The sequence below is a fragment of the Catharus ustulatus genome, chromosome 6 (assembly GCF_009819885.2).
Source record: "Catharus ustulatus isolate bCatUst1 chromosome 6, bCatUst1.pri.v2, whole genome shotgun sequence".
In the NCBI taxonomy this organism is placed as follows: Eukaryota; Metazoa; Chordata; class Aves; order Passeriformes; family Turdidae; genus Catharus; species Catharus ustulatus.
In genome coordinates, this window is record NC_046226.1 from 15655322 (window position 1) to 15726139 (window position 70818).

A 70818-nucleotide genomic window follows, 5' to 3' on the forward strand; every position below is an offset into this window, starting at 1 on the left:
ATCTATATGGTGTGCTTGGGCAGCTGAGCTTCTGAGTCACAGAATAATGTCATTACTGTTTACTTCAATCTACTTTGACCAACTTTACTTGACAGCTCTGTGAATAAAGGTAGACATTTGATCCAGTACCACTCAGGAGCACACAGGAGGTAAAGAAAGCAATTCAGATGAGATGGTCCCAGATAGCATGGTCAGTGGACCAAATGGGAAGGTGAAGAAGAACTTTTTAATGAAGGCTTCCAGAATAATGTTAGTTGCTTAAGTCTTGAATTACTCATTGGGATGGCTCTTGTTAACTATATTTTCATATTGTATAGGCACACATTTATTAAAATTTTAAGTACTATATTGCTGTCAGAAACCCATAATTAATTGATTAATTCCTTTCTTTCTTTAACGCAAGAACATTATTAGGAAAGAAGGACAGACCAGTAGTTACAAAGCATTGGGTTGGGACTTGGGAGTTTCTGCTTCCCTTCCCAGCCCAGTCACAGGTTTGTGTCGCAGAAACTTAGCTTCTTGTCTGCTTATAGCTGCCCCCTAAGACTGACCATCCTTCCTCTCTTAGCTTACATAGTCAGAGCAGGAGTTAGATGCCTTACCATAGGTAAATAATATGATTTAAAAGCACAATACTGGATGGGCAATAGATGAAGAGGTTCAGGTGAAACAATCCCTGCTGGCACAATGCTTGGGTCAAACCGAAAGACGAAAAAAAATCAGTGAGCGCAATGGTCTTATCCTTCTCTGTTTTCCTGTGTAAGATTCCTATGCTGTAGGTGCTGGCAATGGATATTTGCATTTTCTAGACATGAAAGAAAAATGTCTGGTAAAAGGATTGGCCTGTGCAGTGTCATGTGGTGCGTAGAGGTTACTAATACTTGCAATACTTGGGTGTGCTTAATCACCCGTGCCCATGCTGTAATGTACCTCATAACTACCACCCCTAGAATAAAAGTACGAAGCATACCAGGAAAGAAGACACTTTTTGTAGAGTCCAGAGGACATTTTATGGAAGCTTGCAATTCAGAAAACTTTCAAATTTCACTTCGAAGATGTATAAAGCTGCATCCTGCAGAGCAAAGATTTTCAAATTGTGTATCACTGTTACCAAGTGAGGCATCATGAAATAAAACTGATAAAAATTATCCTGTCTTCATTAAACTCAATAAAGAACTAAAGTAATGCTCAAGACCTTTGAAAGTATATTTTTATTTTCACATAATCTAATCTCAATGAGGAAGTTAGAGGTCTCATTTTTATTTTACGTATGAGAAAACTGAAGTATATTAGTATTAGCAATGTTCCCAAGGCCAAAACTGAGCTGCTCAACAGAGATACCATCTATCCTGAATTTTCAGCAGTTCTCTCATCAGGTGGTCCATCCCAATCTGAAATCATTCCAGTATCCTGAACAATACTTGGCCAATTATTGTACTTGGCCAAAGATATTATTTGAGATCTTTATGTTCAATATGATTATTTTGTCATCTATTTTGGCAGTCAGAAAGAAAAGAAAACACAGTGCATACTATTCTTTCACAATATTCCCAATGGAAGTAGCCCAGATATTAAAATCTTGGTAGCTCTTTCATTACTAATATTGGCATTACAGAAATATTCAGGTCTGAAAAGAAAATCCATGGTAAAGCTGTTACATGTAGAAATAATGAAAAATCAGCCTTCTTTTGAAAGATTCTTGGGCCTAAACAAAGGTTTCTAATGTTAGAGCAACCTGCCTACTCTCCTGGCCCTTTTACAGGTGACTGTGGTTCCTGTGTCATTCCTGCCAATCTGCACACACCGAAGCAGCAATAGGGGGTTCATTTGTTGTTATCAGTGCACCATACATGTAACACACCTGCTACATTCAGTGTATAGTTTGCAACTGGAGTTGGTGTTCCAACTGAAAAATTATGATGAGTGTTCACTACAGTCATTGCCACTGGCTATTTTTTAAAATTCTTGTCCTTGTTCTCTCTAATGATGCTGATTCAAATGAAAAAATGTTCTGTGAGCTGAAATTCCCCTTCCTTGTGCAAGTTTTCCTCACTACATATAGACTATATTTCATCTTAATTTCACAGTCCCTTTCTAAAATAATGAATTTTGTCTTTCTGACAGGACAGTAGAGGAGATTCTCCAAGAAGTGTTGAAAGCATGGCATGACCATTATGAGCAGATTGTGCCTTTATTCTTCATTATATACCTCATCCAGACTAGAAAAAATATAGTTCATCAGACATGCACACATCTCCAATCTTGACAATTTTCCTGCATTCTGAGTACCCAATCCTTCCCAAAGACTACTACATAATTCAAGCAAGGAAATGGAGGGGAAGGGAATGTCCATTTCCTTTCTAATTCATACTCCATTTCCTTCATATTGCTGCTCTGTCAATATGCTCGTGGTCTGTGTTCTTTACACTAAGAAGTCTTTGTACAAGTCATGACATAATGGATTTATAGGTATAAAATTTCTTGATATTTGAAGTTAATTGTGTATTTGTGAGCCATAATCCCAGAAGAGATTTATTGTTGCTAAATTGATACAAAAACTCTTAATTTCCTTACCTAAGGTATAGAAGAATAAGAAGAACACTGGACAAGTTGAGTGCTCCTCTTGCCATTGAACATGCCAGTCGCTGGTTAATTAAGAACCCTTTAAACCTGCTTTGGAATGTTCCATTCAAAATAAAACAAACAACCATGAAAATGTTTGCAAGGCATTAGTAAATGCATAAAATTAATATATGGCTCTATTTCTTCTAAAGACATCAAAATGTGAGCTGGGGTGTGGTATAGAAACTGACCTACATGAACTATACAGCAGTAATATGGACTCAGGCAATGCTGGCTTTATCGTGGCTTTAATTATCAGAAGGAATAAAACACATCTGTTTTGGTATTTCTGTGTTCTGTACTTTTATTCCTATAAAAATAAATAGTAGAGCAGAAGATCTATTTATCATTAGTTAAATGATCAGCATGAAGCTGGTTAACATGGTTTCACGACAGAGTTGAAGCTGTGGTCAGCAGGGAGGCGGGACTGTAAAGGCTCGTGGCAGTGCGTGCTACACCTGGCATGCATGCCTCTGTCTGCTCATCATTTTAGTTTCAAGCTGCTGTAGTACCTTATTTCTGCTGCTATAATGAAATGGTAAGGAAATGCCTTGTTAAATTTCAGCTTAACATCATTAAAGACAAAACAGTAATTACAACGCATCACAAATGAAAGAGAAAACAAGAGGCTTATAACCATTTTGTAACACACTTCGCCCTTGACCACCATGACCTGTTATTCACCTGGGCTTTGATGAGTAAAATAATCTCTGTGTTTGTGACCTTTACAGCCAGAGTTAGAAGGAGCAAGTAAAAAAGGAAGAGGGGAGGGGGGAAGAAATATAGAGGAAAACAAAGAAGGGGAGTGTCCAATGTTTATCTATGTTCTGTCTCTACGTTTATCTATGTTTGTAACAACAAAATTACACATGTGAGTAAACAACTACAAAGAAAAGAGTCATCACAAATGGGGAAATGTATTTGATGTCACCATGCAATCATGGTCTTTGTTGTTAACTGGAAATATTCAGTCATCTTGATTCATCAGCATTTAATTCCTATTGGGAAAAGTTAATAGAAACAAACGGCAGTTGTTTTCATTTGAACAATTTAAAAGTGTGTGAGAGGGCAAGAAGAATGAGAAGTGGGTGCACGCATGAAGTGTGCCAACATGTGGGAGTAAACAGCCTGCTACTTGTATTCCCACACCTGCCCAAGGCAGAGACTGAGATGCACACAGAACTGAGATAGATGAAGGGACCACATCAGCCAGGGTGGGAAACCTACCATGGAAACGTGTCTACCACATACCCCCTCAGTGGTGTTAAGCTACAGAGTGAGAAGGTGCAGGCAATTCTTCTGCCATTCATATACAGGCTGAGGATCGTGCAGAAGATTTGTCTCTGGATAGATTTTGGAAGAGCACCAAGCTGATGTGATATGTGGCTGTCAGCTCCATGTGTGCTTCATCCCAACACAGAAAGTCGGACTTCTGGCACCAAGAGTTATCACCTGTTTCTAGTGATTCCAGGCACAACCTCCTGGTTTCCAGTAGTGTCCTAATCACACAAAATTAGCACCAAAGCTCCTCCACATGGTCAGAGGCAACAGAGAGGATGTCACAGCTACTATCGAGATGGCTGAAGATTGTCAACTTCTTTGGCTGAATAAGAGAGATGATCCTTGCAAACCCTGTTTCATCAATATTTGCTTTGCTCCCTCGTTTTATTTGGTTGGCTCTGATTTTTATCGGGTCTGTGTAATGTTTAACATCTCTAATTCAGCAGAAGATGATGAAGCAGTATAAGTAACGGTGTGGGGAACAGCATGGTCTGATGAATGCAACGGCGCCCCTGATTTTGTAAGTACTAAACATGCATTTTCTTAGAGTTGGAAATTATGTTTTCCAGTGGTCAGTGGAATTTTAATATTAGGTTGATTTCATTTGTCTGTTTGTGATTTGGCTCTGTGTGGATGTTGCAACAAAATATTAACCAAGTAGGCATGCAAAGGACCAGTGGGACCTGCTGTTCTGGGGGAATATGCTTAGACTGAAATCAAACTAAAAAACCCTTTGAAGTCATGGGGACTTATTAAGTACTTGTTAAAAGAGAATACTGATGTAATCACCTTTCAGGTTGGAAACAACCTTCACAGTGACTCAAAATTAGTATAATCCCACTAGTGACTGAACACCCAGGTCCAATTTAAAAACTCTTTTGGTGACTTAATTTATAAAGCAACAATTGAATTGCTAAGGCCAGGCTCTCTAATTAAGACTGAGTGTAGGGGGTGGGTGGAAGGCCACAATTTAAATTTAATTGCCCTTTTTACTCCCATAGACCAACTAATATGTGGTCTGGAAGAGAATTATTTTTGAATCTCCAATTTGCATAAAAAGTACTTCTAGGTTTAACAAAGCCTTTACAATTTCTTCAGCTTTGAAATGTTAACAGAAATATTGGTGGCAGAAATTTTCTAATCTCAAAATGTTGAAAGTAGCTGATTTTCATCTCTGAAAGGAAAAGTAGTGAGGAAAACTTGATGAAAATATTCGGTGTGTTCCAGCTTTTGATAGAAGTACTTATTTTAGATTTATGTAGAGAGTTATGATACCAGGAGATGTTTTTTAACTGATCTGTTACAGGAGAAGTTAAAAACAGAGCCATGCTTAATAAAGTTTGCTGCAAAAAAAACCAAACCCAAACCACATTCTTTGCTTCAGAAATTCTTTAAAATTTAGGCTAAGCTCTGTATGGATACAGGAAGTAAAATTATTTTTTTCTTTCTCACTTAAGTGTCCAGTATCTCAAATACTAGAGAAAAACAGACTATGACATGTTAAACATCAAATACTTTTAAAACACCTTTCATGCTGACTTATTTCTACTTTTTTCCACAGTACATAAGGGTTGTTTGGATTTTGCCTTTCAATTTTTTTTTTTGGGCTGTGAAAAAGAGGCAGAGTTCTGCTTAAAAGAGATGCAAATAGTTGAATCATATACCCACCTTTTGTTTTAAAGAGATTCAAATTTAGTGTTACCACTTGTTACTGGGGTCCCTGCAGTGGGCCCTGGTTGATCTTGGGCAGACGGTACACTCAGACCCCAGCAAACATGAGAACACACAGCTATCTATATGTTTGCTATGAAAACAAGAAAGACCATCAATATAGAAATAAAACAACTGGTGAATCACCCAGAATCGTTGAACTTGGGTTGCCATCAGAAACTCTAAAAGTTTAGATAATATATACAGTCATCTTTCACCTCTAGGAATGAATGTAGGACCAAGAGAACTCTACCTGGATGTGGGAAAATATATTCCTGAAAGAAAAGGATACAAACAGGCTGTATTGGCTGGAAACCAGAAGAGGACTATGACAGTAGAAAAGTTCTAGAAATGTTTTCACGCTGAATATGTGAGGGCAAAAAGCCTATTTTCATTGATAGCTTGTTACAGCTCTGAAGAGGATTTATATGAGATGCCTCCCCAGAACTGCAGAGAACTGAACTCAGTAACCCAGAGTCTTATTCCAGCTTGTGGGGAGAGCAGGTGGCTCATGTAAAGTATATCATGTCAGCTTTAGGAGAACAGCATAATGAAGAAACTTGTAATCTCAGAGGGAATTAATCTGTGTCCTTTGATGTCAAAATGGGATAAGTGCTCCTCTTCCTCTTTGACCCAGATTCCATGCAGGTTAACCCATGGTGAGGGGCAAACCACCATTTAAGAAACTACAAACACTTGTTGCAGCTCCCCCAAAAAGAGGATTCCTTCATTCCAAACATTTACTCTTTACCTGATGCAAACCTGCTGCTTGCCTCGTGTCCTTGTGCCCATCTCTCTGTGCACTGCTGTCCCGGCACAGGATGCTCCAGGCTTTTGCCTTGAAGTTCACATAGATGACCTTCTTCCATCATTTATCAGTTGTGGCCAGTAACTGGCCATGTGAGTAAGTAACCATGAAGTAAACAGTGGTGTGAATTTAACAAGCAGAGGATAGTCCATGATAGCTCTCTGTCCATGTACCGCTGTCCTGAGGAAAGTGAGAGAATTTAGTCAGTCCCAGTGAGTAGTGAGCTGCCTTACATGTATTTCCTTACATTTCTCAAACTGCTTTTGGGCAGATGCTGTGGAGTATTTGATGTCTTTGAAACCCACACCCTGTCTTACCTTGCAATAACTTTTTTGTTTAGATATACTCTATAGGAGACAGTGTTTTGGGAAGACAATGTCATTGTTAACAAAGATTATTATGGACTGTAGCTTTATATTTTCATTGACAATGGAAAAAAGTATTGTTTTTTCAGAACAGTTGCCATGGAATATTATTACTTTAATATGCCTGACATTTTAATCCATAACCTATTTGAATTTGTTAAGTAAATTTGACATGAGAACTTTAAGCATGCTATGGATGTTAGATATTTACAGTTGAACTATGCAACATTTACGCTAACAAACTATTCATTATTTCTTACTAGCAAGCACATCATTACCATCTGCTCATTTAATGACTGTTTATTTTGTGGCAGAATAATTTGAAAAGAAGATGAAGTATCTCCTGTGCCTGTGTTTACTCCTTGCTGCTCTTTGTGCTGTAACCCGTTGCTGCCCTGAAGACATTTGCCGTGAAGTCAACAATACTAACCTGAAGGATGGAAGAGAAAATTTATTAACATATAGTTGTGACAAGAAAGGCTCTAACTATGCAGATTTTGTATTTAGATTTTACAAGCAAGCTTCATCAAAAGAAGCTGATAAAAATGTTTTCTTTTCTCCCATGAGCATCTCCACTGCCTTTGCCATGCTGGCTGTTGGTGCTAAATCAACCACTCTGTCTCAGATTTTTGAAGGACTGGGCTTTGACAACGTGACTGAGACTCGCGTACATGATGTACATGAAAGTTTTCACAAAGTTTTGTCAGTACTGAACTGTGCAGATGTTAATATCACATTAAATATAGGGAATGCCCTTTTTACAGCTACTGGGTATGAACCACAGGAGTTATTTTTACAAAATATCAAAGAATTTTATGATGCAGATTTTTTCTCCAGTGATTTTCATAAACCAGAAGAAGCTAAAAAGCAAATCAACATATATGTAGAGGAGAAAACCAAGGGCAAAATTCCTGAATTAGTTGGTGATCTTGATCCAAGTACTGTACTGGTTCTTGTTAACTATATTTACTTTAAAGGTAAGATACTTTCAATAATATTTCAATAGATAGTTTTGATACAAAATAAAAATTTTAGGGAACTTCTGATGACTTATTACCAGAATGATGATTTAGGAAAGAGCTAAACTGTGCAGGATGTTTCAAGTGAAGATTAGATCTGGCCAAAAGCAGAGTATCTGATTGTTGAGAAATACTGATTTCTTGGTTTTGACTCAATTTGCTTGAAAACTGTGGACAAAAAAGTTCCAGTCCAGTGGATCCTCATTGACAAGGATGCACACATTCTCACCAGTCAGACTTGGTGGACTGACATCCTTGCACAAGGACCCCAGTTTTATGGTAGATCTACTAGGTGCTCTTCATGAAAACCTGGGACATAGCATCTTGAGGGCCTGTGCTTCTGGAGCCTTGCTCAAATGTTAGGACTCTTTAATTGGTGAGGTATTCCATACCAAGCTGAGTGCAGTCAGCTTGTGTGGGGCATGGCCTAACAAAAAAGGCATAAGAAGTCCTGGGACTGAATGCTGAAATGATTGCTTTTAAATGGCATGAAAGGCATTACATAGGCTCGGAGTAGAGGAAGGCCTCTCAATTGGTCATCAGCCTTTGGTTGTTCTTTAGCAAGACATGATGTGCTCACACGAAATATGATGAGCTTTCTGCACAACTAGAATGATTTATTGTGTATTTTGGAGGACACTATATCTCCAGTGTCCTACATTAAAGCTGATCTAATTCAGATGAACCATTTTTTGCGATCTTCACGTTTGAGTGCAACAACCTCTCTTTTTCCCCATTAGCTGCCTGGGAAAAGTCTTTCGATCCTTTGCGTACATTTGAGGATGATTTTTTTGTGAACACAAATGTGTCTGTTAGAGTGAACATGATGCAGCGTGATGGCACCTCCAACATTTACTATGACCACGATCTCTCCTGTGTGGTGGTAGAGCTGCCTTACCAGGGCACTGCACGAGCATTGTTTATTCTGCCTGATGAAGGGAAGATGAAGCAAGTGGAAGATGCTCTCTCCAAGGAAACTGTTTGCAAATGGGATAGCAGATTTGTGACCAGGTAACTCTAAGCAAATGGATTGCTGTATGTGAGGATACATCACTCTTTTTAAGAGAAAATGCCAATTTCAGATCACCTTCTACTGGACATAATGTCCTGATTTCATATAGGGAAGTTTTAAGCAATTCCCCAAATGAGTCAGAGCAGAGCATAATCACTAAGAAACTGCAGGCTCTGTGACCTGATAGAAGGGGTCACAGCATTGTAACAGCTGTCTCAAAACTTGCTTGGCTACTTTTTGAATCCTTACCTCTTCTTTCATGGTGTCACCATGTCTTAGATTTTACCCTCCTTTTCTCTTACTTTAGGCTTTCCACTAGTGGTCTGCTTACTCTCTGTAACCCTTTAACCAAAAAACTCTACTAGCTGGACATGTGGCACTGGGATGAAAGAGTGACATTGAAGAAATAGGTGTCTTTTCCAAAAATCAAATAGAGAATGTAGACACAAGAAGATGGTGCATCGCTCAGCGTGCCAAAATTGCTCAAGGACTACCATCAAACAAATTTGCAATCAAAAGAATGCTTTCAAGTGTTGCTGAGTTGCATACTACCCACCCTGCTGGCTGAAACGAGGCTGCAAGGACTCACTGTTCTTTTGTTCCTTTGATCAACAGGAGATTAAATCTGCAGTTACCAAAGTTTTCTATTAGTGGGTCTTACGACGTTAAAACCCTGTTTGAACAAATGGGCATTACTGAAGTGTTCTCAGGTGATGCTGACCTGTCTGGAATTAGTGGCAATCGCGATCTCCAGGTTTCACAAGTAAGTAGAGAGAGCAAGTGATGAGATGGTGGTTGGTTGTTTTGCTTCTTTATATTAATGAAGTTGTAAGTAAAACTCGCCATGACATGTAGGGGCTAGCTCAGTAGTTGTGCTTTTTTACAGAAAGAATCTGCCAGCTCACTTTTGTATTACTTTAATGCTGTTATTATAAAGCTGGATATTAAATACATAGAAAAATCGGGCAACATTTTAAAAAACTTATTGGCACTGGAATACAATAGTTTACATGAAGTTGTGTCTACAATTGAGGAGTTCATTATGATATTTGTGTTGATTAATGTCTAAATTCTTAATATTCCCAAAGTTTTCAGGAAATCTCCAATTTGCAGTAGCAGAATTTGACTATGTCAGTTTGAGCTATGATTTAAAGCTAAAAATGCAAAATACTGCCCTATATTAGCATTTAAATAGTAGTTTTAAATTAACCTTGAAATTAGAGAAAGTGTTGCTAGAAGAGGTCCAAACTAACTAATAAAATACCTTGTAATGGGGTATTTTTATCTCACTCTATTCAGCACTGATGGGAATGCAATTCAGTGTGTCCATGCTAATTTTTGGCCCTCCTTGCTCTGTCCTGGCACAGAAAATACTCTTGTTTCAAACTGTTGGAGATTTATTGCACAATAAAATTTCATCCACTGGATTTATTACTCTTTCCTTCTCCTAAATGTTCCATAAGAAGAGAATTTGTTTTACTCCTGCTTCCTGTCCCATATATAAATGACAGTGTTTTCTCCTATTCTGTGCAGGCAATTCACAAGGCCTTGCTGGAAGTTGATGAGGCTGGAACTGAAGCTGCAGGAGCCACTGCCATAATCCTCACCAGACTTTCCTCTATTTCTCGTACCATCAAATTCAACAAGCCCTTCCTCATTTTGATCTCTGACAAACAAACTGGCACCACACTTTTCATGGGGAAGATTGTTGATCCTACTCAGGAGTAATCACTGGGTTATTTGGCATAATGATATTGGGTATGGGTTATAATGGCTACAGCATTTGCAGTTTTGGGCTGGGTAGTGCTGCTAACTAGTCTCTGACTGAGGAATATTCAGAAGTAAATGAGAAATGTCCTTATCAAATTAATAAGAAAACAAATTGTTAGAAATCACCATCAACTGACACTTTTAAAATATAACATTTTCCCCAGTTGAATAATTGTATTGGGTTTGCATGGCAAGCTGTTGGTAGTGGGGGCCTGTGGTGGGCCTATAGGGATGACTTCACTAAAAAGCTGCCAGAAGCTTTCCCCATATCTGAGGGAGCCACTGCCACCCAGCTCCAGGATGGATCTGCTGCTGCTGAAGGCTGAGCCAACCAGGAATGATAGTAACACTGCTGTGGTAACGTATTTGAGAAAGGAATAAAGTTATTTCACAGAAGTAATTGAGGTCACAGGAGTGCAGAGAGTGCAGAGTGAGAATAAATGACAGAAAGCACCCTCCAGACACCAAGGTCAGTGAAGAACGAGGACAGGAGGTGCTCAGGTGCCAAAGCAAAGATCCGGCTGCAGGCTGTGGTGCAGACCATGGTGAGCAGGCTGTCACCGTGCAGCCCATGGAGGTCCAGGGGAGAGCTGAGCTCCACCTACAGCACATGGAGGAGGCTCACTCGGGAGCAGGTGGTTGTCCTAAAGGAGGCTGTGACCCCATGGGAAGCCCACACTGGAGCAGACTCCTGGCAGGACCTGTAGACCCATGAAGAGAGGAGCCCACTCTAGAGCAGGTTTGCTCCTGGGCTTGTGACCCCTGCTGGAGCAGCTGTGCCTGCAGGAAGGACTGCACCCTGTGGAAAGGGGCTGTGCTGGAGCAGTTAATAAAAAACTGTAGTCCATGGGAAGGACTCACACTGGAGAAGTCCGTGGACTGTCTCCTGTGTGAGGGACCCCACACTGCAGCAGGGAAAAGACTCCTCTTCCTGAGGAGGAAGCAGCAGCAGAACCATGTGATGAGCTGACCATGACCCTTATTGCCCTTCGCCCTGAGCTGGGGCAAAGATGTTTTTTTTTTTTTTTAAGATCAGTTTTACTTTTCATTATCCTGCTCTGGTTTTGATTAGTAATAAATTCATATAATTTCTCCAAGTCGAGTCTATTTTGCCTGTGACAGTCACCTGTTTGTGATCTCTCCATATACTAATCTCAACTCACGAACCTCATTTTATTTTCTCTGCATTTTTCAGTCGAGGAAAGCAGTGATAGAATGAATTTAGTAGGCATTTGTCATCCAAGCAGAGTTAAACCACCACAACAATTCAACTTATTAATATGTTTTCCAAATTTTCCATGGAAGATAACTTTTTCTTAAGTATGTTGTTATATTTAAAAGTGAGTTCTCTCTGCTAAGGAGTTTTGTTCTGCTTTCAGTTCTGGATTATTTATCAAAAGCTTTATCCCAATAGATAACAACTCTTGTCATTCTACTATGTCTCCTCCAGTATTTACCTGAGCTGGTCCCTATAGAATCCTTTCCTCTTTATATCACTCTTTGCTGCCTAGGCTGCTGTTTATCCTCAATCAAGCTGCTCTTTCTCACATGTTCCAAAACTTTTAAGAAATCATTGACAAAATATATATATATATAATAATCCCAGAAACAATAGATTTATTCTAATGTAGCTCTTACTGTACATGCCTCTTTGCACTGCACAAGGTCAGCATAAAACTGTGATACAGTGACATTAGGCACAGCATAAACTGCGAAACAATTATCTGTGAAAAAATGTCATTCACGAATATTTGATCAGCTGGGGATGATCAATAAAATATATGGTGTAATTTAAGTATATCACTTAAGGAATTACTGCATCTCTTGTGTCATTCTATAAAGATCTTAAAAACAGCACCTTCAGCCACTCTTACTAACACAGCAGATATCAGTAAAATATGTCTTAAAGCTGTTAAATGAGTGCAACTTTTCTCATATGGAAAATGTGATTCTTCACATTCTCTCTTTTTGTGCCTATTTGAGTAAAACCTGTTTTAAGAAATACCTAAACACTTTCTTGCTGTTGTGGGTCTGTAGATCACCCACTCCTATTGTGGTGCAGCACTGGGGCTAAGCTCTGCAGCAGACCATTTATTGCACAGCTGCTGCCTCAAGCAAAAGCTAACTTTGACAGCTTCTATCTCACTGCACTGCTTTCATGCCATTGCTTATTGATCCTGGATACATTTTTTGCAAGTGGAGTTGAGTCCCCATCCCTAGGAAGATGGGGCTTCTGCCTGTTCACTGCTCATTTCTACAGTGATCCTGACAGACTGTTTTGAGCACTGCAAAGGTAATGCAAGCCCCAAATTAAAAAATGAGCTCCCCACCCCTGACATCTCTCTGGCCTTCTGACCTGTTCTCCCAAACGTGGCCCTCTTACACAGAGGTGCTCTACAGGGGCCCATTGGTGTTTGTAGGATTGGGGTATGGGGAGCTGTGCTTCTGACTCAGGGGGACGTGGACATTGCTGCCTTGGATCACTGTGCTCCAAGTGGCAAGAACTTGGTGGAAGCCCTGAGCTCTTGCTCCTCATGAGGCAGGATGGCATCACTCAGGGGACTGGGAGAGACCACACCTCTGTGCAAAGCAGCAGCTTTTACAGAGCTAAGATCAGTGACAGCTCGCTGTGGTGTGAGGCAGCCTGCTCTGGGGTGCCTATACAAACTCAACAGGAGCTGGGAGCAGCTCCCATGAGATCCCATCCTGATAAATCTGTGCACCAGGACTGAGTAGAAAGTAGGATGGTGAGATTTTTATCAGAGTCATAAGATTTTTTATCAGAGTGTGGTGGCAGAAAAACAGGTTGTTGGCCTGTTGCTAAAGGGAAAGAAGTTAGGAAAAATCCTGTCGTTGCCAGTACAGAGCAAAAGCTTTGGGAAATCACACAAAGAGCAACTTTCTTCCCCATCCACCTCCCAGGCCTTTGGGTTTGAGATGGCAGGACAACAGCTGCACTGGTAGTTGCCCTGTGAAGAATGACTGCTACTAGCAAAAGTATAAAATGGGATACTTCTGAATGCTGTTTTTGGAATTATCTTACCAAGCATCTCTACGGTTTTCCTCCAGATGAGCAACTTCATGCTCCAGACCAGCAGGTTGACCTGAATTGTGGCAGGGACCAGGATAGGAAGAGGGATCATCCTAAATCGCTCTGGAAGCAGAGGATGTGTAGGGGAGAGGAAACTAATAAATCTTGTGCCAAATATACACCAAAACCAGAAAAATGCTTACAGTTCACAGTATGAAAATCTATAGAGCCTGGGCACTGAACATACCTTGCTGATATTACTCTCAGCATAGTTCTAATAATATTCTTTAGGAACTGGACAATTCTGAAAAGCTTTTATAGGGAGATGGAGTATTTTTTCCTGATTCCAAGAAAATCTGTCTTGGTCTTCTTTGCATCATTTGTCCTTACAGCTTTCTTTTGTCATAATATATGATGGGGAACCCTCTTCATTCTATTAGTATTATTAAAGGTGGACAAAAAAAGAATGATTCTGATAGATACAAATAACTACAACTTTCATTTAGAGATTGTATATTTAATCTGTGGTAAACACACGTGCTTTATGGTGCCTCTCATCTGGAGATGCTTTTATTCCTCTACAATTCCCACTTAGGCATTCTCTCAGCCTATAGGGCAGAAAGATCCAAACTAAGCCCTCAAAGAAAACTAGACCTTCTTTATAAGCTAAAGATTGTAACCTTTATAACCTGATCCACCTAACTTCCTGCAGTGACAACAGAAGGGATAATACAGCTTACAGTGAAGCCTGTGACCACCTGTCATAAACATAAACATAAACATAAACGGCCTGCTCTGGGTCTGACACACATATGGGAAGTCATGAGAAAAAGGACTTACCTAGAGAGAGTTTAACTCAGCTGAGAAGCCCTGTGAGGGAAGATAGAGCCACAGGGCAGGGTCCGTGGAAGGCAGCCTAGCTGTGCCCCAGCAGAGCTACCCCACTCGAGTGCCAGACTTCTCCTGGCAGCCTGTGAGCCATGTGGGACACTGTAAGTTTGTTCTGTCTGACCTTGTTTATGGTCCAGTGGGACTCTGCTTGATGACAGGATATCTGCTGTCAGTAACTCTGTTTGCTTTTCACATGGCAGAGTCCATGTAGAATGTTGTTACAAAACATGAAGCAGTGGAATTGCAGGGCTACTGCAGTGTGTGTTCCTTTCAGCAGCAAGGAGAGGAGCTGACAATGCCAAAAGGAACATTTGCCAAATGCCAAAAGAGCATTTGGATAGTTACAGAAGCACCAGTTGCTCATATAAACTCTGCTGTTCAGATGCTACCAGTACTTTGGATCTGGAATGCCTTGAATGGGCACATCCATGCTATCCCCACAGCCATGTCATCTGCACAGCCTGTGAGCACTGCTGTCATGGCAAGGAAATGGGAATTTGGACAGGTTGTAAGCCAACCCTATTCTAAGTGTTTCAGTAGATTCAATGCAACAAAAGCTGCAAGCATTTTCCTTGTACTCACACTGATTTCAAGCAGAGAATCACTGAGCTCTTAAAAACCAGATGATTGTGATTATTCCCAGGCAGGGTAGGTTTTGAACTGGGATTCTGAGAACCCAGATACTCATCTTTGACATGAGTCTTGGTAGTTTTGGAGGTAGGGAAAAAGCTCAAACAGTGTTAATACCTAAACCAGCATTCAAATCATGTCTCCAAAGCACAGAGGCACTGGGATTTCCAATCAAAGATGGGAGTGCAAGAGAAACACAAACTTTTTTAAATGTGAGTTTCACTTGAAAACTCTAAACATTCACTGCAGTGAGAGTTAGAACAAGAGCAAATTATGAAGAGCAAAAAAGCAAGATGAGCACCATGGGCTGTGTATCTCTGAGTACTGTAACACAGCCCTGAAATCTTACCCATCCATAATACATTCCCAGTTGGGTACTGCACATCTGCCCTTACCCATGTGGGATAGCTTTCATTAGACATAAATACAGCATGTATGTTATATCATTTATTCCCTCTAAACAGTTAGCCACCAAAGACCAATCTGGAAATATCCTTCATATTAAGCTCCCAGTCCCAGGTATAACAGTGAATCCATTGAAAATAACTTGGCAATTGTACTTTCTTCAGACTAACAATTTTAAAGAAAACTATAATTCATCCATTTCATGTAAATGTCCTTGACATTACTAACACCCTGGTTGCTGGTCAGCTGATGTTGTTGCAAATTACTGTGGTGCTTTCTTGCAAAAAATAATTTCAATGATGAAAGTACCTTTTCAGTTCAGTTCTAGTGCTGGAGATTAATTTATTGCAAATTAATAAACCTTATTTATACAGTCTTTATTTATCTCATTTTTTGTTGCATTCAGTTTATTTTCCATAAGACATTTGGAAAAAATTCTTATGATTTATTGCTTTACCAAACAAGAATGTATTCTTTATTACTGGAAAACTGTTAACAGCAATGTGATTCTCATATGAAAGGTCTGAAGAAGACTTTGTCTGACTTGAGCAAATATCTTATTAAGGAAAAGTTGCTATATTGCTTACTATGTTTCATGTAGAAAAGCAGACCACATGGAAGATGCTCTGATAAAGGAAAAAGTTTGAAATGAAAAATCAGTATAAAACAAGATCACAGAATCATAGACTCATTAAGGTTGGAAAAGACCTCCAAGATTATTGAGTCCAACCTACATTTTATAGTCACCATAAGCTGGTTGCAGCCAGGAAAGAACCTCATAGCAGGAGAAAACATCTGTGCACAGAGGAGATGAAAGGTGTAATAAGTCCTAAAATGTGAATGAATACTGTTAGGTTTGCTGCTCTTGCAGATGCAGATTCTCTAGACATCAAAAAAGCCATACCATAACATATATTCAAAGGATAGTTACTAGAATTTATTTTCTGTTCCTCTAAGTCAGAGCTGTGTCTCTTGGTAAATTTACAGGTAAAATTTGAAGACATTTTGTGTCTTAGTGACATATTCACAGTGGTACCAAAAGTGATTGAGAAGAGGCATCTAACAGAAGCAGGTATGCTCCAGCACTTCTGCACACTCTTAGATTGGCAGGCTGGAAAAGATGGCACAGCAGCCATGGCAGAAAGCCCATGTAGGTACATCCTAGATCCCAAAGTGTCCTGTGGAGCCATGATAATGTAAGTCATTGATGGAAATGGAATTGTGCTGACTGCCAGGCTGTGACCTGCAGAGGCTAAGGGCAACCACACAGTCTCGTATTTTACCTCCATTGAAACTGGGAAGAGAGTTGCTGCATTAAACCATCTCTGATCTGTCAGAATCCTCAAAATCCTAAAATCTTAAGAGTCTCAAAGACTTGTTTAATAAAAAGGATATGAGCAATAGAATCATACAATAAATTTAATATATCCATTCAGTTACTTGATCTTCCTTCTGATTCTTCACTGAGGCCAACAACATGAATCTGTTGCACAATAGCAAATGATAACACTTTGCAAAGTTTAGCTCTAATACTTTCTATCTGGCTTTGGAAGCGATAAACTTCAAGTGTAATTACAAAATATTTAAATAAAGGATTTTCTTAGTGCTTGATGAAGGCCCATGTTTGTATCACAAAAATATAGAATGTAAGACATCAATTTAAATTTAATTTAACACCAAGAGGTTTCTCTGGGTTGACAACTTCATTTTAAAATAAGAACTTAAATTCTCCAGTGAATTTGTTATTCTAAAAGTTGTTTGCATAAGAAGGGCTCTTTTACACCAAGGAAAAAGGTCTATAGGGCAAATTCTACTAGTAAAATGTACCATGAATGAAATAATTATTTCATTATATCAGTTATGAGTGAGATCTTTGCAAGAAGCCAACCTTTCAGTGTGATTCTTCTACACTGTTATCTGCAAGTAGAGCTGTCATGCATGGAACCCCGAGTTCTAGGGATTATAGGAAAAGGAGCCCTGTGCCACCATCTCCTGGTAAAATAAAGGAATGGACACAACAAATTCTGACTCATTTTCAAACCAGAAAGAACAGTATCTTTCAGGTTTGTTATTGTGTTGAAAGGGACTTTGATTTTCTTGCTAAGTTTTAGCTGCAGTTTTGGTAAAATGCTGCACTTGAACTGAATGCTGTCACCCAGGACTGATGGTTTGGTGTTCTGGCAGGTTGTACATATACAGATCAGATCAGCAGTGGAAGAGGAGGGAAATTAAATATTTTAAATTTCTGGGGAAAAAAAAGAGCAAATTGCATAGCAAATCATCTAAATCTCTGGGTCATCCACAAATGGTCCTATAATAACAGAGGGATAAATGAGAACTATTAAATATTCAGAAAGAAATTGTAAGGTTAATCAAAGGTCTGGAAGAGCTCCTGTTGGAAGTGAAAGATTTTCAGCCTTGGAAAGAGACATCTTAGAAGGAATTAAGATAGGAAAATTTATTTGTGGCAGAGTTTGGGCAAAGGGAGTCTGTGTTCCGTTGCCACACCTGGTGTCAGAGCTCCAGACCATCACACAAAATGCGTAGGAGCCAAGTTCTGTGCCAGTAAAAGAGATGGCTCTGCACACACAGCCAGTGTATGTGGAGCAGTACATTGCAGGGTGATGCTGCAGTTCCAAAGGTCTACCAGCAGACTACTTGCTCCTCCTGTTCCTGACACAAATTCCCAATGATCAGTATGGCTTTTATTTTTAAATCTGTTCTTTATCCACAATGCAGCCTACAAACTGTAAACCTCCTGCTTTTCCATTTCATGTTTTGTCTGTTATATATTTCACAGGAGTAAGCCCTGCTAAGCAGCCCCTTTTTCAGGGAGCCCAGATCACTGGTGGACCACAGAAAGGCAGGACCAAGGTCCAAACGTAGGCATTTGGCTGGAGGCAGATGGGGATGGGGAAGAGTTGGGAATGGGAACTTACAGGAGAGACTATGGAGGTTTCTGCACAATATGTTCATCTTCCATGTAATTTTTTTTTTTTTTTTTGACACAAGGAAGAAGGGATTAAGTTTTGCATTTAAAATGCTGTGAGGATGATGAAGGGTGAAGCAATTTGTATTTGTTCCTCATGCATCTCCTCCGGGTGCTCCCCTGTATGACAGACCTGGGTTGAGAGCACTTTTTGTGGAGAATGTTTACGCCCAACCCAAAGAGACAAAATGAAAAAAGCTCTTGATCTTTCAACCATCTCTTGCACTGCCACCCTCAGGCTTTTCCTATTGAGGGAAAATTGAGCTAATATAATAGAAAAGGTTGGAAAATACCTGTTTACTCAGGTCAGGTGGACAGACTCCCTACTAAGGGCTCCAGAAAGCAATGTGTTGTGTTCTTCCACTACATTAGCACTCTCCCCAGAAGGTGCTCTCCATGCATGAGGAACAAGTGACATTTGAATTTTTTTTTCCATTCTAATATTATGTGACATAAAAATATTTTAAACCAGAAAATCACTTTCAGGTGTAAATGAAATTACAAAATTAATGAAAGTAAGACAATTAAATAAGTTGATTGGGATGCAAATAATCAGGCTGAGAGACAATAACTCTCTCAGACAATCTGTCATCAGAAAAGAAAATGCCCCTTTATAGTGCTTCATATCAGGGTGGAAAAGAATACCCTCATTTTTACTAGCTTTTAGAAAAAGAAAAATGTTTAAAACAACTGTATATAAAATCTACCAAATGTGCATTTCTTCAAAGATCTTAATTTTTTTGAGGTTATTATTTATATATTATCGTATATCATATGATATATTTATTCATATGTTATCAAAATATCCCAAGTAATTTGAGATAGCATTTCTTCTAACAGTTCAAATCATAACATTAATTATTATTGTCACAGGTTCTCTTCAGATTTAACATAAGTAATGATTCTCTTTAGCAGACTATTCACACACTGCTATGACTCAAATTAATAACAATTCCACATCTTCATCAATCAGTTATGACATTCAGAAACAACTCCTAGGTCCTTTGTTTCTTCTTCTGTTTGAATTGTTCTCAGAGGGCAGCCCAAGTTTCCTGTCTACCAGACTCGTGCATGTATTATTACACCACACTTATTAGACGACCTTTTTCCACTACTATGAATACTTAGAGGTGTGTGCATTCACAGACGTTCTTTCACAGGTAGGTGAAAACACATACAGTTATTCACACACAATTATCCACACATATCACATAAGTAGTTTTATAATTTATTTGATTTTTAAGCAGAAGATCCTCAGAAGGAAAGCTGTGAACTGCCTTTACCCTCATTGTCTTGTCAACCTCTTGCAGCCTGTATATGAGCCAAGTGGATGACTTGGGTCCGATGGTCTCAGGTTGAATGGTTTGAGGGTCTTGGAACCAGATCAAGTGACCAGGTGTTCCAGCCCCTAGGTTAGTATGCAGAAAGATTAACACTGCTGAATTCAAAATGGAAAGGGTTTGCCCTGTCCTGTTTTGCTGCTTCACTATTTGCAGCCATATAAAACAACCACAGGACAAGAGCCTTGATATGAGATTGAGGGGAAGAAAGTCCAGCTCCCTTTCCAGCCTTGCCTTCAGCTTCCTAGGTGCAGTTCCCCTCCAGTGTGCTCTCTTCAGAGATGTTGAACACCTCATGTGGGGCAATTTAATATCTGGCTCCTGCCCAGAAACCAAGTGCTTGGGAGCTTGCAGAGAGGGACATGTTGGCAACCAGTTCTGTTAAAAAAAAAGTTCATTTTCTGCCTTAGTTTCTCCTTCAGTGATTTGTTCATATATTATATTCAACCCTGAGTACCATCCAGTGATGCCAGCATGTTTTCTTTAGTACTGGATGACAGGTGAATTGGCAGCCTGTTCTGTGTCCTCCTGGTGTCCATTTCAGCTGCATATGATACAGAAGATTAACCCAAAGAAATAAGATGTCTGTTTCTACCACGTTTCTCTTTGCAGTCAGTGCTGCTTCCTAGCAGTGATGGTTCTGTTATGTATTTTCTACAAATTCAGGTGAAAACTCTTCCCCAGTTTCCCAAATACTCGGTCACAAGTGATGGCCAACAGCAATGAGTAAAAACTTTATTGACGGTAAATGTCTCACTAGAGTGATAATGTCATGTGTTATTCTCCTAAGAAACATGTTCACCAATCACACACAGTCTGCTCTGCGTAAGAAAATCACCAAAACCATTAAACAAAGTGTTGAAGGTTGTGACTGAGGTATACAGTAAGGCAGAAGGACTTTCTAAATCCAAACCCCGTTTTGAAATCCTGCCAGAGAGAGGTTACGGCTCTCGCAGTGCCCCAGAACGATCCAGGAGGACTTTCTGGCAGGGATGCTGTGATTGTTGTGAGTGGTGCTGGTCAGATAGACCCAAGCCAGGGGTGGCCCTGGCACCAGGTCACAGCTTTCAGCTCCAGCCATGAAAGGTATGGCTGTGGCTGTGGCTCTCTTGCCAAACAGCCACAGCAGCAGGTTCCTCCTGTCTATCCACAAGCATGGAAGCAAGAGGGACACAGTCTGCTCCATTCCTTTTTGTCTGTAGCCCCATCACCCAGCACTGTTAGCGTTTGTCTGGTTGGACAAACTGTCCAAAATATGCAATGTCATTACTGCTTGCTGTGCATCCTCACAGACAACTTTTATTTGAACTAATTAATGATTAACGGAGGGCTCTGATTAACTCTGTTTAATGGTACTGAGAACAACAAGCAGACAAGACCAGACTCTAGCAATGTAAGTACCCTTTTAGTTTTCCCTTGCATCTCTTCATTTTGGGGGAAAGTGTTGCCTGGGAGTGGTGCCTTTGTACATGTAAATAAGGAATATACATCTTATGAAAAAAATCAATACACTTCAAAAGCCAGAGAGAACCAATACTAAAGAAGATACTTCACATAATAAAGTAAAAATTTGGTTTGGAAACAGTAGAAATGCCTATAGAATTTTATACCACAAAGACCAGTGATCTAGTCTTTCATCTTTGAAGAAACTGTAAGAGTGTTTTGAAATTTTGGTTCTAGATAGCATGATCTACGGTTATATCACATTTTTGTTTAATTCAGATTAAATTCCCTAATTATTTGATGAATTCAGAAAGGCTAACAAAGCTGCAGTAACCTTCCTGCAGTATTGAGTATAAAACCAAATCATGCTGGTTACTCTGGAGAAAAGATCATAAGCTCTGAGTTATATACAAATTTTAAAAGAATATGCTAATAGTAAAGTTAATAAAAGTTTTAAATTACCTCTTTTGAAAGAGAACAAGACTATACATATAAATAGTGAATCAGGATGTGTATTCTGTCCAGGGAACACTGGCAAGCATCAGAAATGTGAATTGTAAGTGTGGGGAACTTTGGAGAACAGGTGTGTTCTGAAAGCATCAGTTCACTATACTGGAAAACACAGTACAAACAAATTCGTTTCCATGATGTGTTTTGCATGTCTATTTCTTTTCTAGAACCAGCTGAAAGCAAAATGAAGCCCACTTTCTCCTTGTGTTTATTGCTGGTTGGTTTGCATACTGTTGCCCTGTGTCATCAGCGTCCTCGCTACCATAAAAAGCAGGGTGATGCTAAAGGGACATATTATCCAGAACATAGTTCTCAGTGGGAAGAAGCTTCTCCACTTAAGAACAAAACCTTTGTCAAACTAGTTTTCAGCAATGCTGACTTTGCATTTTCCTTTTACAAGCTGGTTGCATCTGAAGCAATGGACAAAAATATTTTCTTTTCACCCATAAGTATCTCTGCTTCCTTTGCAATGCTGGCACTTGGCGCCAAGGCTGTGACACTGACACAGATTTTGGAAGGGCTTGCCTTCAACCTGAAAAAGACTCAGGAGCAGGAAATACATGAAGGTTTTTGCCAACTCCTCCACAGGCTGAACCGTTCAGACAGTGAGTTCCAGCTGAGCCTGGGCAGTGCCCTTTTTATAGAAGAGACACTAAAACCACTACAGAAGTTCTTGGGTGATGTCAAAAACTTTTATGAATCTGAAGTGTTTTCTACTGACTTTAACAACTCTGTTGGTGCTGAGAGTCAGATCAACAGTTATATCGAGGAAAAAACAAATGGGAAAATTGTTAAACTAGTGGAAAATCTTGATCCTCTGACTGCAATGGTTCTCATTAACTATGTCTTCTTTAAAGGTAAGACGTAACAGAGTGCAAAGCTAATGCTTATTACAGAGAATGAAAAGAGAAAAAATTTAAATATTTTAATTAGAGGAAATAATGTTCAGTATCTGGAATGTATTGTTATAAACCCATGTATATTTCTTGCCAGTAAAATATGTCCTCACCTTCTTTAATGGTATTTTAAAACAAATATTTTTTTTGAGTTTGCTTAATTTTGTCATGTGATCATAGACTCATGTTGTAGTGAAAGATAGTGTTGTGATCATTCCTCTTTGCATTCCACTGAATGAATTTTCTCCTTATCATAAGCCCATTGGGAGAAACCCTTCAGTCCAGCACAGACAAAACAGGAGGATTTTTTTGTGGATCCAAAAACTTCTGTAAAAGTTGACATGATGTATCGAAAGGGTTACTACAGAAATTACTTTGATGAAGAGCTGTCCTGTTGGCTGGTTCAGATACCTTACAGTGGAAATGTCGCAGCATTATTTGTTTTGCCTGATGAAGGGAAGATGAAGCAGGTAGAAGATGCCCTCTTGAAAAGAACTGTAACTAAATGGGAAAGGTCCCTCCAAGACAGGTAAGTTTTTTTTTTGCTAAGGTGAGAGGTGACTGTGTTTCAGATTAGTAGTGTCTATCTCACCAAAACAAAACATTGAAAGACAGGTTATTTGACTGAACTCTATACACTTAATGGTTTCTCTGTGATGGACTTCCCTTATCTTAGTTGGAAAATAAAAATGAAAAAGCGCTATGGCTAGTGAACAAATAGGTCATTGAACTTGGGATTCATCCTGGGTTAAGCTCTGATTCTGCCAAAGGTTACTTAGCACCATGATGAGACCAACAGTCCCTTGTTTCACACAAGCACTGGGAAACTACAATGGAGTAGCTGTTGGGTGTTGAGGGCATTCTGTGTAAAAGTGGAACAATTCACCATTACTGCAGCTATTTCTGTGGTGGCCAAGGCCCTGTTGTGTATTTGAACAGCCTTAAGTCAGCTAGCTACAATCTTTCGAAAAAGCTCTTCTACTTGGCAGTAGTAGCTCTGTTTGCCACAGAGCTGGTATAGCTGTGTCTTCCACCTCACTCTTTGAATCCCACTGCAGAGGTAGGAGCTAGCACAGACTTATTCTGTTCCAAGCCCCCACATGAAGTAGCTGACCTGATCAGAAGTGCTATCTGAACCATGAGAGAAGGCTGTAAAGATTTAGAAAAACAAACGTGAAGTGCCAATATACTGAAGCCTTTCAGGAGCGTTGGTTGGATGATGATTTGTCCCTATTTGTGTTGTTTTTTACAGAAAAATACACGTGCACATTCCAAAATTTTCTATTTCTGGTACCTATGATGTGAAAAATATAGTCAAACAAATGGGTATGGTCAATCTGTTTACTGAACAAGCTGATCTCTCGGGGATCACTGAGGAGCCTGGACTGACGGTTTCAAAAGTAAGTCAGCATGTGAAAGCAACCACAGGATTTGCCTGTTCCCAGGAACCTGACATTAATACCCCATGAAAAGATTATCCCAGTCTCTCTGAAACATCACTCAATCATCAATAGCTCCCAGTCTGGGGGCTAAGAAAGCCCTATCTTTTATAAACCTGAAGCCAAACATGCTTACAAGGGGTTTAGAAAGGCACAGTTGGAAGACAAGGATGAAAACACACATATAATTAAATGTTCTTTTGGCTACTAAACAAAATTATCTAAATGTAGTGCATTAGTTTTGGTAAAATTTCCTCTAATTCTTCCTACAGAGGGCAAAGGGCTGTTATTCCTGCCCTTCTAGTGTTCTCAAAAAGTTATTTTTTTCAGATAGATGACAGGGTAAATTCACAATAATACATGAAGTTGCCAAAGACAAAATTGAGTCTCAGCTAAATTACCAGGTTTCTTTGCTTCCAGAGTTTCTTGTCATCAGTCATCTTGAGTGCTCCTTGGCTGCCTGCAGTTTGAGGGTTCCTCTCTGCACAAGTAGTGAAGGAGGATGTGTGAGTGGTGTGATGGCTGCTGGTGCTGCAATGGGAGCAATAGGTGATGGCCTTCCCAGAACTGCTGCTGCTCAGCCTTGCTCCAGGCAGGCTCCCTTTGGCTGGCCAAAGTGAAGAGGGGGGCAGGCTGCCCTCTTCTTGCTGGATTGTCAGCTGGAGGCTGTTTGCTGTGTTCCTTGCAGGTGATCCACAGAGCCATGCTGAATGTTCACGAGAATGGCACTGAGGCGGCCGGGACCACAGTGAAGGAGGTCACCTGGAGATCTGGGGATTTTCCTCGCCCACCTCGAGTCAGATTCAACAGACCATTTCTCCTGATGATTCTGGATAAGTTCACCCACACTGTCCTCTTCATTGGGAAAATTGTAAACCCTCAGAAAAATGACTGATTGATGAAACTTATGCACATCTCTGGCTAATTCCTGTGATCCAGTGAAACACCTATGTATGCAAACCACTCTGTGCTAGTGGTCATCTTTCGGCCATTATCCTTAGAAACCTTATTAAATCCCTTAAAACACAAAAATTGCTTTTCCTTGTCCAAAATTCACGAGGATTTCCCACAACTTACACCTGAATATAGCATCTAGTGTTAATGAAATACAAGTCACTTTTCACCACTTTTGTAAGAAGCCCTTTCTGACATGCTCCTGTGGGGTATTCAGCTGGTTCAAAGTCTCCAATTATTACAGGTATTGCTGTACAGTCACAGGGTGTGCATGTGAAAGGAGAAACAGGAAAAAGGAGGTGCAAGATGTAAGTCCTGTCTGTTTAACCCTTGGTGACTACTCTTAGATGCAGATTTCTTTAATATTGGGGTGAATTTTCATTAATATTGGAGTGAATTTTCATTAAATTCTTTAGGTTTTGTAACCAAGTATGGCATGAAACTGCAGGATCAGTGACTGAGACCTTGGAGGACACAGCAATGTAAAGGGCTGATGAGTGCAGCTGTTTTAGCTTGCCTTCCTCTGTCTCCTTCTCAGCAGAAGCCCTCTGCATGGACACAAGAAGGCTGCTTTTTCTGTACAGATAATTTTAATTCTACTAAGGAATGAATCCATGGGAGAAAAAAGACTAATTTTATCCTACTGTTTTTTCCTACTAATATAACAATTGTTGCTAATGCATTGAGATAAAAGCCTGATGGAATAGTTCATGACATAGCACCAGTTTCCTTTTCATAGATTTGTTGTCACTGTCATTTCTTGTTTCTATTGATGCCACCTTGAGTATTCACTTTCCAGCTAGACTTGACAGATTGTGGTAGGTAAAAAAGGAGGAATGAAAATTATAACTTTTTCCTCAGTAGGAACAGCAGAGCTTTCCTAGGGACTGTTAACTTGGTTTAAGCTATCATAAACACACATAAAAATGCAGAAAATATTTCAGAAGCCACTTTTCTAAATGTTAGCAGTGGATTACTGTTATAGAGTCAAAACAGACGGGAATTGATATTTGTACCTTTTCTTAACTTAGGGTTCCTTGAGTCCAACTACACTAGATAGTTGCATGGTTATGAGAGAAACGTAAATTTACTTTAAAAGCAGTAAATATTTGAATTATTTTATTATCTTTTGCTTTAGTTTTTAAATCAACATCTTCAGCATATCTTATTACAACATGGAAATCCAAAGAAAGCATGTAAATTATAGATGGATTAAGTCATTTTTTTACAGAATATCTCAAACCAGTGGGAAAAAATATAAATGACAATGTTTTAGACCTTAGTTTCTTAAGACGTCAGTGAAAAATGTAACATATAAACTGTGGTGAATATTTCTAAAACAGAAATATTTTTTTTTTTTTTGGAGGGGGAATCTTTATTTTCTTTCATGTTAAATCAGTGTCATCAATATGAGTGAATTTTAGTGCAAGAATACCATTATGGAATAGAAAAAACATTCCATGTCTGTCTGCAAACAGGTAACATTTGATATTCGCTTTTAAAGTCCTCCTCAAAATCCCATAAATCAATGACAAAAGATTCTTAGTCATAACTGTATTTAGTATGTTCCATATTTAGTAACAAAGTAGTTGGCTTCATGCCTCCAAACATGTAGGACTTGGTGTAATACAGATGCATTTATTCTACACAGAATCTTTAAAACTTCTTGCAAAATCTCAGGGGTAACTCAGGATTAATTGCCAAAGTCCAGCTTTGCAATGAAATATAACTTTGTAGGCAAATATCATGAGACTATGTTTGCTTTTCCTCATGGACCTCAGATCAATAGCCTCTGTTTGTTAGTAGGAAAAAAAAATCTAAATGCTGTTTTGCCAACCACATCTCACTTTGAGAAGTAACCTGCCTCTTAACTCATTTGAAAGTGGATAGACAAAAATGAAGCTGATTTAAGAACTGGATGACCAGAAGACATCTTGGTAAGGAATCCTCTTCAGATGGGTGTTGGAATCATACACATCTTGCCTTGGTTTTCTTTCTATTTTGGCAAAAATAGGGCATGCCCCCTCACTGCAAATGTACAGCAAATTTGTGTATTAAATGACGAGCACAGAAGAATTGCACAACCCCCCACCAAAAATGTCAGCATTAAGGTTGTCACAAATTCACTGCAGTCATGGTTCGCTCAGAACAGTGTTTCTTTTTTCAGTCTGCTGTTTTTTGCTTCTTCTTTCATGGGTTTTTGTTTCTGGCTGTGAGTATTATGACCAAGAAACCTCAGCGTAACCAGGGAAGGATTTTAATCCTAGCTAGTTGAGAGTTGCTGCTGCTGTTGCATGCAAGTGCTGTGATGGGCCAGTTCAGTGCAGGGGCATTGCTGGAGGCTGGAGCTGGTGTGAGGAGCCACACGAGGGACAAAGTGCAAAGGACATCTTCTCATGCAGCTTGCACTGGTGTGTGGGATGTGGGAGTGCATGCACACGCATGGCCTGCAGCCTCAGCGCTGCCTGTGCAGACCCCGAGGGAAATCTGGGATGGGATGGATCAAAGCAGTCTCTGTAAAGGCTGAAAGCAGTCTTCTCTTGTAGGTTAACAGCCATAGTAAAAAAATTGCCAACATGGCAGAAACTTTGGAACAACACACACTGAGCAGCTCTCTGCAATAAGGAAAAAACGGAAAACAAGCAGTGTGGACATAGCAGTAAACTGTATTTGTTGTCATATTTAGGAACTACAAGTTCCTAAACAAAGACTGAAAATGTAAATGAAGAGCTCAGAAACCCAGGCTAAACCATGGTGGAGATGGATTTAACAGTTATCTACAAATTATGTGAAGTTCAACAGGCACTGGAAGAAAACCAGAAGCAATTTTGAGTAGTGTTAAAGACCATAAAAGAAGGAACAAGCAAAGGTGGGAAACTGTACATTGTTGTGGGACCAGAGAGAGAAATAGTATGCTTGAGGTATAAAAGAAAATTGCATATTTCCAACAGCCAGTGGTTAGTGCCAGTGCACAGGTCTGTCATTCTCCCACTAGGGAGAAACCAAAATCACATAACAGAAGCAAAAGCCTTAAATGTCATGGGCTGAAAAGAAGTTACGTATTCTTCTGGAAAGACCAACCAATACTAATGTTAAATGCATAAAATAAGGATGGAATATCTCTCCTATGAAGAAATGCAGAGAGAACTGGAATTGTTCAGCCTGGAGAAAAGGCTTTTGGGTTACCTAATGGCAGCCTTGCAGTACCTGAAGAGACCCTACAGGAAAGATGGAGAGGGACTTTTTACAAGGGCCTGGAGTGACATGACAAAGGGAAATGACTTCAAATGGAAAGAAAGTAGATTAGATTAGATTAGATTTTAAGATGGAATTTTTTACTGTGAGGTTGGTAACACGCTGAAACAAGTTGCCCAGAGAAGCGATGGATGCCCCATCTCTGGTAGCGTTTATGGCCTGGCTGGATAGGGCCCTGATAAAACCTTGTGTAGTAAAAAGTGTCCTTGCCCATGGCAAGGATTGGGAAATAGATGATCTTCAAGGTCCCTTCTAACCCAAGCCCTTCTATGATTCTATGATAGCATGTATTTAATTTTGTCTTCTGATAGTCTAGTATTTGTCACACAATTAGTAATTAACAGATATTCCTGGGAAATACTAAGTGAATTTCTCAGTTTTTAAAGAACTTGGTGATTAATCAGGGCTGAAAATGTGGTTTCTATTGCCATCAGGAACTTGGTGGCTATGAAGTTGCCATGCCCAAGGTCCTCATAGCCAGCATCCATCACCTGCTAATCACAATAACCACTAGGCTCAGGAAATCCGTGTGATGGATATATGCCTCAAAGTAGTGCTCTCCCACAACCTTCAAAGGGCTTCGGTAACCTCAAATGCTCCCTGCATACTCCTCATTCTCGCATACCAGAATGCGTTACCAGCAGCAGAATCTCCTATGCTCAGGGACACCTGAGCAGCAGCCCAGGACCCATAAGATCCTGTGAGCCAATCTGGCGAGGAGGGGAGGTTTCCAGGGCATCCACAGGAGATATAAATGGCTCTGGCAGTGTGTGACCAGGACATGTCACATCGGATGTGGAGCAGCACTTGGTGTGGGCAGGGCATGCAGGGAGGGCACTGCAATCTGCGAGCATCAGCTCAGGTAAATGTTAAGTGCTCCAGGCCTCTGCTGTACAGGTGGGCTACTGAGACATCCTTGAGAAGCCTGGTGCTTCCACCCAGATGGGACTGGTGAAGAAGGAGATATCAGCACAGGTGGTAGCTCACAATGGATGCCCAGATGCTTCCACTGGAGAAAAGGCTGGTACCTGCACAAAGTGTGCACAGGCTGATGACCTGTGGCATGTAGATGAAATCCAAGAGATAGTTAATAGGCTTGAAGTATTAGATGGGCTGAAACACAGCCAGATAACCTGGCTTCTAGAATGTGGTGTATTTAATTGTAGCACTGGCTACTAGGAGACTGCAAAAGGTGAAAGTCAGAACAAAATGACCAAATGCATTTCACTCAAATGTTTCCAAGCCTTCTTAATGCAAAGCCATAATATTAACTCCGTAGTTCTTCTATGCATTCGATTCCTGGCTTGTGCACTGTCATTTGGCAAGGAGACAAAAATATCTGTGGTTATTTGACTCCTGCAAAGGCCTGGAAAAGAGCCGTGTTTCTCTTCTTCAAATACAACATGGTTTGGTCATTTTTGTTATCTCATCTGGGGAAAAGTTGCTGGGAAGAAATAGGTTTACAAATCAAAAGTGGCTCTATAAGCAAAGCATGCTCTAGCTGGGGGTGTTGGCTTTCCAACCAAATCTTCAGATCTCTCATTCCTTCTGAATAGCTGACTTTGACACTGTTTATGAGATTCCTGCCATTTAAATGGACCTACAAGTGTTTGTTTTGTGTTAACTGAAGAGCACATCTTGTACTTCTATCACAACACCTTTAAAACCACTAAACCACTAGCTGCCTGCATTGAAAAAAGGAGGAAAAGGAAGTAATCTTCCTCAGAAGATTATTTACTGCCTCTAGGATTGTTTTTACATTCTCATTCAGGTGCCTTATGCTGTGTGAAGTGCAAGCAATAAAAGAAATGGCAGAGGACACCTTGGCTTAGGGGGCATCTTGCAAGGGGTGTGAACATAAGATAAGACTGATATTAGAGCTCATGTTACCGGTTACTCATGGTAGAGTTTCTTAAGGATAGGTTAGATAGTGGTGCTAAAGCACGTCACCTCTCTGCAAAGGAAGGACTGGGGAAATCACTGCTCTTGTGAAATGGTGAGAAACAGAAATATTCTTGGAGGTTCTGTGAGGAAATATGTTATATCTCGAAGAGCACTGTTTTTTCCCAAATAAACAGCAGAGGTCCATGGGGAATAGATGTGAGGAAGAGGAGATTTACCAAGCCAGCCACATTTTGCTGTGAGAAGCAGGGCTTTAAGCCAAGGTGCCTCTTGCAGCTGCCATGACACAGAAAAGGAAGCAAGAGCATCCTGACAGTACACTTGGGCTAAATAACTCCTCTGCCATGCAATGTAGACTTCAAGTTCTTCTAAGACTTGATTAAATCAGCAGATATTCAAGTTTTTGGCATAAATAAGCCAGAAAATTATGCCAATAGAAAGAGAAAAAAGGGAATTATTGTAGGAGAGAAGATTTACCATTAAAGTTTTCACCTCTGTTAGATGTTTAGTCTCAGGGCACAGGTTCAGATCCGTGCAAGTGCAGCTGCACTGTTGCTTGTCCCCTGCTTGCAGTTCAGTTTGTCTGGATATCATGCTGGCCACATAGGGCCTTTAAGGCTTTAAAACTTGGTAACAGAATAAACATTCTGCCCTTGCATTAACTTTCCACTCCAGTGTCATTTTGTGACAGTTTCGTTTGTATAGTCTTTTATGTACTTCAGAGCATATATAAGGCTATAAGTTTTTGACTCCCAAATATCCTTGAGTCTTTGGCACTGTGGCTTCCTGAACTTTTTTCCCCAAGGCAAGGTCATACGTAGGAGCTGACAGCTTATGTTACACAAGCACTTCTTGCTCCTTCTTCTTTATTTTGGGAGCACAAGGGGCTCTCTCTGCACCAAGCCACATAGCATTTGCAGAGCGCTGCAGCAGTTTCTTTCCTGAGGCATTTATATCTGTTCTGAGTGCCAGCAATTTCTACACCATTATCTGCTCAAAGACTGCTCCCTCTCTCTTCTTGATTTTGTACATCTGGTGTGGTAGGGCTAAACTCAGTCTTTAGTTCAGGCTCCAACTCATTCAATACACTGCTGTGAATCATAAATGAAACTCAGACCTATTCCAATCTGAGATGACTCACTTGTTGGCCAGTTTTTGGATAGTATAACATGGGGGTTTCTTAAAGAAATAATTCAGTTTCTTTACTACAAAGAAATTAAGAAAAAGGTAAGTCAAAAAACACGGCTGTGGTAAACACAGTTTTAATTCTTATTTCTTTAAAAGGTTTATTTTTTTTATACTTGTATTGCTGTGCAGATGGAAGCACCATAGCTATAAACCTTATTTTAATTCAACACGGAAAAATTAAAAGAGTAAGCTAGTTCAGAGGCAGTAAGAACAGTCAGATATATCTACTATTTTTATATTTAAAAGCAAAATCTAGTTTATCTAGTTTTTTTCTTACTGACATTGGTTCTCAAAATGATCTTCCCTTGATCCCCTAAGAAGCCCAGCTCCATCTTCTTTCCAAGGCACTCCAGTTGGATGTGACATGTCTGCTTTGGATGGAGGTGGAATTTGGATGGGGGAAGATGATGAAAGGTCAAGAGAAGTTTAAGGGGAAAACAGTCTCTCAAAACAATTCAGTATTCACGGAGCCTGGCAACACTGAACTGACCACTGAGATCTAAGTCTTGTAACTCATTTCTGTGGGAAAAATGAGGAATTCTTTTTGGCACTCTATGGACTTTTTGGGTGTTCCAATCTTTCTTCATAAACTACTTCAAAAACATTAATTAAAACTCCTTTTCCTCATTATTTTCACTGTGGTCTCTGAGTTCATAGATCTGAACTAGTTTAAAATTAACCTCTGTAAAAAATATTGATGGCTTTCTGTGCAGAGGTGGGAAATTTTCATTTTGCTTTCTCACTCAGATATTAATTCCCTTCCTCACTATCTTGTAAATGACAGCTAGCAAATAAAAGTCTACTGTGTGATTGGGTTTCAATCCCATAAACAAACTGATCACTCCACTAAAGAGTACCTCTCAAGAGCTGTAAATTACCTACATTTCCTGGCAAGCAGCAGTGTAGTCAAAACTTGACTCTACTGAAGGTAGGCACCAGCAATGCTTATTTTACATTTTGGCTTTTCAAGCAGATCTAGGCAACAGCAGGTGACAAGAATATTTAATTTTCGCCTTTGAGTCTTTTTGTGAGGCCCTCCTGGGGTAAGGGGGGTAAAGTGTCCATGTGGATTTGGCTTCACAGAGACCTCTCCTGAGATAAATGGAAGAGCAGAAGATCCATGCCATGGCTTGTCTGTAAATGACAGCTCAGAAGTTCCTGGATCATGACAAAGACACATATGATACTGGAGCTGGGAGACACTGAAGATCAGAGGAGAAAACTGTTTGAATGTAGAAAATTCTAGTAAGGTACATGCTTTTACCATGCAGTGTTAAGTACTGGAAGACAAGATCCAGAGAAATTGCAAAATACCTGTGCTTGGAGACACATACCTGAGAAACCTGATGTTTTGTGCAAAGGGCTGGACTAGATGGCTTCTGAAGGTTTCTTCCATCCTAGATTTTGATTCTAAGATTCTGCTGCACAGGCACAAAACCTGTGGAGAAAGCACACCGGGACACTTGTTGATGGTGTTTCCCCAAAAAGCAAAATAAATACAGGGACAGTTCCAGAAATATGTTGTAATGTCTGATTATATTCCTCGAGTTTTAGTGTTTCTCTGCTATTCTGATAATAATTTTGCTGCAAGAAACCATTGGACAATGTAGCTTCTGTAGGACAGAAGTTGAACACTGTTTTATTACTAAGTGCACATGTGTGTTTTGTTAGAGAACATCTCCCTTGCTTTTTCACTTCAGCTTCTTTCTGGCATTTCCAGTTGCCTGCTTTCCACTAGGTAGGTCTGTTTCCAGTCCCTGGGCTGGGATTCCTCAGCTGAAATCGCTCCAGGGAGCCACTGCATCAGCAGCCTGCTTTTACACTTATACTGCCCAACCTCTGTTTGTATGAAATTTGCCCACTTTCTTTGCAGGATGTTCACAAAGACCTCCTGAATTCTGCTGGAAGGACACTGAGGCTGCACTAGGCAGGGCTGCTGAATCTTGTCTTCTCACTATTCAGTGGGGATCATTGATTACAGCTGTAGGTTAAACTGCCTGTAGCAAAAAGCCCTGATGAAACATTGGCTCAGAGTTTTGAGCTTGCAAACCCATGCAAGGCATGATGAACAGCAAGATCATTGAAATAAAAAAGTATAAATCATATTTTTAAAGTATAAAGGAAGATGCTGTAAACTTTAACCCATTATTATCTCTGTGCACACCTTATGCTGCCTTAAGTAGCCTGTGTGCTGTACTCAGAGCTTTTGCCCCCTGAAACAATTTTACATGTTTGAGATATTAAGGATTAGAGGCTTGGCTGCACAGGTTTATTTTCTTGTGTGATCCAAACTTTTGCTGTGATTAAACAACAAGAAGATGAAATTTGTAGTTTGAAAACAGCCTCTATCAAACTCAAACTGAAGGACATGTCAATCTGCTTAACTGAGACCGGTTTTCCCTGTACAGAGGGAAGCAGAGTCCATAGGAAAAGACAGCTTCAAATTCAATTACACAATACTAGAAGCAAAGAAAAACTTCAAGGAGTGATCATATGCATACATGCATCACTAGCCAGCTGTACAAACAGATAGTGTGCCAGCAGCACACTGTCAGATTAAGTTGGGCTAATTAAACCTTATCACTTTGTTAGGCATGGCTCACTGAACAGCCACTGTGTAACTGCACACAGAAATTCAGCAATGCTAACAGTCCAAGCCAAGTGAAATCATGAGTGTAGAGTATTCTTTAGTATCAAGGACAAAAACCAACTTGGTTGTCTCTCTTGAAAGGATAAACACAATACATCAGATCAGAATGACCTCGCACACACCCTGTGTTTGTATTAGAACTGAGAGCAAAATTATGTTTCTTTCACAAGTGTGCTAGCAAGAAAAATTAAGCAAATCACTGAGAGACATTTCAGTGCATCCAGAGCCTGTGTCTGCATGTCTTATGCTGTCTTCAAAGTCTCTTGTAAGCCAAACATTTCTGCTATTAAAAAAAATACAAAACTACTTAGGGCCAGTAACACTTTCATGGGAAAACTTTCCCCTAGCACAGCTAGAGTTTTCAAAGTTGGAGTTTAAAAATAACCCTCTTTTACTAACAATAGGGCTCTTGAATAAAAACATGACTTGGCCAGCAAATATCAAACTCCTTAACATTTATTTCAAATATCTGCCAAATGTATTCATGAAGTACAGACTGATTATTAGGACATTTTGTGTTTGGTCCATAAATATGGTTTTAAGATATCAGTTTCCAGATTTAATTTCACGATTATAAGCCACACCATTTTGACTAAAATTTTGGTCCCAATCCAGAAGTGCGGCTTACACTCAGGAGCGGCTTATATATGAACAAAGTTCGGAAATTTCCCAACCCAGAAGTGCGAGCCGTGGGCGGAGCCGAGCTCGCGAATTGAGCACCTGCCAGTAAAACCCGCGATTGCGCCATTGGTACAAATTGGTTACTCTGTTGCGCGGCAGGGGGAGGCGGTGGCTCTGTCCCTCCGGTCCCGTGGCACAGGGGGAAGGCGGGGGCTCCCGCCGGCACCACAGGGGGAGCGGAGCTCGTGAATTGAGCACCTACCAGTAAAACCTGCGATCGCGTGATTGTTAAAAATTGGTTCCTTTGCTGCGAATGAAAGTGCGGCTTACAATCAGGTGTGGCTAATAAATGGACAAAGAACGATACGTTGCCAACACCCAGAAGTGCGGCTTACAATCAGGTGCAGCTTATAATCATGAAATTACTGTAGTTCTAATTCCACGCAGCACAGAAAACTGTGTATTTGACACATAAATTCAGTTTCTTCTCAGAATCAATAAATAAATACATAGAAAGGAAACTTTTGGGAGTTTAATGAATTAAACAAAATGGAGTCATCTCCTTTCTTTCCTGAGATTTTAATTCTGAAATATTATTTTCAAGGCTTTGAAATATGAAAATGGTAATGCAATAATTTTGCACATCTCTTTATAACTGAGTTGTGCTTCTCACTGTGCTTCTCTAATTGAGAGTTTTTTACATAGATAAATATTAAAAGAAAACTAGAGAAAATCTTGAACACATTTTAAAATTTTTAAATAAAAAATTAATTATCCTGAAGTAATGATTTTAATGTCAGTCAGAAACTGAACTCCTGGTATATTATGTTTGACTGACATGTGAATCATAGATCTATGTTCCTCCTAGATAATTTGAAAATACCATTCATCATCTGTAGCTTCTATTATCATTGTTCGAAATTTATATGTTTACCTCTCAAATTATGCAAATTATTAAAGACTCATTAAAGCAAAAAGTTCCTGACATTAATCTCCATCTACAGTATAAATGAGCACATGGGTTCTGTTAAATGGTATAACAGAGCTAAGAAAAATATTTGAGGGAAAACAAATGCAGGAAAGGTTCTTAAGTGAACTAAAAAACATAGCTGACGTTCCATGCATCCACCTTCCTTCCTTGCTGATTGGAAGGCCAGGGGTGGGCACGCCTTCCAGTCCTGTTGCAAGAAAATAAATTAAATGGGAAAATCTGACTGCACCCATGTATGGCTTCAAGAAATACTTTAGGTAAGTTCTTCAAGCTAACTGACTACTGCCCCAGAGCCACCGCCCCTCAGCTCCCCCACAGTCACCGCATGCTCTCAGCTGGAGTCTGGTGCCAGGGTAAGCAATGGGGAATTTTGGCAATGCAAGGACTGTCTTTGTGGACAGGACATGAAGACAGCCTTGGGCCAACCACTGGAGAGGGTCTCACATCTATACCAGGTATGTATTCTGTCACGTGCATGTCATAGATCTGGAGTGGGGTGGCTGTGACTGCTCTGCAAATACTTTGTCCAGGTCCTTCCTCGGTTAAGGCTGACATTTTGCTGCTTTGAGGCAGTGCCATTACTCATCTTTCAGAGTGCCCAGAATTACAGAAGAGTTTTGTAACAGCCTGAGAAAATGTTTCTATAGAGTGATGGTTTGCATTGCATTCAGCAGGGTATGGCTGGGGCTGCAGGCAAGGCATGCTGAGTATTTGCTGATAAAAGGAGCTAGGTAGCTTTTAAAATAAGCATTTTGAAATAAATAGTAGGAATACAGTCACATTTTTGAGAAGGAACTAAGGTGTGGAACAAAGTAGTAGTGTAGGCATGCTTTATGCAATACTGTCTCCAGAAACAGGCCCTGGGGTGGACCAGCTGTAGGCTCGGACAACCTCTGCTGACCTCCCTGGTAGGACTGTGAACCTCTTCTTCAAACCACTACCTCATGCCAACAAGGATAATTGAAGCAAAGAGAAGCAGATTTTGAAAGACTTTCAAAAATCAATCCATGCTTTGAACAAGAGGCTGATACAGATGAACATCTGAACAGCAAAACATTTGTGTTTGTATCTCTGCCACAGTTTTCTCACTGTTCTGAAGCATGTTTTCGTTCACCTCAGAGTCATAGAGGGAGTCCAGAATTAGCCCCAATGTTCACATTGTCTCTCTTCTGCTACCCCCTGCTTCAGCTGGCCCTGCAGCTGCACAGTGGAGTCCACTGCCCAAGGTTCCTCTTCTGCTGTGACCAAACCAAGGCTCAGAGAAAGCCTCTGAATGTAGGACAGTCTCTGAACTGCTGCCAAGTTAATTTGTGGGGGAAAAAAAAAAAGTTACATGTTAATTATCTCTTCTGATTTGCTTTTCTTAGTATCAAGTTGAAGCAGGTGCCCAAGCTGCACGATCAAAAATCTAAAGCCCCATAACCCACTTCAGGAGATGCCTCAGCACTCGTGTCACTAGCTGGCAATAAGCTAGGAGGGGTATCTGGTAGTACAGCTGCTCATGGCCACAGACCTTTCCTCTTCAGTGTGTGTTTGCAGATGGCTATTATGCATGTTTGGGGACAACAAACATTAAAGTCAGCTGGCCCAGTGAGCACTGACTTCTACCTTCTCTGTGCATCTACATCAGCATTTATCCGTGTCCTCAGACAGGCTTGGGGTTTTTTTTAATCCATGTAATGTTTCACAGGAGTGTAAATATTTAACACTGCTTGTCTCCATGACTAAAGAAGTGCCCAGAACCACCAACAGCCTGACTGTCTTGGACCACCACAAGCACCTCTCTTGTTTTTCCTGAAACACAGAACTTGTGCCATCAGGCATTCTGGCTTATACATTCATTCAATGTAGATACAATTTTTGTGTTTGGCAAAAAAAGAAAACAGGCTATTCCATCAGGCCTCACTTGACCTTCACAAGTCCAAGGGAAAGAAGCAACTGGCATTCTAATAAGAAAAAATACTAATTCAAAATCAAAATACTTAACAGCAAACTTTGGCTATATCTAAGGTGAACATGCAGAAAGTGTTGAGTCTGTAAATGCAGGCAACCTATTGCATGACCAAGGCCATGGGTCCCAGCAGGTGAAGGGTGACCTCTGAAAGCGGCACAGCTGGGGACTGGGAACTGCTGTGCTGTGCTGACACAGTTTTACATACACAGCTCCCTGGTTCTACAGAAACAAGGGGATTGTGCTGTCTGCTGGGCAGACAGCAGCAAGTCCTGCAAAGTGTAGTAGAGGCATGGCGAGACCAAGCAGGCATTCTCCTGGCTGGCTGATCAACCCATGCATCTGAACAGCTCATCCATTTGTGAATGTGGTAAACCTGCTTCACAGCACTTATCCTCATCTTCCTTTGGAACATTCCTGGGAAGTACATCCTTATAAGAAGGGTGAGAGCTACAGTTTGAGACTGCCTTGATTTATTACTGGTTAATATTTCTGGGTTACTCTCTTCCATCATTTGCTATTGTTTGATGTATTTAAGACTAGGTTGCTGTTTGTATACATTACAGCAGTTGAATTTGTTCAGTACTGCCTTTGGGCACTTGCAGTGATGGCACATATTTCATACAGCTTTTTCAAGTGTTGAAGTCTATATTAAGTACGTTTCAGATCTTGATAGGCTAGATTGTCCTTAACAGAGATACAGAAGGAATTCATTTGATTGTGAAGAGACAATTCAATAAATTGCCACAGACCTAAAATTCACCATTCCTACAAGACTGAATGAGGTACTCTATTTATGAGGCCAAGAGGACTCAATGGCTTCTGAGTAGCAACCAGTGGGGTTTCTACTGTGTAGAAATAAAAGATGAGATGTTGACACATAAGTGGAGTCCAGTAAGCTGGGTAGCATGACTGAGGACAAGTGGTGCTCCTTGGAGCTCACTCACCCTGGCCTTCAGAGCTTAGTGCTGGGCAAAATTGTGCCTCCAGATGAACAGTTATATTCATCTCAGGTAGCACATAGGGCAGAGTAGCTGTTCTTGACATCAAAATATAATTTCCAATAAATATTTGCTTAGGAGTTGCATATCCTTTGGGATGTAACACTCTACTGACCAGCCTGGGCCATGTGGTCTTTGTTCTGTTTGCAATGAAGAGATGTGGACATATGCACACAAGGTCCAAGAACACTGGTTTCATCAGCATTCAGTTTTGTGCTTCTAGATAATATGTATCTGAAGCCATGTAATGTTTAACAGAGGAAAACAGCAGTACAAGCAAAGCAGCAAGAAACAGCACAGCCCATTGAGAGCAAGAGCCTTCTGAATGTAAAAGTAAGTACCCAGTTATCTTTACCTTAATGATTTTGACCCAGCTGTGTAGTGTTTAGCTGAGTCATAAAGCACATCTGCTTTCAAGGGTGAAACATAGTTGCTAAGTACTCAAATGACAGTTGAACTTAATTTCAAGAAATACTGCATAACAAATTCTGAGGATTCATTGTAGCAGCTCAACAGAGTATAACTCTGCTCTGAATATTTATCCCAAATAGCTCAAAAACATCTAGAAGAAATATGATTCAATAACAGAAGTATTCTGATTTCTCAACTGTCAATATTTTTTAATCATTACTAATTTTCCCTAAAGCTTACACTCAAATAACCAAAACTGAAGTGAATAAGTAAATGTCTTGCTTACATTAAGATGGCCCAAACAGAATTCACAAACCGATTTTGCTATGCCAATGTCCTCTGTAAATTCCCGTTTACCCAGACCACCCAGAGCAAAGCTGCAGAAGGACAAGGCTCCTTTTCACCCAGACCTTAGAGGCAAGAGTGCTGTCCCAGGGTGAAGAAAATCCCAGTAAAATCTCATCTGCTCTACTGAACCCATGCCTTTGAGTGCCTTTACCATTGACTGGGGGGCCAGCAGGTAGCTTGTGATCTTCTGCCTGAAGCTGTTCTTTTTAAAGTAGGACATTAGGTGAAGGTTATTTTGGGCTTTTCTAGTCACTGGCACCATATTTTTAATGGGAATAGCTCTTACTTGTTTTCTGACAAGCTGAGCATCTCAAACACCACCAATCATCCCAGCATGTTCTTGGTCTAACTGTTAAAAGAGAAAGCAGTAAAAGCAAAGACAAGAAGTGGTCACAGTCACTACAAATGTCCAAGATGCCCTGACCAGTCTTGCTGCTGGGCACTAGTCTAGCCTTAGGCATATTTACCTTACAAAAGGATAGTTTCCTGCTGAAATGAAGTTTGGAAGTACAGGAGAGGTCAAGTCCACACTAATGGTCTCACCTTCCCATAACCAGATGTGGGATACACACAAGAAGGAACCCTTCTGGAAGACAAGTGACACAAGTGGTCATTTAAAACAGACAAACATTTCTAATTTACTCAAGTATTGAAGCAGAAAAATTTTACCAGCTCTTATGATTAGCCACTTTGTATGGCAAAATGAGTCAGGAATAAAAGAAATGAGCACTTTTGAATTCTGCAATCTCTTATTATTTTCCTTTGGTATAGCAGTGTAGCACTGTTATTTAACAAAAGCCTCATTCAAACCCTAATAGCATAATAATCCCAGGAGGTCTTAAGAGAGGAGCACAAAACCATTAACCAGAATGCTTCTAATGTGCTGCTTTGCCATTTAAAAAAAAAAAAAAAAAAAAGAAAAGGAAAAGGCACCTTTTCACTTCTCTCCCTTGGATTCATTTTTCTTTAATACTCACATGTTTCTTTCCCCACTAACAAGGAACATTTGTAGCTAGAGTAAAGTAGAACTGAAGTAGGCAGCAATGGATAGAAATTACAGGTAAACTCAGAAGCACAAGGACTTAAAAAGCACTTCCATAGCAAAGGAGGAGGTCAGGAGATAACAGTGATTTCCACTTGAAGGCAGTAGCAGACAGAAATAAAAGATGAGGCATCAATACAGCCATCCTCCATCATCCAAGACCTTTTGCTCTTTGTCCATGCAGTATCTGTGAAGGATGACCAAGGCCGTGCTCCCACTGTGCTTGCTGGTGGCTTTGCTTCACCTCAGTGTCCACAGCCTGGCTGAGACTGATCACCACACTGACCAGCATGAGACCACTGACCCCCAGGAGCAGCATTCCCACCAGGGAGATCCTCTTGAGTCCTGCCAAAGGGTAGTCCCCAGCAATACAGACTTTGCCTTTCAGTTTTACAGACAAGCAGCCACTCAAGAACCTGCAAAGAACATTTTCTTTTCCCCAGTCAGCATCTCTGCTGCCCTTGCCCTTCTGGCCCTGGGCTCCCGAGGTACCAGCCAGACTCAGGTGCTGGAAGGACTGGCCTTTAACCTCACCAACATCCAGAAGAAGGAGATTCATGATGGCTTTAGTCAGCTCCTCCTCTTGCTGAGCCGCCCTGGGAGCCAGGTTCAGCTGAGTATGGGGAGCACCCTTTTCATGGACAAACACATGAAACCAATGAAAACGTTTCTGAAGGACATCAGAAAGCTCTACAGAGGAAAAGCTGTCTCTACTAACTTCCAGAATTCCACTGAAGCTAAAAAAGAGATCAATGAGTATGTAAAAAATAAAACCCGTGGGAATATAAACCAAATACTTGAGGACCTTGATCCAGACACTCTGATGGTAATTGTTAACTACATTTATTTCAAAGGTAAGTCACAGAGATGCTACTTACAGCATCTGTTTCACCTGAAGTACAGTGCTGTTTCACCTCAAGTAATAATTTTTAAATGAATGTGTTTTGATGAGGCTATTATGAAAAAAAATTGAAAGTTTTCAACTCTGAAACCTCTTCCACATAAGCAGTTTTTCTAGCATGTATTTAGAATTCTAAGCACAACAGTTCACTTGTAATATTCAGATCCAGGGAATTGCCAGAGCACAACAGATTTATGCACTGTTAAATTATGCTATCAGACTTCATCTACTTATTATCTTAAAAATTAAAATGTTTTCACATTGTATTTGTGAAGTAGAAAACTAAATTCTGAAGATGATGATTAACAAAAATTGCCAAAACCTTTAATTTGTTTACAATCCATGACTATTAACTGGATAGGTACCTCTGGAGTTGGAGCCCAAATATTCTACACCTTGTCCTCATATTACACATATCACAAGAGGTATTTGAATGTATTGCTTTGGAAATTATTAACTTCTTCTTGGATAATCATTTGTAGCAGCATGCAGGACATGGAATTTCCCACCTAGAAAGGAATATTTGGAAAATATTTGGAATTTATGAACTTTCAACAAAATTTAAAAAAATACTTTATTTCAAATGCTATATAAATTTGGGTGCCCTAATCTCAGATTCCCTAGCCTGAGTACCATACTAGTGCATTTCTTTTCTGGACGACAAGGGAGAAGGCTTAAACTTATAAAGTAACCAGAATACTATGGAGTTTACATCCCATTATTTATTTTTCAAATTAGGCTGTTTCTATTCAACATTAAAAAAAAAAAAAAAAAAAGCCAGGAACACATGCTTAGAGAATGGCAAGCTGTAATCCCTGTCTATTTGTTTAATGAATGACCTGTTTTATTACAAAATAAAATATCATAGAAAATTTAATTGAATAAACATCAAGAGTAAACCATTCTGAAGACTAAAGACCTTGAGGTCCTATTCCATTTACCATACTGCAGTTATGTTCAAGTCCAAAAGTTTGTGCTTCTCTGGCATGTAAGCTTTTCCTCAGTGCTACAAGATGAAAACATGTAAAAAACCATGTGAGGAGCATAACATGCTACCTTTTAAAAGTCAGACATCTGCTCTGAAACTTGCTTTACAAGCAATATTCTGAAAACAGACAGCAAATCCCTGGATTCTGTTCTCATTTGGTTCTAATAGAACACAAGGTAATATGATGAAGTTCCTTCATTTCATTTATCTGATTTAGAAAGATGGTGTACAAGTCCATAAAAAATTTAACATGTGATATATAATTGTTACAGAGAATAAGATATTTCATAAACTTGACATACTTTTTATCCTCAAGTGTAAATCTTCAGATATGGTTTTATTTATTGTACATTAGTTTCGACTATATTAATATTTCCTCACTGAAATAAACATTCAATTCCATTCTTTCTCTTTTGTTTTTAAGCCTACTGGGAAAATCCTTTCAATATTGAGGGGACTCACAAGGACTATTTCCATGTGAATGCAAAGACCTCAGTTGAAGTGGACATGATGGTTCGAGATGGATTTTATAAAGCATACTCTGACAGGAAGCTGTCGTGCAAAGTGGTGCAGATTCCTTACAAGGGAGATGTTGCAGCATTGTTTATTCTGCCCAATAAAGGCAAAATGAAACAGTTGGAGCATGCCCTGACAAAAAGCACTGTTTCTAAATGGGAAAGATCTCTTCAAAGATGGTAAATATAAAATTTTGATTTGATGATTCGAGGTAGTCAGAATCCAAAGTCTGAATGCTATGGTCAGGTTTTACAGTTTGTATTTTTGAGGAAAGGATTAAACAACAGAACAAGTATAAAGGATCAGACCAAATAATTTGATATTTTCAGCAAAAATTAGGATCAGCATTGTCTTGTGATGAGAGAAGGGATCCCTGAGGTGCGAAATTTAATTTTTTTCCCCCTACATTTTTCAGTTGATGCTAAGTGTCTCCATTTCCCTTGTCTCAAGAAAAATATTTTAAGAGTGGTAATAACTGTGACATTCCAGTCAGACCCCTCTGAGGGAATGGGGAGTGAATTCCAAAAGCAGAACCTTCAAGGTTAGAAAAACAATGCAAATTTTGTCTCAAAAATGCTGGCAGCACTACTGTTTACTGTCTCATAAAGTGACTGTATTGCAGAATCATACAAGACATATGAAATTATGTCTTTCTCCTTCCATACTTTCCTATCCTCCAGACCAGCATCTTCCTATCTTCTTTTTCTTGCCATGTTTTTTAGGTGAAAAGACTAGCATTTTAGCACAGAAGAACCACCATCAAGTTAGTAATCTTCAGTCCAAGGCATGCTCTGATTGCAATAACTCCCGTGATTTCCTTTTGAATTGACAGGAGGATGGAGTTGCATATTCCAAAACTATCAATTTCAGGCACCTATGACTTAAAGAGGATCTTAATGAATATGGGTGTGACTGATGTATTTTCTGATCGGGCTGATCTGTCTGGAATCACAGGAAACCCTGATATGAAGGTTTCAAAAGTAAGTTTATCAGCAGAAACAACCATCTATGGATTCCTTAACAGCCAATTGCCTTACCCAAAGCTCACCTGTGAAATTTTACTTATTGCTAGTGCTGGCTGATACTCTGAAATAGAACATTTATCTGATAAAGTCCCTTTAAACTCCCTCAGACTTCTCCAAGATCTGGAGATAAGGATGTTTTCTTTTGTCTGACGAGCAAAGGTGGAGGGTAGATGGAGGGGTGGGTTTAGCATTTAAGCAGGAAACTAAACACAGAGTATTTTCTGCATGTAAAACAAGTGCCTGTGGGTAACTGTGTTGTGCATGTCTTCCATTAGCATATCCACCAAAAAAAGGGCCTTATTCTCACATGCATTCTATAATTTTAAAGGATTTAGAAACTACTGCTGCCATTGAAGGCTCTGTTGAGTGCTAATGATGTAAAATGTACCAGACTTGAGAAAAACATCCCATTTACTGAAAATAATACAAAGATAAAAAGTAGCATTTTTACAGCCATTCTGAAAACAGAACTTACAATTTTCTAACATTTTGAGGCTACTAAGAGAAAAAGATTAAAAATGCCCAACAATAATTTACCAAAACATTTGGTATCAAGCTTGAATTTCTACCTGGCTAAACTGCAATGCATGTGCTGTTAGGAATACTTACAGAGCAATTCTGGAGCTCCATTTCCTTGCCTTTGGAAACGGACATTCCTGGTGAATTTGTTTGGCTATTTTACTTTCAATTAATTCCACAAGGTGTGTAGTGGCTAAGGTCTGCATTGATACACGTGTGGTGAGGAACACTATAAATGCGCTATAAATATTTGCTTAATAAGACAGCATTGCTAAAAAACCCACAATGGGCTATAGAACTCTTCTTCCGGGTTCCTGGCTTACCAGCAATTTGTGAAAGGCAGTAGTTGAATTAACTTCGTGTTGATTTGAATAATTTCACACCACATCTTCCACAGACATTAATTCTTGCTGTATTTTATTGTAGGCTACTCACAAGGCCCTGCTGAGGATTCATGAGAATGGCACAGAGGCTGCAGCAGTCAACAGCATAGATTTTCTTCCTCACTCTGTTCCTCCCATTGTTAAATTTGATCATCCATTCTTGCTGTTGATTGTTGATCGGTATACTCAGAGCATCCTCTTCATGGGAAAAATTGTAGACCCAACTGTAAAATGACTGGTCAGTGGCTGGTTGTATTGATTTCAATTGCATTGTATGGAATTATTGTCCACTGTTATTAAAATTATATCCCAACAGTTACTAACAGTTTTCTTTTGCCAAAGAAATCAGGAAAGAGTGCAGTCATTCTTAGAAACATTGTTTTTGCTTCATCCTTCCATAGAAAATAACCACTGAGATATATCTATTAGTGAATTGTGAAGAATTTAGTAAATCAGCCTTTTAGTGATCAGTGCCATCTTTGAAAAGCAAGGTAATATCCAGCTGAGAGAATCAGTTAAAACACTGTAAGCAAACAAAATTTGAGTGGATAAATCCAAATGAAATCTCTGCAAACTACAGGTTGGCCTCTGACATTGATAGGGTCTCCAGTAGGAGGAAAGCATAGCTACAAATTCCACACTAGGAGAGTCAGTCACTTTAGACCAGGCCTGGGCACTTCCTTTGAAGGCCAAGTCATATTCCATACTCTCCTTTAGGACATTCACAGCTGATGGCATCCATCCACATTGTGTTGGCTTCTTTGAGCTGTCCATTAATGTAACCAACTCTACACAAACATTCTATATGGAAGCAGTGCTGGGAAATGTTTTAGTTTTAGTTGGCTAGATATCCAAAAGTTTCTACTGGGATTGCATTATAGATTTAATCTTGTGTTTCTTGTAAATAGAAGTTCCTTGTAAATGGATGTTCAAAAGGGATAGGATACGAATACCTGGAAGAGGATTACAGTAAATTCACGAATACAAGCCACACTGAGTAAAAGCCGCATCTCTGGGTGTTGGCAAATATTTCGTTCTTTGTCCATAAATAAGCCACACCTGAATAAAAGCCACTCTGTCATTCGCAGCGAGGACCCGCGTGCAACAAAGTTGCCAAATACTAACAGAACCGCGGCATGGCGGGGGGTTTACTGGCTCAACTAAGGCTGTGCAGGCTCGGCCTGCTCGGGGCTGCTGACGGGGCCAGGTGGCCCAGCTCGGTGGTGCCGCTCAGGGCTGGCCACCACCTCTGGGTTTGCTTGCCCCGGCCCCGCTCCCGCCGCGGCGCCGGCCGGGCACGGAGAGCGCAGACCGCTCCCGCCGTGGCGCCGGCCAGGCACGGAGCACCCCCTGCTCCCGCCACAGCGGCGGAGGGCGGGGGCAGAGCCCCCCCACTCCTCCCCAAGCCGCGACAATGGCGGCGCGGGGTCCCCCCTTCTCTCCCCTGGGCTGCGGCAGAGGAGGGAAGAAGAGAGCTCTCCCGCCTCTCTCCCCGCCCCCCGTGCTGCCTGCAGGGAGCCAGGGCAACACAGTAACACTGTAACAATCGCAGAATGCCGGCTTTTACTGGCAGGTGCTTGGCTCGGCGCCCTGGCTGGCACGTCTGGGGTTGTAAATGTCATAAAATTATTCACATATTAGCTGCCCCCGAGTATTAGCCGCACTTCCGGGTTTCCACCAAAATTTTTCTCAAATTGATGCGGCTTGTATTCGTGAAATTACTGTAATCTCAATGTTTGACTTTTCCCATCTCCCGAGTTTATATCTATTCTGGTAAATAAAGTGCTCTGAGATCTGCTCTATAACCATGAGGTCAACTGGCTCATCACAGGTCATATCCACATTGCTTAACTTTAACCCTGCAAGTTACCGCATCTACTTACTGGAAATGTCCCTTGGCCTGTGCTCACCCCAAAATATATGCTTAGCACTTGTTTGGGAGAATCCTATGGTGACATGATTCTGAAACTGAACTAAAAGTGTAAGAATGTACATGTCTGCAGGCTGATGGCCAGGCTTGTTCCCCAGAACTGCTCTGTGTACTGGGACAAACAGAGCCAGAGTGAACAGCAGAGGAGTGGGAAATGTCCATCACTCAGCCCTATGAGCTCCCTTCTCTACTGGAAATCTGCATTTTTTTGAGTAACACAAAGCTCCAGGTAGTGCTGATAGGCCTTCACAACTCCTTCTCAGAAATGAGGGAACTGGGGACCCTGATGTGGAATAAGATTAGGGAGTTCAGTAAATGCCATTCTAAACTACTTCAAGTCACAGACTGTGAGACTCCTACATACTTAGCACACATGTGTTTGGGTGGTCTCTCCTGATTATTCCTGTGCACTTGCTGTAAATGTGTATGCTTATTTTCACAGTAAATGTGAGTGCTTATTTTCAAAAGGCTGCTCTTCATTAAGGATTTGGGCCGTTCCTTAGATGATGCCACAATGCTTTGGTGATGCAGATATCAGAAACACTTCAAAGCTGAGCACTTAGAAACTATATGAAAAATATGAGAGTTTAATCCTTTTATGTTGTAACATAAATGAACCCAAATGCAATTTAAAGTGCGATACAACTTACTGTGGAAGCATAAGTGTTGTCCATCATCTATATCCTCTTTCCTCCTTAAAAATACTGAAACCAAGATTTTTGTTATGATCCAGAAAGTCTGTCAAGGACCCAGTATCTTGCTAAGTGTGGCTTGATGCTTTAAAGCTGGAATGAGCTGGCAGTAAAAGGCCATTGGAGTCTCCCTTGGTGGATGGACCCCTTGTTGAGAAGGCTCAGGACCCAAGGCCAGTATCCTGCAGCTGTCCTTCCATCAGCTGTGTGGAGGCAGGCAGAGAGAACAGGAGAGATGGAAGTGATCAAGAGCAGAGTTCCCCTCTCCTCCGACCTGGCAGTGATGTTAAAGCAGAGTATGACTGCAGTAATACTACTGCCAAATTAGTTCTAAGTCAGAGAGATATAACCATATCCCAGGTGATTAATTCATTCTCAAAGACAGTGCCAGAACAAAAGGAAACTCATGTTTATTCATTGCTAAAAATTTTTAGAAGTTATTTTACTGACAAACCAGAATGACGAATGTGGCTATAACCTGATAAAGTAATAACTACGGAAGTTCTCAAAGGGCCAGATAGATGAATTTAGGAGTTGTTTTTGCCATTGTACCCAAATATGAAATCTATTTACAATTTAACTTTATCCATGACTGCATGAAATGCTCCTTTGCTGCATGTGAGCATGTTGTCCTTAACTGTCAATAGCTCAGTGGCCACAAGCAGAGTAAGAACACAAAGCTCCACAGGAACAGCAAACCCACAGTGGAGATCCCTTTGGTTGCTGCCAATGGATATTTCTCAAAAACTTGCACTCTTCCTTACAGTTTTATAGGCAACTGACTGCCTGAGAACCTGGAAAGAGTGTTTTCTTCCTAGTCAGCTTCTCTACTGCTTTTGCTCTGCTCTCCCTGGTCTCTGGAGCCTCCAGCCAGGCTCAGGTGCTGGAAGGGATGGTTTTTAAGCTCACTGGCACTCAGGAGGATGCAACAATTTTCATTTTCTGTCATTTATTCTAATTCTGGGAGTTATACATGCCATCTCTAAGTTCTTGTACCATTGTCATTAATTCAGGATTTTGGTCTGTAATCTTAACTACTTGAATTTGATGCATCTTTTGGAAAAATAAATCCAAGCCAAGATATATTTTGAAAGGAAAATTTTGGCCTTGAGTTCTACCTACTATTGCTTATTTTCACACCTGTTTTATTTAAGTGCTTTTTATGAAACTTCCAACAACTAGTTTTGAAAAGCTTTGGTAGTGTCAGGTATGTTTATAACTCTACTATCTTCAGCTGGGAACTTAATGGAAAATATATCAGGAAAATCTGAGATGAGCTGTCAGTGACAGATTACCCATATTGAACACTACAATGCTGGCAGATTGACTCCAATGGAATCCACATCAGGCCTTAAATGCTTGTATGCTCTTGGAAACACCTCTTCATTCAACACTAGGAGATGAAGTACAGGCAAAGTAGAAAATATAAAATACTATTTTCTGAACACTGATGAAATAATCACCTGAGGTAAAATGTGTGTTATGAGAAAAGGAATCACACCTGATAATAAAAGGACGTTATTTTCTTCTGAGATATAACACAGAAGGAATAAATAGAGTATTTGGTTCTGTTTATACAGCTTTCTTCTAACAGACTGTGAGTTTATATGAAAATTCAATTCAAAATTCCTATTGCATTGGTGAAAGAAGCTGAAAACAAAGTAGGAAAGGTCAAGTTTCTATTCCCAATTCTGTCAGAGACTTTTGCTTAGCTTTCAGCTTTTTTTTTTCTTTCTGTTAGTCATGCTGGTTTTTGAAATGTGAGCCTAAAGCATTTTCATTATTTGAGGAGAAAAAGATGAAATATTTGTAAGACATGAAGAATGCATTTGGGATGACCTTTACAGAAAAAGAGAAAATACTGAAAGAAGTTGATTTTTATTCTACTTTCACTGGTTTTGCAATGATACCAATCTCCTGATTTTAATGGAGTTACGTAAGCCAGGAAGTCGATTTAGCTGAACTTAGGTACATACCTTGTGTGGTGAGCTAGAAAGTTCGTTTGGAAGACATCGTGATATACGAGTAGTTAGGGCCCGCCCTCTCCATGACGTTAGCCAATCACAACTGTACCAGAGTTACTTAAGCCGGCGTTTGCCGAGAAATATACGCATTTCACCATCGACCGTATCGGTGTAGCGAGTGATTTGTCCGGTGACTGGGATTGTAAGTGTGTGTGTGTTCACCATGGCCCACTCCAACCAGGTCGCCACTTGCCTTCGTTTTCCCCCAACAAAGGCAACACCTTGAATGATAGATCTTTATAGGGAAACAAGAAATGGCTGCATGAGGATTTATCATGTAATGTACACATTCATCTTGCTGATCTTTTGTTTTTACAGTCAGAAAACCTTTCCTCTGGAAAGCCCTCAACTTTAAAAGCTAGCATACAATAATCAGATGACCAAGCAGCAACTGAAATAAATCAATGGTATGCGATGGAACTGCTCCTATCAGGAGGAACCAAGACACATTGCACAACTGAGCAGAGTCACTGTCAGAGTAGGGAGAGAGATAATGACATTATTCCTTAATTCCTTCCATGTAGACCATTATCAGGACAAGGGGAAAAGGATGCTTGTCAGTCTTTTATATGACTCCACTGGTTCCTGGAGCTAGAGTCCCCCTGACCCAGCCACTACTTATCTCAAAGCATCCAGGAACTCCACACTCTCTTCTGTGCAATTCCCCTGGATGCCTCTCCTTTTGCAAAACTACACAAAATTTTTTGTTTGGCCTTGCATTTCCCCATGGTCTGGGGACACAGCCATTTTTAACAACAGGAATGTGCAGTGAAATCACAAACTGCTTTCCTCCCCCTCTGTTTTCACAGACTTGCTGCCTGGCTGACATGAAGGTGATACCTATGTGTGGTGACACCTTAATTTTCCATTGCCTTTAACAGAAGCAGCATGTATTATCCAAGAGTCTCTGTTTCAGGCATCTATGACCTAAGGGAGATTTTCAAAGAACTGGGCGTGACTGGTGGATTCATGAACCATGCTGGTCACTCTGGAATTGCTGGGAAGCTAATTCTTTGAACATGATCATTTGTGGGTCTGCTATAACTGCTGGTCTTCACCTTGTCTAGGAAGACACTTGGGCCAGGATCAGGGGTTCTGGTGCCTGGGAGATGTGAGCAGGGACAGAAGTAACTTTCCACTCTCCCCCGACATGCTGAGTGCTGCTGCATCTCCTGGGAGAAAGGAGAGGAATCACTGCAGCAGCTTTGCTGTTCGCAGAAATTCTTCTCAAGAAACAGTGGCGTCCTTCAGATGGTTAGCCAAGCATTAGGACTGGGCTGAAAGATTAATGCTACCTATGTAGGCAGGCCTAGGCTTGAGAAAAATATCTTGTCTTTGCTAGACTTAAACAATAGCATACTTACTACTCCTGAGACTTGGTCATTTTACATAATACTTCAATAAACTTTCTGATTACTGGCATATAGCTGGAGAAAAAATCTCTGTAGGAATATATTCTGATCATCCTGTCTTGTAAGAGAGAGTAGTTACATAGCAACAACAGTGATCGTTAATTCCTACGTGTAGATAAATTGTAAATTTACCTGGGGCAAAATCATGTACATGCAATGGAAATAATTAGTCATTGCTAATTAGGATAAGTGCCATGCACCTCATCCTTAAATAACCTTCTAAATTGCTAAATTGTGCCTGTTTCAGCTTCCTCTGAGAAGGATCCCAGTGTGAGCTACATATGATATGTATGTAATTCATGTTTATCCTATGCATAGATAGCACAAGGGGTTAAGATCTTCCATCTCCTCCCCAGTTACCATTTTGCTGTGGAAAAGTTTGCCTATTTCATCCTTCCATTTGGTTTTTTTTTTAATTTTGCTTATTTTTCAAGGCATGCTGTGCTTTGTTTTTCAAACAAAAGGTCCTTCTAACCAGTGTTCTGAGCCCATCAAATAATGTCATTTAGGGCAGGGTGGAGCTGCACCTGAACAAACTTGCTGCTGCCTTGGGTGCTCAATTAACTGGCATCATTGCATTAAGGTATCCTGGTTTTGGCCTTTTCTTAGCTTTCTAGTTCTTCTCGTGTTCTGTTTTCAGGAACTCATTTACCACAGTTATTGCTAAAGATCTTTTACTTACAGTTTAGTTTGCCTGGTCTTTCTCTTTCTTAAGAGACCTAGGTGCTGGCATCATTCTGGCTGTCTGATGGGAAACTTTAAATATTTGATATCCAGGAAAATATAGTTTACTCAATCTTTGCTTTGCAAATAACTTTTATTTGTCCTGTTTAATCTTTACCAGTGGATATTGACTTAATGCTAGAAACCAAATGAATAAGAAGGAAGAAGAAGCACTGTGAAAGAAAAGTCCAGCACAGTAAGTACCATATTATGCTTTCTTAGAAGTCTTTGAACGTATGCTGTGTGTGATCCCTGCTATTTAATGGTGAGATTATTTTTTTTTTTTTTTGTACAGTAATTGGGAATTATTTTAGCTTCTGGAAGCATGTTCTGAATGTTTGAAGCAGAGTTGATTCAGTGATTCAGCTCCCAGCAGTGACAGAATGACAGGGACATGAGCTCCAAAATGAATACCCAAATATCAATACCAAGATGAAAACCTTGCCTCTGCTCCAGAGGAATAAAGAGATTATTTAGATGAGGCACTACATGTGTAGAATAGTATTTTGTAAGTGTAGGAGAACAGTTTGTAAGGATAGTGCAGAAGGCAATATTTCCTAATGAATTACAGCTGTACTGATCACTGAGGAGTGGAGACAGCCTTGCCTGCCCAATGAGGATGGGGGTTATTCAAACACTAATCTCAGAAAAATTAGGATTTTAATTAAAAGTTAGTTATTTACTAGAATTATTTAAAAAGCAAATTAATAGATCAGCCTTGCTGAAAATAATTTAAAGTTAGCAGTTAGAAGGAAAACTAGGTTTGAGATAGTTATCTGAAACTTAAATAATTGATTGCCTGTCATCTTATGTTTGCTCAGCTGTGCTTACAATGGGAAAAGACAAAACTAGTAAGCAGACCCAAAGAACCATGGACAATGCAACCAGAAACCCATTCTGTGAAAAACTGGACTATCCCCAGTAGCCATTTGTATTGTCTTGACAGTAAAGGACAAGAGTTCAGGGCAAGGAAGTCTCACCTTACTTCCTGATTTAAGACCCCTCCCAACAAAAATTACCCCAGACTTGATTTAAGATGCATGCTAAATAGCCATTCGAGCTAATTACCATAGGAAGCAGGGATGGGAGGGGCTGGTATTGTGAGTATGTATTGGTTTGAAGCTTTTGACAATAAATAGACTCTGCGACCACCTGTAATTTTGCAGTGCCTATTAGTGGGTTACCTCATGCTTCTGCCCAGCACTGAATAAACACACAGTTTCTAACTTTAAACTGTTAGAAAGTCTTTTGTCCATCACAGTTGAGTATTAGTTTTATACCAATACCCATGTTTTGGTAAATCATTATAAAAGAGTGGGTCAGCTATTGAGAGTGAGTTGGAGCTTGAGTGTCTGCTGCAATTTGGGATGGAGTCTGCTGCAGCTTGGATTGAGTCTGCTGGCTGTGCTCTGAGGAGGTGAGGGACATGCAGCCATGCAAGGGACAGACAAGGTAGGAAGACGCTGTGAGGGACAGATAGGGTTAGGTGGCCAGGTTGGGGTTAGCCAGTCATGCACAAGGAAGAAGGGAACTTGCAGAGAGGAGAGAAGGAGTCAGTGCTTGTGGAACTACCTATGAGGAAAGGAGTCAGAGAGAAGTTCATTGAAAGAAGGCATGAAAAGTTTTTAATAAAAGACTGGTGTTGGTGCCAGTTGTGCATGTCTTGACACGCTATGTATATGGAGAGCATTCTTCTCCATATATGTTGCAGGATTCTCTCCCAAAGGACAGAAGAGAGACGGTGGGGTTATGTAGAATTTGCTTATGTCAGTTGAAGGAAAATAAAAGGTTGTCCAATTAAATATAAACAGCAAACCAGATTTCACAGTAGCTTTTCTTAAGCTCTTGAGTCTTGAGCTTTGCAACTTTATATGCAATAGAGAGTGTCAATAAACTTTCTTGATTTAGCCTCCATTTTAAAGGTCTTGGGTCAGAGCTGTTATATAAGAGGCAGAAATACAAAAACAGTTTAAGGGCTGATCATTTAGGTGGATTTTATACACTGCTATAACAGACTATCTCTGCAATGCTCGAAAACCAAAGTCATAACAAGACCATGGGCACCACAGAAACGTATCAGCAGAAGCTGGTCCCTCTGCCAAGTCCTTAGCAGATAGATGGGTGCCAATACATGAATTCAGCCATGTACCCCAAGCACTTAGGCATGCTTTGAGGCCAGGCTACTCAGAAGCAAAAAAACTATTTCACACATAATGCTTCAGAAACGCTGATTCTTCTCTGGCAATACCACATTATTGTTTTATTTCCTTTGCTCCTTGGTCACAAACTAAGATAAGTGACTAGAAATAGACTGTCCAGAAGCCAAGAGGAAGAGTACTTCTAAAAAGAATAGTAGTTCTAACAACTGGCATCTGAAAATCAGTATGTAGAATACAAAATCTTTTTATCCAGTAGACTTCTCTAGATCTGAAAGTTGCTCTGTTCTTTCCTAACAGAACTATCCAGGACAATGAAATCTGCATTGTATTTGTGTTTGTTGTTTCTTGGACTTCAAGTCCAGGGTCAACAGCAGGAACAAATACATCCCTCCCCAGAAGAAAAGTCCCAGGCTGATGTTGAAAACTTGCCTCATGTCAAGCTAGCTCCCAGCAATGCTGACTTTGCATTTAAGCTTTACAAGCAGATCAGAGGTGAGCTGGGCGACAAGAACATTTTCTTCTCTCCTTTGAGTATCTCCACTGCCTTTGCAATGCTCAGCCTGGGAGCCAGATCAAGCACACTCAGAGATCTGCACAAAGGCCTTGCCTTCAACCTGACACAGATGGAGGAGCAGGAGATTCATGAGGGATTTCAGCACATCCTCCAGATGCTGAATGACCCTCACCGAGAAGCCCAACTGAACATGGGCAATACCCTGTTCGTAGATAAAAAAGTGGAATTGCTTCAAAACTTTTTGGATCGCGTCACAAACTTTTATTTTGCTGAAGCCATTTCTAGCAACTTCCAGAATCCTCCAGAGGCTATAAAGGAAATCAATAAGTATGTGGAAACCAAAACACATGGCAAAATTGTTGATTTAGTCAAGAGTATTGATCCAGAAACCGTGATGGTGCTCATTAACTACATTTACTTTAAAGGTGAGTGACAGACATGGGTAGCAGCTATACAGATAAGCTCTGTTTCTAAGAAATAAAACTTTTTCACATTGTGAACACATCCTATCATCTAATTCAAAGCACATCTTTTTATTTTTAAATTATACAGGAAAATATTTAAAAGACAGGTATGAAAAATCATTTTCTATATGAAAAATTTAGAAAAGAATGGAAAAATAAAAGAACCAGCAGAAGTACTGATCAATGTCATATAAATTTTAAACCAGGTTCAGAGCTAAAGCTATTCAGAACTTATGATCATTTGTTGAAAGGTACAGGTGTTTGGCTGTACAGGACATGGTCAAACACAGATGACACGTGCATGAAAGGAGTAGGCCTGAAGCTTGTATAGTTGGAGTCTGTGAAAGATTTACCACTATCTGAACAGCCAAGGCTCATCTGTTTTCCACTGCAAGCCTCAATCTATACTTTTCTTATGTGATCTTTACTAAAATCATTGAAAGAAGGTCAAGCTTCTTTCCATGGCCAGGGAACAAACAACCTTAAATTGAGACAGGCTTGTTGCTGTCTCTACAGTAAAAGCATATCATTTTAAGCATCAATTAAATGTGACATGTCTTTATTAGTCACTTTGTTTTCAATTCTGTATTCGTTCTTTTTTTTCAAAGGTGCCTGGGAAAGACCTTTCGATGAATTCAGTACGAGAGATGGTGACTTCTTTTTGGATGCCAAGAATTCTGTTAAGGTCAAAATGATGCATCAAAATGACCACTTTAATGTTCACAGGGATGAGAAGTTGTCTTGCTGGGTAGTAGAAATCCCATACAAAGGAAATGTTACTTCATTTTTTGTTCTGCCTGATGAAGGGGCAATGAAAGAGGTGGAAGAAGCTCTGCTAAAAGAAACAGTGTCTGACTGGTTGAGATCATTTAAAAAAAGGTAATATTTTAATTGGGGCTTTGTTTAAATATTGAATGGGCCAAAATTACTCATCCAGGAAAGGTAAAGATTAGGATACCATGATGAGTTACTTAGTACAGCTCTGCGGAACGAGCATTACTCAGCTTCTTACACTCAGACAAGCTATCATGTGATTTCCTACCAAAGGAGAACCCTCTCAGCTCCCCCAGTCACAGCTTCCAGTTGTCAGGATCCTGCACATGGGTAGATTGCCCTCAGGAACCTGCCTTCAGTAGGAGCTATCCACTAAAAAAGAAAATACAATTTCTTTTTCTCCAGTCTGGATTATACTTTCCCTCAGTCACTTTCATAAACCATCACTCTATCCCTGCACCATGGATCAGACTGTGGCTGATGACACAGGTACCTCAGTTTCTGCTTCTCTAACATGAGATTTTTCACTGTCTTAGAAAGCCAAGCCTTAGCTCCATGGGTATTTGGGATGGGTATATACCTGAAACAGATTTTGCTTCAAGGGATCTTGCAATAACAAACTCACATGTTTATTTATTTTTTAAAAGAAAGATCTACTTGGACCTTCCAAGATTCTCTGTCTCCAGCTCCTTTGATGTTAAGAGCCTGTTAGAGAAAATGGGTGTGACAGAGGTGTTCAGTAATCGGGCTGATCTCTCTGGAGTGGCAAAAAATCATCTTCTGAAGGTTTCCGAAGTAAGTATGCAAGCAGTGATGGTAATCAAGAGATTTTTCTGCCTTGTTTCTGTGCAGGTTTAAGCCTCCAAATAGGCTGATCCTACCCCTAAAGTGTTGTCATTGCTTAATAAAGGAAGAAAAAGGTTAGGCATTAAATGGTTGTTGTTCCTACAGTCTAATATCAAATTTTTTGCTGCACAGTGATCCTACAAACTTAGCTGAAAGTCTCTGAAGAAGAAAACAACTGGAAAGCATAGCAGGAATAATTTCAAAAAAAGCTGGTGTTAAAGAAGTAATGCATGACAAGAATCATAAGTCTGGAAATAGTCATTCTTATACTATGTATACCTTTCATTATTACATTGTCTGAGCACTTCAGAATTTAAACAGACTTGTGGAAAAGGGATGGCCCCGTTTCACAAACAAGAAATGAGTACACAGATTAAAAAAATGACTTCTCTAGAGTCCCAAGGACACATGCCTTTTGTCATGAGGAAGGTGAGCCTTCCCTCTATTCTTCACTTGTCAGACTACCTCTGGTTTGGGGCTCCCTAATGCAAGGGCCATGTGGACACCCTGGAGAAGAGTCCAATGGAGGGGTGAGCTGTGTGCCTGGAGCACTGGATGAATTAGGAGAGGCTGGGAGAGCTGGAGTTGCTAGCTGGGTGCAGGGGGGTTCTTAGCATTGATATTTATTAGCTACAGATATTTATTAGAAAGATGCAGACAAGATGGACACAGACTCTTCTTGCAGATGAACTGTGATACATCAAGGGGCAACACACAAAAGATAGAAAATGGGATATTCTGATTTCCATCCTTGGAAATACTCAGATCCTGACTGGATTAGATCCTGAGTAACCTCCTCTGGTGTCAGAGGTGACACAGTGCAGGGGGGTGGATGGTATTCAATGGCCTCTAGAGGTCCTTCCATCATAGAATTTTTGTGATTCCTCACATTCCTCCCTATGTCATGTGCAAACACCTGGATTGTAGATATGGACTGATGCCTGGAAAGCCAAGTAAATTGGTGAAGGGTAAGCAGAGACTCTTGAGAGGAAATTTTAGATGTGTTTCAGACAATGAAGGAAGAAAACAGAAGGCTGTCCAAAACCAATGAAATAGCTCATGTGAATTCCTAAACACAAATTTGCTATACCCACCACAAAAAGCCCTGAAAAATCTTATCCATAGGCTGTGCTAAAGAAAGACACTCTATAAAGCTTGTCACTATTGCTTTTGCAGAGAGAAATTGATACAAAAGGAACATTTTTTTTTCTTTCATGTTCAGTATTAAAGACTCTGAGAAACAACAGAATAAAAAATATCCTCTATGTTGCTCTGTTGCTCTATGTCTCTGCAAGCAGGCATGTTTGACTCTGACTGTTGAAGAAAACTTTTCCTGAATTCAGAGCAAACTTTGCTTGTCTTGGAAAGGCTGGACACTGGTATTTTTTTTGCACCAGTTCTATATTCATAATTTAAGAACTACCTTTTCACAGTTTTGAAGCAAGCAAATTTTCCCCCAGCTGCTTCTCTCTCTTCTCTGCCTGGATTATAATCTGTTTTCCTTGCAGGCAATTCACAAGGCCACGGTGGATGTGAGAGAGAATGGCACAGAGGCTGCTGCAGTGACTCTGATACGAATAGTGGGAATGAGCCTACAACTTCCTCCTCCTCCTCGCATCACCTTCAACAGGCCCTTCCTGATGATGATTATTGACAAAAACACCGATGGCTTGCTCTTCCTCGGGAAAATTGTGAACCCAACTGCCAAGGAAGACTAGGCTGGAGCCTTTATACTCTCCAGTGCAAGAGGAGAGCTTGTGCACATCCCAGGAAATTATTTTCAAAGTAGAAGTAGAACTGATCTAATGCATAATTAACAAATAAATAAATCTTCCGTCAAGTTCTTCTTCAAAACAGACATTTGGGTACAAACATTATAGGCCATTTTTACAGAATTACTCAGGCCAAGTAGGCAGCCGTGGGATCTTCAACACATACACATTTTCTGTGTAGTTATCATGGTGTCAGGGGTTTTTGTATGCAGATACAACTTCCTGCTGTTGGCTGAGAAACTTCCTATGTCTCCCATTTCCTGTCTTCGCCTCACAAACCACAAGTCTATCCCTTTCAGCTGGGGAGCCCTTTCTTCCCTCCCTCTCACTCCACCATGAATCCCAGGAGAAGTCTCCTTCCTCTTTGGAGGGAAACAGAGACACAGAGATGTCGTACCTTTCCTCTCCTAGATGGTGGATGCTCCTTAGTAAAGAATAATCCTTTTCCATCTAGCTTGACAACTGCCTTCTACCAGCTTCAAACCTTGTTCCCTTCTGCACTTCTTACTATTTGCTCCAGAACAAGGGGCCCAACATTTCTGGCAAGGCAACAATTTAGCTTTTGTGTCAGCAAAAGCTGCACATCATTTCACAGATTATCATCTTTAATGGTCTTGTGCATGCACAGTAAAGCATGGGATCCCTAGGAGAACCAGATATGGCAAAACTCACCCTCTGGTTCCAGAAACTGGTGACTGCACCTGGAGATCATGTCTCTGTTGTTCACATGCCAGCTGATCATACTGACCTCCACTCATTTCAGCAAGCTCAGGCTGCTGAGTGTCTCCAAGACCATTCTCTCCATTCAGCTGATGTTCAGGGTGCAGAAAGGCGACTTGGGCACCTTCCTGAGTGATGATAGCAGAAGCCAACTTCATAAGCAGCAACATGTGAAGGGAAAGTTGTGCTTCAGCAGGTTAATTTCATTAACTGACAATTAAAATAGAGTAGGGTAGTAGTAAAAACATAGCTGAAAACACCTTTCCCCCAATCCCTTCCTTCTCCCAGGCTCAGTTTCATTCCTAACTCCTCTGCTCCTCTCTCTAGTGGTGCAGGAAAGCAGACACAAGGGCAGGACATCAGTTTATAATGCTTCATCTCTGCCACCCCTTCCTGTTCCTGATCTTCCTCTGCTCCAGCATGATGACAGTTGACAGTCCTGCAGGAACTGCTCTGGCATGGGTCTGTCCTGCAGGGTCCAATCTGTCAGGAACACACTGCTCCAGAGAGGTCTTCTCTCCAAGGGGTTGCAGGCCCTGCCAGGGCCCTGCTCCAGGGCAAGCTCTCCACAAGCTGCAGCCTCCTTCTTGGCCACCTCCACTTGCTCTGGTATGGGGTCCTCGAGCAGTGTGGGTTTCTGCTCCACCACAGTGCTCCCCGACCTGCACCCTGGGGCACTGCTGCCTCCCCTTCTTCTTTAGGGGCTTCTCCAGGGGCTGCAGGGCAATCTCTGCTCCAGAGTCTGGAGCACCTCCTGCCCCTTCCTCTGAATCCATCTGAATGTCTGTGGGGCTGCTTCTCTCACTCTTTAGTCATCCCTCTCACAGCTGCTAAACAATGTGTTTTCCTTTTTCTCAAATGCATTCCCCAGAGGTGCCCCCATCCTGGCTGCAGGGCTCAGTGCGTTGTGTGGTGGGTCTGATGGAGCCCTCTGGAATGGGCTGGAACTGGTCATGTCCAGCACAGCCCCAGCCTCTCCTCACAGAGCTGCCCTGCAGCCGCCTCTGCCAGCACCAGATAGACAGAAGCCGGTCCCCAGCTGGGGTTCACAATGGCTAGCACCATTTCATGGATGGGTAGAGCACTTTGATGGTGCTAATGAGCTGTCAGGAGCTCCTTCAGGGTCCTCTCAGCATCAACAGCTGGAGGGCACTTCTCCAACACAGCCTGGGCTGAGCCTCAGGACAGCTCAGGACACTGCTTCTTCCCTGAGTTTCCAGCCTCAGCTCTGCCCTCCTCCTTAGGACGAGCTGGAACCAGAGTCCACTGAGGGGGCCTGGGGATCCCTGACACTGCTGGAGGGCTTTGGCTTCTGGCTAGGCCAGGTCAGAGCTGTAAATGCTTCTGCAATGTGGTTTGGTTTGGGAGAGCCCTGGCAGGTCATGTAGTGGAGAGGAAACCATAGTGTGCATTTTTGCAGTGAGAGATAATAAAGCCTTTCATGTGAGCAAGCACAGACCTTTCCACAGTCCTACAGGGAAAAAACCCAACCTCTAGCCAACCTATTCACACAGCCCCAGACTTGCTTAATGCAAAATATTTTCTCTATAATCATCCCCTTACATCCCCCATCTCCAGATTTTAAAGAAAGAGAGCTAGCAATGCTCCATGGAAAATCTGAGTCAGCTATACCTGTCCAATGCCTTTTCTCTCTCAGGAAAATAAAATTGTTTCAGCACTGCTTGAAAGGGCAGACGGCTGTTGCTGGAGACAAGCCAAGGATTTTAGCTTTGCACAGGGTATGCCAAGCTACAAGTCTCTTCATCCACAGCTACTAATACAACTTGCTCAGTCATTGCTCCCCTGCTTTGGGAGCGGTGAGGTTTAGGGGAGTAGTTAACTGTGCACTACTTGAGACACGTTGAAGGGAAGGCAAGAATGAATGTACAGTAATTTCATGACCATAAGGCACACCGGACTATAAGGTGCACGCCCCGGGAGTCGGCAAAATCCGCAACTTTGTAGATCAGATAAGGCGCACCGGACTATAAGGCGCACTCTTTTTTTGCAGCAAGGCTCCACCCCCAGCTCACCCCACGCGGTTGCTGGACGAGGCCCCGCCTCAACCCTGCAGCCATCGGCCCCTGGGACTGCCTGGACCCGGGAAGGCGGGTGCCGCAGGGCCCCAGGCCCGCCTCCACCCGGCAGGGGCAGTTCTGCGGGCCTCCGCCTCCAGCCGGCTGCCATGGCACTTCCGGCTCCCCCCACGGCTCACAGCTCACACTTCTGGTTTGGCAAATTTCGCAACTTTGTACATCAGATAAGGCGCACCGGACTATAAGGCGCACTTCCGGGTTCGAGGGAAAATTTTAGTCAAAAGGGTGTGCCTTATAGTCGTGAAATTACTGTAAATAGAAAACTCTTCATATTGCCTCATTTCTTCCCTTCCCCTCTGCCCAATTCTGCAAAATGAAGCCCAGGGAAAAATCCCAGTTTTATTGTTTGCTAGTAAATATTAGATAACTGAATTGGAAGCCTTTGTAAAAAATCTTAATTATCCTCCTATCACAATAGTGAGATTTTCTTATGGAAACCAGTGCAAGCTCACTTGGTGTCTAATGGGTTAAATGCAGGTTTCTGAGGGTGGAAAAATTATTTCAGCTGAGAGCATAGTTCTCAGCTATGCTTTGGTAACTTCCCTGCAACTGCAAATAAGAACAATTTTAAAAAATGTTTTAAAAGGCAGACCAGTGATTTCTCAAATTAGCAGTTAAGTTCAAAGACCTTACTGGAAATTATCCTATCAGACTTCATCTATTTATTATTTTTAAATTAAAATGTTTTCACATTGTATTTGTGAAGTAGAAAACTAAATTCTGAAGATTATGATTAACAAATTTGCCAAAACCTTTGATTTGTTTACAATCCATGACTATTAACTGGAGAGGTACCTCTGGAGCTGGAACCCAAATGTTCTACACCTTGTCCTCATATTACACATATCACAAGAGGTATTTGAATGTATTGCTTTGGAAATTATTAACTTCTTCTTGGATAATCATTTGTAGCAGCATGCAGGACATGGAATTTCCCACCTAGAAAGGAATATTTGGAAAATATTTGGAATTTATGAACTTTCAACAAAATAAAAAAAAATATTTTATTTCAAATACTTTATAAATTTGGGTGCCCTAATCTCAGATTCCCTAGCCTGAGTCCCATACTAGTGCATTTCTTTTCTGGACGACAAGGGAGAAGGCTTAAACTTATAAAGTAACCAGAATACTATGGAGTTTACATCCCATTATTTGTTTTTCAAATTAGACTATTTCTATTCAACATTAAAAAAAAAAAAAAAGGGCCAGGAAAACATTCTTACAGAATGGCAAGCTGTAATCCCTGTCAATTTGTTTAATGAATGACCTGTTTTATTACAAAATAAAATATCATAGAAAATTTAATTGAATAAACATCAAGAGCAAACCATTCTGAAGACTAAAGACCTTGAGGTCCTATTCCATTTACCATACTGCAGTTATGTTCAAGTCCAAAAGTTTGTGCTTCTCTGGCATGTAAGCTTTTCCTCAGTGCTACAAGATGAAAACATGTAAAAAACCATGTGAGGAGCATAACATGCTACCTTTTAAAAGTCAGACATCTGCTCTGAAACTTGCTTTACAAGCAATATTCTGAAAACAGACAGCAAATCCCTGGATTCTGTTCTCATTTGGTTCTAATAGAACACAAGGTAATATGATGAAGTTCCTTCATTTCATTTATCTGATTTAGAAAGATGGTGTACAAGTCCATAAAAAATTTAACATGTGATATATAATTGTTACAGAGAATAAGATATTTCATAAACTTGACATACTTTTTATCCTCAAGTGTAAATCTTCAGATATGGTTTTATTTATTGTACATTAGTTTCGACTATATTAATATTTCCTCACTGAAATAAACATTCAATTCCATTCTTTCTCTTTTGTTTTTAAGCCTACTGGGAAAATCCTTTCAATATTGAGGGGACTCACAAGGACTATTTCCATGTGAATGCAAAGACCTCAGTTGAAGTGGACATGATGGTTCGAGATGGATTTTATAAAGCATACTCTGACAGGAAGCTGTCGTGCAAAGTGGTGCAGATTCCTTACAAGGGAGATGTTGCAGCATTGTTTATTCTGCCCAATAAAGGCAAAATGAAACAGTTGGAGCATGCCCTGACAAAAAGCACTGTTTCTAAATGGGAAAGATCTCTTCAAAGATGGTAAATATAAAATTTTGATTTGATGATTCGAGGTAGTCAGAATCCAAAGTCTGAATGCTATGGTCAGGTTTTACAGTTTGTATTTTTGAGGAAAGGATTAAACAACAGAACAAGTATAAAGGATCAGACCAAATACAGTAATTTCACGACTATAAGGCGCACCCTTTTGACTTAATTTTTTTCCCTGAAACCGGAAGTGCACCTTATAGTCCCATGCACCTTATCTGATGGACAAAGTTGCGAAATTTGCCAAACTGGAAGTGCGAGCTGCAATGGGGGGGCGGTGCCGCGGGAGCGCCGAGTCACGAGGCGGGGCGGGAGCGGGTGGCCACAGCTGGTAGGAGCCAAGAGGGGAGGGAGGGAGCCAGCACCTGCCCGGGCAGAACAAGAAGCCAGGCGGTGCCGGCCCTTGCCCGGGCGAGGGGGAAACGAGAACCCGGCCGGCCCTGACCCGGGCACGGAGGGAACGAGAAGTGTGAGCCCGCAACAGCCCCGAGCAGAGCCCGCCCGGAGGTGGCATCGAAGCAGCGGTGGCAAAGCCCCTGTGGCCGCCAAAAGGTGGTGCCGGCCTAGCCGCTGCGGCCGCCAAAAAGTGGCAGCAGCGAAGACCCTGTGGCCGCGGAAAAGTGACGGCGGGGAAGCCCCTGCAGCTGCCACATCCCGGCGCTAGCTGAGCCCCTTGCAGCCGCCGAGAAGTGGTGGCGGGGAAGCCCCTGCAGCTGCCACATCCCGGCGCTAGCTGAGCCCCTTGCGACCGCCAAGAAGCGGCAGCGGGGAAGCCCCTGCGGCGCCGAGAAGCAGCGGTGGGGAAGCCCCTGCGGCCACCAAATCGCAACAGCGGCCGAGCCCCTTGCGGCCCCCAAATCACAGCGCTGTGGGAGCCCCTTGTGGTCGCCGACTCACGGCGCCGCCGGAGCCCCTTGCGGCCGCTGATTCGCGATGCCGCCGGAGTCCCCGCTGCCACCGATTCACAGTGCTGCCGGAGCCCCTTGCGGCCGCCAATTCGCGGCGCTGTTGGAGCCACCCCGGCCACCGAGAAGTGGCGACTGGGAAGCCCCCGCGGCCGCTGAGAAGCGCCGACAAGTGGCACAGCCCCGGGGAAGCGCAGAGAAGCGGCGCGGCCGCAGGGAAGCAACGGGTACCACTGCCGCCAACAGCCGCAGGGAAGCCGGGACGCAGCGCCGAGTGCTGTGAGCCGTGCCAGCCGGCGCCGGGGGCGGGCGGGAGAGCCGGGGCCCGCTGCGCGGGGAGGGCGCCTGGGGCTGCATTTAAAGGCTACACCGATCTTTGAAAAATATTTGCAAATTGAGCACCTGCCACCAATTCGTTACTTTGTTGCGTGCCGTGCGGCTCCTCGCTGCAAAAAAAAAGTGCGCCTTATAGTCCGGTGCACCTTATCTGATATACAAAGTTGTAAAATATGCCGGCTCCTGGGGGGTGCGCCTTATAGTCCGGTGCGCTTTATGGTGGTGGAATTACTGTAATTTGATATTTTCAGCAAAAATTAGGATCAGCATTGCCTTGTGATGAGAGAAGGGATCCCTGAGGTGGGAAATTTAACTTTTTTTCCCCCATACATTTTTCAGTTGATGCTAAGTGTCTCCATTTCCCTTGTCTCAAGAAAAATATTTTAAGAGTGGTAATAACTGTGACATTGCAGTCAGACCCCTCTGAGGGAATGGGGAGTGAATTCCAAAAGCAGAACCTTCAAGGTTAGAAAAACAATGCAAATTTTGTCTCAAAAATGCTGGCAGCACTACTGTTTACTGTCTCATAAAGTGACTGTATTGCAGAATCATACAAGACATATGAAATTATGTCTTTCTCCTTCCATACTTTCCTATCCTCCAGACCAGCATCTTCCTATCTTCTTTTTCTTGCCATGTTTTTTAGATGAATAGACTAGCATTTTAGCACAGAAGAACCACCATCAAGTTAGGAATCTTCAGTCCAAGGCATGCTCTGATTGCAATAACTCCCATAATTTACTTCTGAATTGACAGGAGGATGGAGTTGCATATTCCAAAACTATCAGTTTCAGGCACCTATGACTTAAAGAGGATCTTAATGAATATGGGTGTGACTGATGTATTTTCTGATCGGGCTGATCTGTCTGGAATCACAGGAAACCCTGATATGAAGGTTTCAAAAGTAAGTTTATCAGCAGAAACAACCATCTATGGATTCCTTAACAGCCAATTGCCTTACCCAAAGCTCACCTGTGAAATTTTACTTATTGCTAGTGCTGGCTGATACTCTGAAATAGAACATTTATCTGATAAAGTCCCTTTAAACTCCCTCAGACTTCTCCAAGATCTGGAGATAAGGATGTTTTCTTTTGTCTGACGAGCAAAGGTGGAGGGTAGATGGAGGGGTGGGTTTAGCATTTAAGCAGGAAACTAAACACAGAGTATTTTCTGCATGTAAAACAAGTGCCTGTGGGTAACTGTGTTGTGCATGTCTTCCATTAGCATATCCACCAAAAAAAGGGCCTTATTCTCACATGCATTCTATAATTTTAAAGGATTTAGAAACTACTGCTGCCATTGAAGGCTCTGTTGAGTGCTAATGATGTAAAATGTACCAGACTTGAGAAAAACATCCCATTTACTGAAAATAATACAAAGATAAAAAGTAGCATTTTTACAGCCATTCTGAAAACAGAACTTACAATTTTCTAACATTTTGAGGCTACTAAGAGAAAAAGATTAAAAATGCCCAACAATAATTTACCAAAACATTTGGTATCAAGCTTGAATTTCTACCTGGCTAAACTGCAATGCATGTGCTGTTAGGAATACTTACAGAGCAATTCTGGAGCTCCATTTCCTTGCCTTTGGAAACGGACATTCCTGGTGAATTTGTTTGGCTATTTTACTTTCAATTAATTCCACAAGGTGTGTAGTGGCTAAGGTCTGCATTGATACACGTGTGGCGAGGAACACTATAAATGCACTCTAAATATTTGCTTAATAAGACAGCATTCCGGGTTCCTGGCTTACCTGCAATTTTTGTGAAAGGTAGTAGTTGAATTAACTTCGTGTTGATTTGAATAATTTCACACCATATCTTCCACAGACATTAATTCTTGCTGTATTTTATTGTAGGCTACTCACAAGCCCTGCTGAAGATTCATGAGAATGGCACAGAGGCTGCAGCAGTCAGCAGCATAGATTTTCTTCCTCACTCTGTTCCTCCCATTATTAAATTTGATTATCCATTCTTGCTGTTGATTTTTGATCAGCATACTCAGAGCATCCTCTTCATGGGAAAAATTGTAGACCCAACTGTAAAATGACTGGTCAGTGGCTGGTCGTATTGATTTCAATTGCATTTTATGGAATTATTGTCCACTGTTATTAAAATTATATCCCAACAGTTACTAACAGTTTTCTTTTGCCAAAGAAATCAGGAAAGAGTGCAGTCATTCTTAGAAACATTGTTTTTGCTTCGTCCTTCCATAGAAAATAACCACTGAGATATATCTATTAGTGAATTGTGAAGAATTTAGTAAATCAGCCTTTTAGTGATCAGTGCCATCTTTGAAAAGCAAGGTAATATCCAGCTGAGAGAATCAGTTAAAACACTGTAAGCAAACAAAATTTGAGTGGATAAATCCAAATGAATTCTCTGCAAACTACAGGTTGGCTTCTGACATTGGTAGGGTCTCCAGTAGGAGGAAAGCATAGCTACAAATTCCACACTAGGAGAGTCAGTCACTTTAGACCAGGCCTAGGCACTTCCTTTGAAGGCCAAGTCATATTCCATACTCTCCTTTAGGACATTCACAGCTGATGGCATCCATCCACATTGTGTTGGCTTCTTTGAGCTGTCCATTAATGTAACCAACTCTACACAAATATCCTATGTGGAAGCAGTGCTGGGAAATGTTTTAGTTGGCTAGATATCCAAAAGTTTCTGCTGGGATTGCATTATAGATTTAATCTTGTGTTTCTTGTAAATAGAAGTCCCTTGTAAATGGATGTTCAAAAGGGATAGGATACGAATACCTGGAAGAGGATTAATCTCAATGTTTGCCTTTTCCCATCTCCAGAGTTTATATCTATTCTAGTAAATAAAGTTCTCTAAGATCTGTTCTATAACCATGAGGTCAACTGGCTCATCACAGGTCATATCCACATTGCTTAACTGTAACCCTGCAAGTTACCCCATCTATTTATTGGAAATGTCCCTTGGCCTGTGCTAACCTCAAAATATATGCTTAGCACTTGTTTGGGAGAATCCTATGGTGACATGATTCTGAAACTGAACTAAAAGTGTAAGAATGTATGTGTCTGCAGGCTGATGGCCAGGCTTGTTCCCCAGAACTGCTCGGTGTACTGGGACAAACAGAGCTAGAGTGAACAGCAGAGGAGTGGGAAATGTCCCTTCGTCACTCAGCCCTATGAGATCCCCTCTCTACCAGAAATCTGCATTTTTTTGAGTAACACAAAGTTCCAGGTAGTGCTGATAGGCCTTCACAACTACTTCTCAGAAATGAGGGAACTGGGGACCATGATGTGGAATAAGATTAGGGAGTTCAGTAAATGCCATTCTAAACTACTTCAAGTCACAGACTGTGAGACACCGAAATACTCAGCACAGATGTGTTTGGGTGGTCTCTCCTGATTAGTCCTGTTCACTTGCTGTAAATGTGTATGCTTATTTTCACAGTAAATATGAGTGCTTATTTTCAAAAGGCTGCTCTTCATTAAGGATTTGAGCTGTTCCTTAGATGATGCCACAATGCTTTGATGATGCAGATACCAGAAACACTTCAAAGCTGAGCAATTAGAAACTATATGAAAGCTTGATGCTTTAAAACTGGAATGAGCTGGCAGTAAAAGGCCTTTGGAGTCTCCCTTGGTGGATGGACCCCTTGTTGAGAAGGCTCAGGACCCAAGGCCAGTATCCTGCAGCTGTCCTTCCATCAGCTGTGCGGAGGCAGGCAGAGAGAACAGGAGAGATGGAAGTGATAAAGAGCAGAGCTCCCCTCTCCTCCGACCTGGCAATGATGTTAAAGCTGAGTATGATTGCAGTAATACTACTGCCAAATTAGTTCTAAGTCAGAGAGCTATAACCATATCCCAGGTGATTACAGTAATTTCACAAATACAAGCCGCAGCAATTTGACAAAAATTTTGGTGGAAACCCGGAAGTGCGGCTAATAGTCGGGTGCGGCTAATATGTGAATAATTTTCTGACATTTACAACCCAAGACGTGCCAGCCAGGGCACCGGGCCAAGCACCTGCCAGTAAAAGCCGGCATTCTGCGATTGTTACAATGTTACTGTGTTGCCCTGGCTCCCTGCAGGCAGCACGGGGGGCAGGGAGAGAGGCGGGAGAGCTCTCTTCTTCCCTCCTCTGCTGCAGCCCAGGGGAGGACGGGTGGGGGGGGCGCGCCGTCATTGCCGCGGCCCGGGGAGCCGACAGGGGCCCTGCGCCGGCATTGCCGTGGCCCGAGGAGCCGACGGGAGCCCCGCGCAGCCATTGCCGCGGCTCGGGGAGGAGGTGAGGTGCTTTGTCCGCGCCCGCCGCCGGCGCCACGGGCGCGGGAAAGCTCCGTCCCTGCCCGCCGCCGGCACCATGGGCGCGGGAAAGCTCCGTCCCCACCCGCCACCACTGCCGTAGGAGCGGGGGAAGCTCCGTCCCTACCTGCCACCGCGGGGCAGCGCCGACCCGGGGTGACCGAGCCCAGTGGCAGCGGCGGCCGGCCCCGAGCGGCAGCACCGGGCTGGGCCACCTGGCCCCGTCAGCAGCCCCTAGCGGGCCGAGCCTGCACAGCCTTAGCTCAGCCAGTAAACCCCGCCCTCCCGCGGTTCTGTTACTAATTGCACGCGGGTCCTCGCTGCGAACGACAGAGCGGCTTATATTTGGATGCGGTTTATTTATGGACAAAAACCGAAATATTTGCCAACACCCAGAGATGCGGCTTATACTCAGTGCAGCTTGTATTCATGAATTTACTGTAATTCATTCTCAAAGACAGTGCCAGAACAAAAAGAAACTCATGTTTATTGATTGCTAAAAATTTTTAGAAGTTATTTTACTGACAAACCAGAATGATGAATGTGGCTATAACCTGATAAAGTAAGAACTACAGAAGTTCTCAAAGGGCCAGATAGATGAATTTAGGAGTTGTTTTTGCCATTGTACCCAAATATGAAATCTATTTACAATTTAACTTTATCCATGACTGCATGAAATGCTCCTTTGCTGCATGTGAGCATGTTGTCCTTAACTGTCAACAGCTCAGTGGCCACAAGCAGAGTAAGAACACAAAGTTCCACAGGAATAGCAAGCCCACAGTGGAGATCCCTTTGGTTGCTGCCAATGGATAGTTCTCAAAAACATGCACTCTTCCTTACAGTTTTACAGGCAACTGACTGCCTGAGAACCTTGAAAGAGTGTTTTCTTCCTAGACAGCTTCTCTACTGCTTTTGTTCTGCTCTCCCTGGTCTCTGGAGCCTCCAGCCAGGCTCAGGTGCTGGAAGGGATGGTTTTTAAGCTCACTGGCACTCAGGAGGATGCAACAATTTTCATTTTCTGTCATTTATTCTAATTCTGGGAGTTACACATGCCATCTCTAAGTTCTTGTACCATTGTCATTAATTCAGGATTTTGGTCTGTAGTCTTAACTACTTGAATCTGATGCATCTTTTGGAAAAATAAATCCAAGCCAAGATATATTTTGAAAGGAAAATTTTGGCCTTGAGTTCTACCTACTATTGCTTATTTTCACACCTGTTTTATTTAAGTGTTTTTTATGAAACTTCCAACAACTAGTTTTGAAAAGCTTTGGTAGTGTCAGGTATGTTTATAACTCTACTATCTTCAGCTGGGAACTTAATGGAAAATATATCAGGAAAATCTGAAATGAGCTGTCAGTGACAGATTACGCATATTGAACATTACAATGCTGGCAGATTGACTCCAATGGAATCCACATCAGGCCTTAAATGCTTGTATGCTCTTGGAAACACCTCTTCATTCAACACTAGGAGATGAAGTACAAGCTAAGTAGAAAATATAAAATACTATTTTCTGAACACTGATGAAATAATCACCTGAGGTAAAATGTGTGTTATGAGAAAAGGAATCACACCTGATAATAAAAGGACTTTATTTTCTTCTGAGATATAACACAGAAGGAATAAATAGAGTATTTGGTTCTGTTTATACAGCGTTCTTCTAACAGACTGTAAGTTTATATGAAAATTCAATTCAAAGATTCCTATTGCATTGGTGAAAGAAGCTGAAAACAAAGTACAGTAAATTCACGAATACAAGCCGCACTGATTATAAGCCGCATCTCTGGGTCTTGGCAAACATTTCGGTTTTTGTCCATAGATAAGCCGCACCCGAATATAAGCCGCTTTGTCGTTCGCAGCGAGGACCTGCGTGCAATTAGTAACAGAACCGCGGGAGGGCGGGGTTTACTGGCTGAGCTAAGGCTGTGCAGGCTCGGCCCGCTAGGGGCCGCTGACAGGGCCAGATGGCCCAGCCCGGTGCTGCCGCTCGGGGCCGGCCGCCGCTGCCCCTGGGCTCGGTCACCCCGGGTCGGCGCTGCCCCACGGTGGGAGGCAGGGACGGAGCTTCCCCCGCTCCTACGGCAGCGGCGGCGGGCGGGGACGGAGCTTTCCCGCGCCCTTGGCGCCGGCGGCGGGCAGGGACGGCGTTTCCCCGCTCCTGCCGCGGCAGCGGCGGGCGGGGACAAAGCACCCCGTCGGCTCCCCGGGCCACAGCAATGGCTTCCGTGGGGCTCCCGTCGGCT

The 70818-nt window shown here is 41.3% G+C and overlaps 4 protein-coding genes across 5 annotated transcripts; all 4 read left to right on the forward strand.

Annotated features, from left to right (window-relative positions):
- The first annotated feature begins 7117 nt into the window (after nt 1-7117).
- LOC116998030 (serine protease inhibitor 2.1-like) lies at nt 7118-10545 on the forward strand. Its single transcript, XM_033063322.1, has 4 exons — nt 7118-7763; nt 8546-8816; nt 9433-9580; nt 10351-10545. Exons 1-4 carry the CDS (start codon nt 7118-7120, stop codon nt 10543-10545), a joined length of 1260 nt encoding a protein of 419 aa, XP_032919213.1.
- A 10680-nt stretch (nt 10546-21225) lies between these two features.
- On the forward strand, nt 21226-25056 carry LOC116997379 (alpha-1-antitrypsin-like). 2 transcript variants are annotated; one of them, XM_042779400.1, is made up of 6 exons: nt 21226-21266; nt 21329-21330; nt 22000-22683; nt 22981-23251; nt 23975-24122; nt 24850-25056. In XM_042779400.1, exons 3-6 carry the CDS (start codon nt 22011-22013, stop codon nt 25054-25056), a joined length of 1299 nt encoding a protein of 432 aa, XP_042635334.1. In that variant the 5' UTR covers nt 21226-21266; nt 21329-21330; nt 22000-22010. The 2 variants fall into 2 exon arrangements, with proteins under 2 accessions (XP_042635334.1, XP_042635335.1); XM_042779401.1 differs by lacking the exons at nt 21226-21266; nt 21329-21330 and having other exon boundaries at nt 21972-22683.
- Nucleotides 25057-40671: 15615 nt separating this feature from the next.
- LOC116998016 (alpha-1-antitrypsin-like) lies at nt 40672-45042 on the forward strand. The gene is made up of 4 exons (XM_033063305.1): nt 40672-41329; nt 42789-43059; nt 43713-43860; nt 44851-45042. Exons 1-4 carry the CDS (start codon nt 40672-40674, stop codon nt 45040-45042), a joined length of 1269 nt encoding a protein of 422 aa, XP_032919196.1.
- Nucleotides 45043-51381: 6339 nt separating this feature from the next.
- LOC116998387 (alpha-1-antitrypsin-like) lies at nt 51382-58173 on the forward strand. Its single transcript, XM_033063985.1, has 6 exons — nt 51382-51448; nt 51710-51784; nt 54045-54686; nt 55334-55604; nt 56147-56294; nt 57854-58173. Exons 3-6 carry the CDS (start codon nt 54059-54061, stop codon nt 58061-58063), a joined length of 1257 nt encoding a protein of 418 aa, XP_032919876.1. The 5' UTR covers nt 51382-51448; nt 51710-51784; nt 54045-54058; the 3' UTR covers nt 58064-58173.
- Nucleotides 58174-70818: the final 12645 nt, after the last annotated feature.

Excerpts from the sequence above, each read along its gene's own strand:
- LOC116998030 (XM_033063322.1), top strand. The coding sequence starts at position 7,118 with ATGAAGTATCTCCTGTGCCTGTGTTTACTCCTTGCTGCTCTTTGTGCT. Across the intron at positions 8,817-9,432 it reads GATAGCAGATTTGTGACCAG|GAGATTAAATCTGCAGTTAC; the intron begins GTAACTCTAAGC and ends TTTGATCAACAG. Across the intron at positions 9,581-10,350 it reads GCGATCTCCAGGTTTCACAA|GCAATTCACAAGGCCTTGCT; the intron begins GTAAGTAGAGAG and ends TATTCTGTGCAG.
- LOC116998387 (XM_033063985.1), top strand. The coding sequence starts at position 54,059 with ATGAAATCTGCATTGTATTTGTGTTTGTTGTTTCTTGGACTTCAAGTC. Across the intron at positions 54,687-55,333 it reads TAACTACATTTACTTTAAAG|GTGCCTGGGAAAGACCTTTC; the intron begins GTGAGTGACAGA and ends TTTTTTTCAAAG. Across the intron at positions 55,605-56,146 it reads TTGAGATCATTTAAAAAAAG|AAAGATCTACTTGGACCTTC; the intron begins GTAATATTTTAA and ends ATTTTTTAAAAG.
- LOC116998016 (XM_033063305.1), top strand. The coding sequence starts at position 40,672 with ATGACCAAGGCCGTGCTCCCACTGTGCTTGCTGGTGGCTTTGCTTCAC. Across the intron at positions 41,330-42,788 it reads TAACTACATTTATTTCAAAG|CCTACTGGGAAAATCCTTTC; the intron begins GTAAGTCACAGA and ends TTTGTTTTTAAG. Across the intron at positions 43,060-43,712 it reads GAAAGATCTCTTCAAAGATG|GAGGATGGAGTTGCATATTC; the intron begins GTAAATATAAAA and ends TTGAATTGACAG.
- LOC116997379 (XM_042779401.1), top strand. The coding sequence starts at position 21,975 with ATGTCTATTTCTTTTCTAGAACCAGCTGAAAGCAAAATGAAGCCCACT. Across the intron at positions 22,684-22,980 it reads TAACTATGTCTTCTTTAAAG|CCCATTGGGAGAAACCCTTC; the intron begins GTAAGACGTAAC and ends CCTTATCATAAG. Across the intron at positions 24,123-24,849 it reads CTGGACTGACGGTTTCAAAA|GTGATCCACAGAGCCATGCT; the intron begins GTAAGTCAGCAT and ends TGTTCCTTGCAG.